This window comes from Podarcis vaucheri, assembly GCF_965113315.1.
Source record: "Podarcis vaucheri genome assembly, chromosome: 2".
Taxonomy (NCBI): domain Eukaryota; kingdom Metazoa; phylum Chordata; class Lepidosauria; order Squamata; family Lacertidae; genus Podarcis; species Podarcis vaucheri.
In genome coordinates this window covers 130631741-130692723 of record NC_138760.1, presented here as the reverse complement: position 1 = coordinate 130692723, position 60983 = coordinate 130631741, and the positions used below count along the sequence as shown (strand labels likewise).

General features: G+C 46.6%; 3 protein-coding genes across 3 annotated transcripts; 2 read left to right on the top strand and 1 right to left on the bottom strand.

Annotated features, from left to right (window-relative positions):
* Positions 1-3336: 3336 nt before the first annotated feature.
* LOC309526246 (vomeronasal type-2 receptor 26-like) lies at positions 3337-8112 on the top strand (the record flags this gene model as incomplete). Its single annotated transcript, XM_082212158.1, has 4 exons — positions 3337-3450; positions 5068-5274; positions 5601-5727; positions 7105-8112. 4 exons carry the CDS (start codon positions 3337-3339, stop codon positions 8013-8015), a joined length of 1359 nt encoding a protein of 452 aa, XP_082068284.1. The 3' UTR covers positions 8016-8112.
* A 28458-nt stretch (positions 8113-36570) lies between these two features.
* LOC309527300 (vomeronasal type-2 receptor 26-like) lies at positions 36571-49433 on the bottom strand. Its single transcript, XM_082214030.1, has 6 exons — positions 49394-49433; positions 42737-42976; positions 41828-42625; positions 39557-39784; positions 38431-38557; positions 36571-37959 (listed from the first exon to the last, which is right to left on the bottom strand). Exons 2-6 carry the CDS (start codon positions 42896-42898, stop codon positions 37061-37063), a joined length of 2214 nt encoding a protein of 737 aa, XP_082070156.1. The 5' UTR covers positions 42899-42976; positions 49394-49433; the 3' UTR covers positions 36571-37060.
* A 258-nt stretch (positions 49434-49691) lies between these two features.
* LOC309527419 (major histocompatibility complex class I-related gene protein-like) lies at positions 49692-58177 on the top strand. The gene is made up of 7 exons (XM_082214271.1): positions 49692-49798; positions 51883-52158; positions 52569-52844; positions 54434-54718; positions 55065-55151; positions 56150-56185; positions 56932-58177. The coding sequence occupies exons 1-7, from the start codon at positions 49741-49743 to the stop codon at positions 56961-56963; spliced, it is 1050 nt and encodes a 349-aa protein (XP_082070397.1). The 5' UTR covers positions 49692-49740; the 3' UTR covers positions 56964-58177.
* The last annotated feature ends 2806 nt before the right edge of the window (positions 58178-60983 follow it).

The following is a 60983-nucleotide window of genomic DNA, read 5'->3' as shown; positions in this document are numbered from 1 at the left end:
ATCATCTTTTAAAATTTTAAACAGTTCAGCTGGAATACCATCACTTCCACTGGCCTTGTTATTTGCAGTGCTTTCTAAGGCCCATTTGACTTCACTCTCCAGGATGTCTGGCTCAAGGTCAGCAACCACACTACCTGGGGTGTACGAGACATCCATATCTTTCTGGTATAATTCCTCTGTGTATTCTTGCCACCTCTTCTTGATGTCTTCTGCTTCAGTTAGATCTTTACCACTTTTGTCCTTTATTATGGTAATCTTTGTACGAAATGTTCCTTTCATATTTCCGATTTTCTTGAACAGATCTCTGGTTCTTCCCATTCTGTTGCTTTCCTCTATTTCTTTGCATTGCTCGTTTAAGAAGGCCTTCTTGTCTCTCCTTGCTGTTCTTTGGAAATCTGCATTCAATTTCCTGTATCTTTCACTATCTCCCTCGCATTTTGCTTGCCTTCTCTCCTCCGCTATTTGTAAGGCCTCGTTGGACAGCCACTTTGCTTTCTTGCATTTCTTTTTCATTGGGATGGTTTTAGTTGCTGCCTCCTGTATAATGTTGCGAGCCTCCATCCATAGTTCTTCAGGCACTCTGTCCAGCAAATCTAAATCCTTAAACCTGTTCCTCACTTCCACTGTGTATTCATAAGGGATTTGGTTTAGATTGTATCTTACCTGTCCAGTGGTTTTTCCTACTTTCTTCAGTTTAAGCTTGAATTTTGCTATAAGGAGCTGATGATCTGAGCCACAGTCAGCTCCAGGTCTTGTTTTTGCTGACTGTATAGAGCTTCTCCATCTTTGGCTGCAGAGAATATAATCAATCTGATTTCGATGTTGCCCATCTGGGGATGTCCATGTGTAGAGTCGTCTCTTGTGTTGTTGGAAAAGCGTGTTTGTGATGACCAGCTTGTTCTCTTGACAGAACTCTATTAGCCTTTGCCCTGCTTCGTTTTGATCTCCAAGGCCAAACTTGCCAGTTGTTCCTTTTATCTCTTGATTCCCTACTTTAGCATTCCAATCCCCTATAATGAGCAGAACATCCTTCTTTGGTGTCACTTCGATAAGGTTTTGTAAGTCTTCATAGAACTGGTCAATTTCAGTTTCTTCAGCACCAGTAGTTGGTGCATAAACTTGGATTACTGTGATGTTAAAAGGTCTGCCTTGGATTCGTATCGAGATCATTCTATCATTTTTGAGACTGCATCCCAGTACAGCTTTCGCCACTCTTTTGTTGACTATGAGGGCCACTCCATTTCTCTTACGGGTTTCTTGCCCACAGTAGTAGATATGGTAGTCATCCGAACTGAATTCGCCCATTCCCGTCCATTTTAGCTCACTGATGCCCAGGATGTCAATATTTATTCTTGCCATCTCATTTTTGACCACATCCAACTTACCCAGGTTCATGGTTCTTACATTCCAGGTTCCTATGCAATATTTTTCTTTACAGCATTGGACTTTCCTTTCGCTTCCATGCATATCCACAACTGAGCGTCCTTTCGGCTTTGGCCCAGCCGCTTCATCAGCTCTGGATCTACTTGTACTTGTCCTCCGCTCTTCCCCAGTAGCATGTTGGACACCTTCCGACCTGAGGGGCTCATCTTCCAGTGTCATAACTTTTATATGCCTGTTGTCTTTGTCCATGGAGTTTTCTTGGCAGGGATACTGGAGTGGCTTGCCGATTCCTACTCCAGGTGGATCACGTTTGGTCAAAACTCTCCACTATGACCTGTTCATCTTGGGTGCCCTGCTCGGCGTAGTTCATAGCTTCTCTGAGTTCTTCAAGCCCCTTCGCCACGGCAAGGCAGTGATCCATGAAGGGGATATATAGAATATAGATATATATAAATATCTATATTCATATAGTATACAGTATGCTGTCTATTACTATGCTCTCTATTATGTTCTTAACTTGATGCTCCATAAAATATATTATTAATGTGGTACACTGCCCTGTAATCTTTTGATAAACAGTAGTATATAATCAAATAAATAACAGAAATAACGGAATTCAAAAGAAGTGGGTTACCAATGAAGGAGCAAATGGTTTATGAAACTGGCGAAATTAGCTGCCAAACTAAGAGGGCACAATGGCGAAATGTTTAAGGAAGAACGGAGACCACTGATTGACTCTCTATCAAATTATCACCCATATATGTAGTCACGGGCAGGATTTGAAATATAAGCAGTGGATTACTGAAAGATTTAACGGTAGTGGGGTTTAGATAATAAAAATGTATGTGTTATAAAACAGCTAATAAAAAGAAGTAAAAAAAAAGCAAACATCAGGAAGGGATGAGAAGTCAAGAAGAGACTTTGGATGTTAAAAAAGATAGTATATGATGATAAATTCTTTGAAACATTTCTGGAGACTTAATAAAAATGATATTTGGGGGGGACCCCAATAATAACATTACCCCGTTTTTGAGAGAACTGTGCTGGTTGCCTGTTCACATCTGAGCCCAATTCAGTTTGGAGCCTGAACTGGGAAACAAATGCATGAAGATACCTCAAGTAATTTTATATCTCTCCTGCACAGCCCTGGAATCATCGGGAGGAAAAGTGTATTAGAAATATTTCAAAAATTCTAAATAAATAAATACATTTTGAATAAAGGCTTTCTCTTTCCTTCAGCTTGGTTATGGTTCATTCAGCACTGTTGAGAGAGAGATGCTTCATTCCTTCTTCCGAATCGATCCCAACGAAGTGCCGCAGTACGTCGGGTTGGTGCGACTGCTCCTACATTTCCGATGGAACTGGATTGGCCTCATCACTTCCGATGACAACACTGGTGAAAATTTCATCCGGACTCTGATGCCAATGCTCACGAAGAATGATATTTGTGTGTCCTCGGTAGAAATGATAAATGAACGGCTAATGAAGCGATTAGCAACTTTTTTTTTTAAGAAATCTCTTATTAAGTGGCAGAGTAAAGCCATGATTATCTCTGTAGACTACAAGGAAGCAGCCGTGCTAATACTTAAACTCGATTTTCTCAGAAGGGATTCCAGGCCCTCACATGTGAGGGTTTGGATCGCGACAGCCCGCTGGGATTTTGCTGCTCTGGGGGAACAAATGCATTGGAAGGAACTTAAATTCTTCCACGGTGCTCTGTCCTTCAGAGTCCACACAAGTGATGTCCAGGGGTTTAATAAATTCCTCCTGGCTTTAAATCCAGCCCGGCCCGAGGGAGATGTCTTTCTCCGAAACTGGTGGCAAATGGCATTTAACTGCTGGTTTCCGATAGCAGGTCAAACTTCTAGCAAGAGAAAGTGTACAGGGAAGGAGAAACTAGAAGACCTGCCACCCTCTGTGTTTGAAATGAGAATGACTGGCCACAGCTATACCATGTACAATGCCATCTACTCCGTGGCACACGCTTTACATGCCATGTACTCACTGAGACCCACTCGTGCCATGATGAGGGAGGGCAAGAAACCTCTGGCTATCCAGCCATGGCAGGTAACATTGTTCTTTAGATGTATCTCTCTCTTTCCCAAAGTAATGGATCCATTCATTCTCTAGTGTTTTGTCAGGGGTCGCAATACAGATGGAGACAGGTTGGTATTTTAAAACCATCCAAAGATCTCAATTTCTTCTGTTTGATAGCTTCACTCTCTTCCTTTCAAGAATGTTGCAATATTCTATAGTTGTTTCCTGGGTGAGGAGAGAAGAGTGGAGGTTTATGAATTCCTCATCTATGATTGCAGTCATGGGATTTTTGTCTATCACATGACAGTGTATGTTTTGACTCCACAGAGTGGGAAGTGACAGAGACAGGATTTTTTTGTTACTGTGTTCCATGAAGTGGGACTATCGTCCTTTGTTCTTTTTCTCTTTGCTGTCAGATGCTAGAAAGAAAGGGAGCCATGTTGCAGTGCTCCGTGTGTTTATATGTAAATAAAGTAGATTAGCCAAAATGCTGAGTTGCTGAGGTCTGTCCTGCGCATGATGCGCAAACTCGCTGTGATGTTCAGGCTAAAGAAAGCTTTTGAAGCTCACGAACGAAAGACCAGGAGGGAGAGAACATGCCAGTCCAGGGACTCAAGTGTAGGCTGAACTCCTGACAGATAACGCCTGTTATCTTTTCCTTTTCCGGGCTACAAATCTAACTGTATTCAGCTCCCACCCAAGCATGTGGGTTGTGTTATAGCAAGTAGACACCAGCCGTGAAAAGCAACCATTACTTGCACTTTCCAGCTGTTTGGGGCTGCTGCTGAAAGTTTATTCCATCCCATGGTTAATTATCTCAATGGATGTAATTCCAAAGTCTTTGGTCTGTGTTAAGTTCAAACGTAAGAAGAGCCTGTTGGATTGTGCCAATGGTCCAGTTTACACAACATTATCCTTCAAGTAGGGTCAGGTGGGATAGATTCAGGGGTCCTCATCTCAGACAAAAGCATATGCAAGTTAAAAAAAACCCCAACCCTCTAGATATGTAAATTGTTTATTCTGTTATTGTGTGTGAGCCACCTTGCATACCTCCAGTCAACAGAGGGCAGGGTTGAGACTAACACACAGTCAGGGAAAATGCACTTCATGGTCTCTTCCCAAAGTCCCAGGCTCCACCCCTTCCTCTTCCTGCAAAAGGAACTGAGCCAGGATGAGGGAGGTGAAATGAGGACCTCAATGAATATCTGAACAGGAGGAAGGGACCAGTGATCAGGAGAGTCAGGAGCTGGATCCTGGGAAAGGTTCGAACAGGGGTGTCCCAACCACATTTCTGCTTGGCCAAAATAATGATCTTGCCGCTCCTTCCTCCGCACACTGTTTTGGGGGTTCTCACGACCCTTTAAAACAGATTCGGGGAGGGTGCAATGGTGCCTGAGGTGGGGAGGGCAAGTCCCGTGGTGCTAGTAGGAATCTTTCCTGTGGCTTCTGCTAGACTGACTTAGTTGAATACGGAGGATACGCCTGTCTCAGACTCCCTTCACCAGGCAAAATTGTGTCCCTTGGTCTTAGACTCAACTAAAAACTAGAAAAAATAATACCCCCCTCCCCTCCAAATACCGTTCCAATAGGTCAAGGCTCAGCAAAGTCACTATGTTATCTAAACCTCTCCCCTCCTTGGTTCTTCAGATTCTCTCCTTTTTGAGGAACATCCGATTTAACAACAGTGCCGGAGATGAAGTATCTTTCACGGACAACAGTGTGGTGGGATCTTCTGGCTATGATCTTCTCAACTGGATCTATTTCCGAAACGAGTCAACAGCTTTAGTGAAAGTTGGGAGGATGGATCCAGGAGCCCCACGGGGCAAAGACTTCATCATTAACCCAGATACAATTGTGTGGTCTAGCAAGGTGGAGTGAATGTCCCAGAGCTTGTGAAAGAATTAGAGCATTATGGACTTGAATGCCCGTCAGCTCCAACCCACATGGCCAATGGTTAGGGGTGATGGGAGATGTAATCTGGGAATATTTTGGCGGGTGGGGGAAGGCACAGGTTCCCCAATCTTGCTCCATGCAGTGGTTGAAAATAGCTTTGATCCTCTTACCTACATTTATCACCATTTCCAGCATGCAAAGAGGGGGGCACCTTTGAAGACCTCCAAGTCCTGCTTAAAACAATTCTATCCATGCAGAAAACCTTTCATTATATCTGCCTTTCTTAGACCCCACCATCTGCAAGCTGTGCAAAGATCTGCTCTCCAGGGCAAAGGAGAAAAATTCCAGAAGGGAAGCCGGTTTGCTGTAATGTGTGCATTCGCTGTCCAGAAGGGACTTTTTCTAACCAGACAGGTAGTTCCAACCTTCAACCTTATTCTACCGTGCAGAAGTTGCATGTATCCAGGGAGGGTTAAGGTAGGGTTACCAGACGTCCCCGGTTCCCGGGGACCATCCCCGGATTTGCAAATCTGTCCCCGGACAAATTCCATCCCTGGAAATGTCCCCAGATTTGCAAATCTGTCCTTGGGAAACTTGGCAGTGGCAGTCTCAGCAGCCCCGAGCCAGCCTGTTAACACAGTTGGCTCTGGCTGGCTTCAGGAGCTGCTCGCTGCCGTGGCACCCACCACTTTTCCTCACCGGAAGTCCCCATATGATGTGTCTTATGCGCAACATATCATATGGGGACTTCTGGCGAGGAAATATGGTGGGCACCAAAGCAGCGAGCAGCTCCTGAAGCCAGCCATAGCCACCTGCTCTACCAAGCTGGCTTCGGGCTGCTGACTGCCACTCTGCCACCACTGCCGAAGGGGAACCGGGGGTGTCCGGCAGTACAGATCTCCTGCTCCCTTCCCCCTTTGTTTTGACTGATTGGGGGTGGCTTGGGAGTTGTGGGCAGCCAGCCGTTGCCCAGTTTTTAAAAAGCTCTGCACATTTATGTTTCACAGGGTGTGAAAGAAGGGCTTTGCACCTTGCCTGGCAGAGAAACGGTGCACGTTGCGCCACTCCTGGGCAACGGCCGCCCACCCATGACTTCCAAGCCTCCCCCGGTCTGTCAAAACAAAGGGAGAAGGGGGCATTTATGTTTCACAGGGTGCAAAAGAAGGGCTTCGCACCTTTACACAATATGCATGTGCGCTTGGGCCCAGGGTCTTTTGCCTCACCATCCCCACTACTGACTCCCTGTTGCTATTCAGCTTAAAAATAAAAATAAAAAATGTCCCCGGATTCATTGGAAAAAATCAGGTAACCATAATAGGCGAGTGCAGACTTCTTTCATTATGTCCTTTTACTGCTTAGCCCTGCTGGCCTCCACATCCCCCTGAATTTCGCTGTAACTAGAAGAATTTTCAAAACATATTCCAGAATTGCAACGTGTAGGATTTGCTATAGTTCTAAGTAACTTTGCAGTTCTAAGTTTCTTTGCAGTTTGCTTCTCTGTCTCAAAAAATGTGTTTTGTAACTTTTAAGATTATGATCTTTTGCAATAAAAGGTCAAAATAGAGCAGAATCTCAGAGATTTTGAGCAATAAGAAGGAGAATAGGGCAGGCCAACACACAATAATATTTATAACTAGGTTCTACACCTCTGATTTCTTCTCCTCACATCCCCAGCTACCATGTACACCAGCCTGGTGTGTGTGTGTGTGTGTGTGTGTGTGTGTGCGTGTGTGTGTGTGTGTGTAAATAAAGCTATATTAGAGATACTCAAATAGTGCTTGCTAATTCCAGATGCTGCTAACTGTGCCCAGTGCCCAAAAGATCAATACCCAAGCAAGGACCAAGACCAGTGTATTGCCAAGAAAATCAACTTCCTTTCGTATCATGAGGCTTTGGGATTTGTTTTAGCTTCTCTAGCTCTTTTCCTCTCTCTAATCGCCTCTCTAATCCTGGTAACCTTCATTAAAAACAAGGAGACCCCAATTGTCAGAGCCAATAACCGCAACCTCACTTACACCCTCCTTGTCTCCCTCCTGCTCTGCTTCCTCTGCTCCTTCCTCTTCATTGGTCAACCCAAAAAAGTCAGATGTCTTCTCCGGCAAATGGCTTTTGGAATCACCTTCTCTGTTGCCATTTCTTCCATTTTGGCAAAAACCGTCACGGTAGTTCTGGCCTTCATGGCCACCAAGCCAGGAAACGTGGCCAGAAAACTCTTGAAGACACAATTAGCAAGCACCATTGTCCTGGTCTGTTCCCTCGTTCAAGCAGTTATCTGTGCCATCTGGCTGGCAACCTCTCCCCCGTTCCCAAAACTGGATGTCTACTCCATGGCTGTGGAGATTGTAGTGGAATGCAATGAAGGCTCCGTCACCATGTTTTACTCTGTCCTGAGTTACATGGGTTTCCTGGCCCTCATCAGCTTCATGGTAGCCTTCCTAGCTAGGAAGTTGCCTGACAGCTTTAACGAAGCCAAATTTATCACCTTCAGCATGATGGTCTTTTGCAGCGTTTGGGTGTCCTTTGTGCCCACCTACCTGAGCACCAAAGGGAAATTCATGGTGGCCGTGGAGATCTTCTCCATCTTGGCCTCTGGTGCTGGTCTCTTGGGTTGCATCTTTCTCCCCAAATGCTACATTATTCTCCTGAGACCCAACCTCAACAGCAGAGAGCATCTAATAAGAAAAAAATATCAAGGAGCTTAAAAAACTAAATAACTCATAACTTCCTATACAAAGAAGCTGGTTGAACTATTCTTTAGCTAATGTGATCAGGTTTAACTACCAGACTTTTGCAAGACATCTGAAGGCAGCTCTGTTTAGGGAAGCTTTTAATGTTTAATAGACTATTGTATTTTAATATTCTGTTGAAACGACTTGGATGATGGACTCAAGGGCATCCTGATCAAATTTGCAGATGACACCAAACTGGGAGGGGTGGCTAACACCCCAGAGGACAGGATCACACTTCAAAACGACCTTGACAGATTAGAGAACTGGGCAAAAACAAACAAGATGAATTTTAACAGGGAGAAATGTAAAGTATTGCACTTGGGCAAAAAAAAATGAGAGGCACAAATACAAGATGGGGGACACCTGGCTTGAGAGCAGTACATGTGAAAAGGATCTAGGAGTCTTGGTTGACCACAAACTTGACATGGGCCAACAGTGTGACGCGGCAGCTAAAAAAGCCAATGCAATTCTGGGCTGCATCAATAGGAGTATAGCATCTAGATCAAGGGAAGTAATAGTGCCACTGTATTCTGCTCTGGTCAGACCTCACCTGGAGTACTGTGTCCAGTTCTGGGCACCACAGTTCAAGAAGGACACTGACAAACTGGAACGTGTCCAGAGGAGGGTGACCAAAATGGTCAAAGGCCTGGAAATGATGCCTTATGAGGAACGGCTAAGGGAGCTGGGCATGTTTAGCCTGGAGAAGAGGAGGTTAAGGGGTGATATGATAGCCATGTTCAAATATAAAAGGATGTCACATAGAGGAGGGAGAAAGGTTGTTTTCTGCTGCTCCAGAGAAGTGGACACGGAGCAATGGATCCAAACTACAAGAAAGAAGATTCCACCTAAACATTAGGAAGAACTTCCTGACAGTAAGAGCTGTTTGACAGTGGAATTTGCTGCCAAGGAGTGTGGTGGAGTCTCCTACTTTGGAGGTCTTTAAGCAGAGGCTTGACAACCATATGTCAGGAGTGCTCTGATGGTGTTTCCTGCTTGGCAGGGGGTTGGACTCGATGGCCCCTGTGGTCTCTTCCAACTCTAGGATTCTATGATTCTATGAAAGCCGCTCAGAGTGGCTGGGGAAACCCAGCCAGATGGGTGGGGTATAAATAAATAAATTATTATTATTATTATTATTATTATTATTCCTGAAAAATCTTGCAAATATTGTGTATCGTTTCTGATTCTTTTTGTTTTGTTCATTCAATAAACATAGTGAAAGAAAGAAAATTGGTTTTGTAGTCCTATATATGTTTTGAAACAAAGATGAATCAGCAGAATTCTGAACCAAAAGCTCCATCCTTGGGAACTTGATCCTTGGGCAGATTAAATTTCCAGCAGCTGTCTTGCAGATGTAGCTATAACCTGCCACTGTTTTGTTTCCCTTTAAATATCAGATCAACACTGGGGCCTAAACTAGTTTGAGAACCTGATTGGTGGGTAATGGGACTTTAACCCCTTGTTCTGCAGGGATGGTGTCACATACAGATAATCAATAATCTCACGACTGGGGAAAACCAACACCACTATGCTCTCAGAGGAGCTTCCAGAGATGGCATGCCCTTGGCTGTTTAGGGGTAGCCTGCACCCAGGGATGGTCAGCCTGTAGTCCTGTGATCACATCGGCCCCCAGTTAATTGCATGCAGCCCTTTGTTGTTGTTTTTAAGTCATTTAGTTGTGTCCGACTCTTCGTGACCCCCTGGACCAGAGCACACCAGGCACTCCTGTCTTCCACTGCCTGCCGCAGTTTGGTCAAGCTCATGCTGGTAGCTTCGAGAACACTGTCCAACCATCTCTTTCTCTGTCATCCCCTTCTCCTTGTGCCCTCCATCTTTCCCAACACCAGGGTCTTTTCCAGGGAGTCTTCTCTTTTCATAAGGTGGCCAAAGTATTGGAGCCTCAGCTTCAGGATCTGTCCTTCCAGTGAGCACTCGGGGCTGATTTCCTTAAGAATGGATAGGTTTGATCTTCTTGCAGTCCACGGGACTCTCAAGAGTTTCCTCCAACACCATAATTCAAGTTACAGATAGGTAGCCGTGTTGGTCTGCCATAGTCAAAATAAAAAAAATCCTTCCTGTAGCACCTTAAAGACCAACTAAGTTAGTTCTTGGTATAAGCTTTCGTGTGCATGCACACTTCTTCTTATCTGAATTGTTCCTGAAACTCTGCAAACACCATATTGATACTCAAGATTCCTCCCCCCCCCCAATTAATTGGTAGTGGTTGTAGCACTGAGCTCATATGTGTTTATAGTCACTTGCTTTGAAGCATACTAATTGTCTTGCTTTGATGTCACCTTTATCTGAGGGTTTGGGGTGCTGAGCTCTGAGACCAGAAAGGGAAACTGTAATGTTTGGGTGTTTGCCGACTCCACCCTCCTGGTCAGATGGCTGGTGTATGCTGCTTTGACCTTTAGCTTGGGTGTGCATCTTCTTGTTTGCGGTGTCCATCCCGCACAAGTGAGTGCGAGGAGGAACTGGCAGGCTGCATCGCTGTAAACCTAAACCTATACTTTTCTTAATAAAGGCACTAGAACTGATCACTCTGGAGTTTTTGACATCCTTCTTTGGCATTCCTGCAACTCACGACTCACACAAGCTCTCCTCTGGCTCTGCGGTTTGCAACAAGAGCAAGAAAGTGTGGTTCGTTCACTTCTGGCTCTGCCCCTGGCCACGACTGACTTCAGCATGGCTTAGAGCTGACAGTTGGAGCATCCCTAAAGGGAATGGAGCTCTCTGCTGGAAAATTGGTTCCCCATCGTGGGATATGTGGGAGACAACTCCACTGGGGGTTCATTAATAAGGTTCACACCAAAATCCCAACTGGTCAGACTTTATTCAGTAATGCATCACATGACATACTGTAGTACAAAATACTCTGTGGCTGCGTGTCTATGAACACACACCCTATATAGGATATATGTGCCATCTTCTGCCACATTCTATTATCCCAGCACCTCACCATCTTTTCACCCAGCCACAGTCCTTGAAAACAGTTACTCAACCCGAGATTTTCTTACTGTATGTGCAGAAGCTCACCTTTTACCCTGATGGCTAGTTGTTTTTATTATAATATACACTCGGGTTCCTCCTAAAGTGGTTCCTACCAATTTTGGCATCAGGCCATACTCTTGCATTCCTATCAATATTGGCCTTATTTCTGAATCACAGAATTGTGAAATCAATAAAGAATTCCTCAGTTACCACCCTCGGAATATTCCCTTTTCCAGATCCCTTCACAAGGGCCTCTCCATCTCCCTCTCCTCTTTGCCAGGGGTCAAATGTGTATCTCTCTTGGTCCACTTGCAAGGGTTTGTGAGATAGACAGTGTATCCTTGGCCCCGCCCTCCACCGTGCAGCCTTCTTCCCCAGCTGTTACTGTCAGGAAGTTCTTCCTAATGTTTAGGTGGAATCTTCTTTCTTGTAGTTTGGATCCATTGCTCCGTGTCCGCTTCTCTGGAGCAGCAGAAAACAACCTTTCTCCCTCCTCTATGTGACATCCTTTTATATATTTGAACATGGCTATCATATCACCCCTTAACCTCCTCTTCTCCAGGCTAAACATGCCCAGCTCCCTTAGCCGTTTCCAGGCCTTTGACCATTTTGGTTGTCCTCCTCTGGACACGTTCCAGTTTGTCAGTGTCCTTCTTGAACTGTGGTGCCCAGAACTGGACACAGTACTCCAGGTGAGGTCTGACCAGAGCAGAATACAGTGGCACTATTACTTCCCTTGATCTAGATGCTATACTCCTACTGATGCAGCCCAGAATTGCATTGGCTTTTTTAGCTGCCGCATCACACTGTTGGCTCATGTCAAGTTTGTGGTCAACCAAGACTCCTAGATCCTTTTCACATGTACTGCTCTCAAGCCAGGTGTCACCCATCTTGTATTTGTGCCTCTCATTTTTTTTGCCCAAGTGCAATACTTTACATTTCTCCCTGTTAAAATTCCTTACTGTTGGGCCCAGAACTGTTCTGCCATGTTAAAAAAGAAGAAGTCAGGAGAAAGCTAGGGTCAGCCCAGACAAAGGGTGAGAAAACCCTCCACTCCTCATGGTAGGGCAACAGCCGGGGCAAATTCAGCTGGAGTCAAAAAGGAGCTCAGGCTAGAGACAGAAAGAAAGAGGAACAATAGTGGAAAGGATGGACCCAGATCTATACACACACAAGATGAAAACAAAGAGAATGAGTATAGAAACAAGAAGTAAGGATTTAAGACGGAGAGGCAAGGAGCTGGGAGACCTCATTTGTTTCTGCTTTTGCTGTATCAGGGAATAAGATATTGTTAAGTATACGAGCTGGAATTGAAAACTAGACAGCTGAGGGAGAAGGGGAAAGAGAGAAGAAGAAATTAAATTGTAAAATGTGAAAATTAAGATTGATATAAGTTTTGAAATGTTAATTGGAATATAAATTTGTAATGTAAAGCAATAAACGGGGGAAAGTAGGACACATCTAGGAAGAAAAGTGGGAAGTCAGTTTATTCGGGGGAAATGTATTAAATTTGATGTAATGTGGTATTGATTGGTTAAAATTTGGAAAACTAATTTGGCAAAAAGAGAGAGAGAAGTAGACAACATTTTTTACGGGAGCTGACAATGGCTTTGACACTACAGAGAGAGCACTTCTCATATTGTAGGCTTGGGTCTGTGAGCAGGGTGAAGAGAGAGGCATATGGTTGTGCAGGATGGAACGTTCAGCATAACATGCTCTTGAATTCAACCAACATGTAAATCACCAAGACAAAAGGTCTGTGGCCATTGCAGTGTTGTGACGCCATTTTCATACAGGAACTATCACATACCATCTTTTGATTTAATTTTTACCTGTAGATGCTCCTTTGTGTTCAGATCAGGTCTCAGCACAATAATGTAGCATTTTGGAATAAAGATGCAGCCCACAAGCCCAGCACTGGAGGCCAAGATAGAAAAGACTTGCACGGCTACCATATACTTCCCCTTGGTGCTCAGGTAGGTGGGAACAAAGGACACCCAAACACTGCAGAAGACCAGCATGCTGAAGGTGATCAGCTTGGCCTCATTGAAGGCCCCAGGCAGCTTCCTGGCTAGGAAAGCCACCGTGAAGCAGATGGCAGCCAGGAAGCCCATGTAGCTGAGGGCAGCATAAAACATGGCAACAGACCCTTCATTGCATTGCAGGATGATCTCTCCAGGTAAGGAGCTCATGTCAGAGTCTGGGAATGGAGGAGAGGTCCCCAGCCAGATGGAGCAGATGAGAACTTGGAAACAGGAACACGAAATGACAATGTAATTGGCCAAACTCTTCCCCAGCCATGTCCTCACCTTGTTCCCCGGCTTTGTGGCCTGGAAGGCCAGCACCACAGTGATGGTTTTTGCCAACACAGAAGAGACAGCAACTGAGAAGATTATGCCAAAGGCTGTTTGCCGGAAGAGGCAGATCCCTCCCCTTGGCTGGCCAATGAAGAGGAAGGAGGACAAAAATGAAAGCAGGAGAGAGATGAGGAGGATGAAGGAGAGGTCCCGGTTGTTGGCTTTGACTATGGGACTTTCTGTGTATTTCATTAGGATTCCTAACACAAGGCCTGTGGTTAAGGACATGAAGAGGGCAAATGAAGCCAGGAGGATCCCCAAAGGTTCTTCATAGGCAAGGAAGGTGATAATCTTGGGGACACATTGATCTTGGTCCTTGTTTGGATGTTGATCTTCTGGACATTTGATGCAACGGTCAGCATCTGCAAAGAACAGAATTATTGTTGTTGCTGTTTTTGTTGTTCTACCATTCATACTACATTCCCAGGGCAGCTTACAAGAACCAGAACAAAATATAAAAAACCAGTTTAAAACAAATCAAAATTTATCTATACATCATTATTGTAATATTTTACTGTTGCTATGGCCATTGGCTAATGCAAATAAAGTTTTATCTGCTCTCTATACATCAGTAGTGATGAAAGAACACCCAGATGGTACATATAATTATCTCATCTGGGAGAGCATTCCACATAGTAGGCACCACAGTGTAGAAAAAGCCACCTTCACATGTCAGAATAATCCTTGCAGGTTGTTTAGTGTGCAAAAAATGGAGTGGTCTATCATCAGTCAGTCATCCCTGCTTCTGACTTGGCAGGATTTTATTGATTTATGCATTTATGTACTCTTGTTTCATGCAGTTTTTTACAAGAAGCAACTAATGCTAATTTAAAATATGTAACAATAACAAAATACATGAAACTTAGGCCAAAACTTTGGTCTCCTGAGTCAAAGTTCGACACTTGAGTGACATGTCAGAAAGGATTGGTTGCCAAAAACCAGAGAGCAGTCACCGACATTTCTAATGTGAGTTCTGAGGATTTCCCCCCATGCCGTGTAGGCTTGCTTCCAGATGTCATGGAATTTGACTCTAAGAAAGAAAGTATCTATGCACACATAAGGAAATGCAGATGAGTGCTCTAACAAGGTACAATTTGTGCATGAACTATAATCACATAGCATTGGGCAGTTATAAATTTCACTTTAAAAATGTCTTTGATATCTGTGTCAGCTTCCCAAGGGTGTCCCTTTCCAAGATGGTTACCCACCTTCCTGCATGGAGATGGTCCCTTCTGAACAGGGAATGCAATCATAGCAGCAGAGTGGCTTTCCTTCCTGAACCACCTTGATGAATCCGGGATGGCAACTTTCCACACACTTGGAAGAAGGCAAGGTCTAAGTATAAAGAGAAAGAACATAAGGAAATTGGATGAGGCCTAACTGTTTTCCTGGTGCATTTCAGAAAATGCAACCAGTCAGGACATTACTGGAAACCTCACTATACTAGAAGAAGAAGAAGAAGAAGAAGAAGAAGAAGAAGAAGAAGAAGAAGAAGAAGAAGTAGTAGTAGTAGTTTGGATTTGATATCCCGCTTTATCACTACCCGAAGGAGTCTCAAAGCGGCTAACATTCTCCTTTCCCTTCCACCCCCACAACAAACACTCTGTGAGGTGAGTGGGGCTGAGAGACTTCAGAGAAGTGTGACTGGCCCAAGGTCACCCAGCAGCTGCATGTGGAGGAGCGGAGACGCGAACCCGGTTCCCCAGATTACAAGTCTATCGCTCTTAACCACTACACCACACTGGCTCTCAGAGATATGAGGGTGTTCTTACACTCAAAATTTGGCCTCACACTCTAAATTTGGCCACCTCATTTAGTAACTAAAATTATCTACGCCCTTGAAATTACGCCCTTGAAACTAAAATTATCTACGCCCTACACCCCAGAGGACAGGATCACACTTCAAAACGACCTTGACAGATTAGAGAACTGGGCCAAAACAAACAAGATGAATTTTAACAGGGAGAAATGTAAAATATTGCACTTGGGCAAAAAAAAAAATAAAAAAAAATGAGAGGCACAAATACAAGATGGGTGACACCTGGTTTGAGAGCAGTACATGTGAAAAGGATCTAGGAGTCTTGGTTGACCACAAACTTGAAATGAGCCAACAGTGTGACGCGGCAGCTAAAAAAGCCAATGCAATTCTGGGCTGAATCAATAGGAGTATAGCATCTAGATCAAGGGAAGTAATAGTGCCACTGTATTCTGCTCTGGTCAGACCTCACCTGGAGTACTGTGTCCAGTTCTGGGCACCACAGTTCAAGAAGGACACTGACAAACTGGAACGTGTCCAGAGGAGGGTGACCAAAATGGTCAAAGGCCTGGAAACGATACCTTATGAGGAACGGCTAAGGGAGCTGGGCATGTTTAGCCTGGAGAAGAGGAGGTTAAGGGGTGATATGATAGCCATGTTCAAATATATAAAAGGATGTCACATAGCGGAGGGAGAAAGGTTGTTTTCTGCTGCTCCAGAGAAGCGGACAGGGAACAATGGATCCAAACTACAAGAAAGAAGATTCCACCTAAACATTAGGAAGAACTTCCTGACAGTAAGAGCTGTTCAACAGTGGAATTTGCTGCCAAGGAGTGTGGTGGAGTCTCCTCCTTTGGAGGTCTTTAAGCAGAGGCTTGACAACCATATGTCAGGAGTGCTCTGATGGTGTTTCCTGCTTGGCAGGGGGTTGGACTCGATGGCCCTTGTGGTCTCTTCCAACTCTATGATTCTATGAAATTGGCCTTCCTTCCCAATAGCTGGACCCTCCATTTACACAGCCTCTCAGGGGACCATCATAAGGTCTTCAAGAAATGTTGGCCCTTGGACATGGCATGCATTTGAAGGCAGCTCCACACTGAGCCTGGCGCCCTTATTGGAGCTTATGGGATAGGGAACACAATTAAATGAAAGAGATGATCTCCCCCACCTGATTGAGCCATTTGGGCCACACAATGGCATCCTGGTTGATGGTGAGCTGTAGGGTTGGGGATCCCTGTCTGCCGAGACTCCCAAACTTCACCCTTAGGACGGACTGATTGGGAAACTTCACCCAGCTCACAACGTCCAAGTCAGCTGCCAGTTCCCCGTTCTCATCCAAGTATACTCCGTCCATGGAAGAATTGTAAAACTGTGAGTGTATCAGGAAAGGGTGGAGCTAAAATTAAAACAGCAACATTTAGAATATGGGAAACTTCGTTACTATCCAGTTCAGCCCATTTCGTGCTTAGAGTTCCTCCGACTCAGAGTTGGAGTCTTTCTAAACATTGAAGGTTTGTCCATAGCGGAGTCTACTGTGCTGTTTGAATTCAAACTTAATCTGCATAGTCCACCCACAAACAACACCAAACCTAATGTTTTTCCACTGTAAATTTGGGGATATGGGGATAATCAGATAAGTTGGGGGAAAATCAGGCTTCAAACAGCTGCACACAGGGTCATTTGTTTTGGTGTTCTGTTACTCTCCTTTACACACCCACTATTTCCTCAGTACTTTCAGTTATTTTCCTCCTCCTGTTTCTGGTATGCTTCTGATAAATTCTTTTGATCCCTCAGCTGTACTGAAAACCAGAGAACTGCACCAAGCAAACCACATTCAAATTTCAACACCAGAAGTTGTGCCCCAGGCTGAAAAGTGTGTGCTGAGGAATCACAATTGCTTTCATTTCTATTCCCACCATGCTTTTAACTATTTCCAGTGTTCTTTTGAACAGAGGTATTTAGACTGCAACCCAAAGGGGAATGTCTACTGCATGAATAGGAAAGACCAACGTTGTTCTCCATAGTCCAGGCATGGCCAAACTTGGCCCTCCAGCTGTTTTGGGACTACAGCTTCCATCATCCCCAGCTAACAGGACCAGTGGTCAGGGATGATGGGAACTGTAGTCTCAAAACAGCTGGAGGACCAAGTTTGGCCATGCCTGCCTTGGACAAATTCAAATACATGCAGGTATAGACTATCCCCTGCTCAACATAAAAAAGAAATTCAAGAAACTCTGCTAAATATAAATGATCATTCCAATTAATGGGGCGAGAATATTAAGGCACAATAAATGTATACACATGTATACATAACTCTACAGTAATGAGCTTATGTGTAGCCTGTTGGGATATTTCGTTCCACCTTAAGGACAGATGTGTGGAATTGTTGTATGTCACATGTCTGTTTACACTCCAGCACAGCTTGCTGGGAACTTCCGTTTGTGTATGGCTTTTGCTTTAGCGGTCATGCTTTGGACACGAAGGGGATCAGACATGTTTCCTTTTGTCCTGGTGTATGCTGAATAAACTGCTTGTAAACATGCTCACACAGCTTCTCCTGCCACTTCTGCTGAGTAGCATGCCCTAGCTTCTGCAGCTCGGGTCACAGATTCATGCCAAGGACTGGAGATCTCCCAGCACACCGGTCAGTGGGCTGGAGACAGCTGGGGACCTGCCAATTGCCCCCATTTCCTTGGTTGCATGCATACACACTTAGTAAGGCTCCCGTAAACACACACACACACCCTTGGAGAAAGGCTGGGGCTTAGTTTGCCCAGGCCAGTGCCAATGGAGCACCCAAGTGAGAAGGGAGGGAGGCTTAGGAAGAGCCTACACAAGACCATCTTCCCTGCAGAAGGGAACTCAATGTGGAGGTAGGACGAATTACTCCAAATGGGCCAAGGCAGAAGGCGTTATGCTAAAGATGTTGGGTGTGACCAGAGGGGCTGTGACCTCTAAGGATATTATAAGTAGGCATGAAGAAGAACCATTGTTCTAATAAATACCTGCCATGGATGCAGCCTTTGAACTTCCACACGGTCCGTCACCAGCTGTTTATATCTAGATGAATAAGCAGCATTTAAGGCATGTGCCACAGCTTGGACAGTGTTGTAGATCCTGTAGCTGTCTAGAGAGAGGATTCCTTCCAGATCGTCTTGAGGCAGCACCACCTGTTTCTCTCTCTCTCTGCATCTTGTCCAGCCTTTCACTGAGAATGCATGCTTTGAATAGGAGCAATTAAAAGCTTCCTCACAAAACTTCTTAACGGCAGAGGAAAAGGGTAGAAAATCATCATATTTTGCCCGTTTATTTGTCTCCAAAAGGAAAGAGAAAATGCTGTGGATGTGTTGGAAAGATAAGTCAGAGTACACTACGTCCAAGTAAATGTCCCACATTGCTGTTGTGATCCACACGTTCCCTACAATGGGTTTCACCACCTCGTCAAATAAACCTTGTATAAGTAATATTCCCTCTAAGACATAAGATTTTTCTACATAGTAAACAAATACATGAACTTGTCTCCACTTGAGGAATGGAAGATGATGGATCTTCTCTTTCAATGTATTAAGTTGTGGGAAGATTTGTGAGATGACAACACAGACACCGCTCTTGATGAGCACGGGTGTCAAGCTCTTCAGGAACCTCTCTCCATTGCCGGTGTCTGGTGCAAGGAGGCCAATCAACGTCCATCGGAAGTGCTGGAGCAGCTTGACAATCCCTGGGTACAAGGACTCTTCTTTGGGGACCATCCGGTAAAAAAAGGGGAACTGCCTCTTATCATTCAGAACATGAGAAACAAAAGCATAACTGACCTGGGAAGGGAAGGAAGATGAGTGGATGTTTTTTATTTGTTTTTTGTTGCCAACAAATGTATGGCTGTTGTGGAAAAAGCAATTTCCATGCTGAGGAGATTGAAAATAAAAATGCCAATTTCTATTATCTGCATTCATATTAATGTATCCATTAATTTCCTCAATATTTTTTGATTCCTATACATTATAAACAGTATCTTCTGAAAGATATTCATTTTCATGAATGGTTTCCACCCACAATTGTTTGTGCCCGGTGATTTTATTCTGTGCCCTGGTGTTCCAGATCATCCTCATGTTGGTGAGGATGATATTTGTTGACACTACACAGAACTTACAGTTCCGCAATAAATTTCTGCATGGAAGAATCCTTTGTCTTGGGGTGGATCTACACACATGAAAAAAATATATGCTATAAATAAGTCAGAAATTAGATCATTATAACAAATGGGAGGAAACTCTATGGAAAATCACATAGAAAAATGTTCTGCTCTCTGGCACCATCTGCTGTTGTATGTTTATAACACATTCAAATCGTTGTTTCTTTACTAGTGTAGCTGAGTCCCAATGCTTTAATCCCTGAAAAAAACATTTGAGTAGAAATGGCTGTGTGAGGAAAGAAAGGGTGATTGTCCACCAGAAGCAGTTGAAACTCTCTCAGGTCTGTGCAATACTCTTTTAAAAATGAATGCCTGTCTCCAGTTCCACTTAATATCCACCCCACTCGGTTTTTGGATTCTCTGGAAAGATCACAAAGGGGAATTAGGCTCAGGCTGCAGAAAGTCCCACCCTTCTCCATCCGCACCTGTGGGATTTTATAGATGCCCAACAAGCTTGAAATCTGGATGGAGTTTTGAGAATCAGCCCCTTCAAGGATAGCCAGAATGTCATTTTGTCTTCCACAGTTGTAGTTGGGCACGTTCACCTGCCCTGTAGAAAGCAGGTCTAACATGGCATCATACGTCACCCTGCTGTTATAAAAGTTCTCGTAAAAGCTGTAGCCAAGGGTGATGTTTTGTAAAAGCTTTGGATTCTGGTTGATATCCTGAATAGCAAATGAGAAGGAGAGGATCTGCCAGTATCTTGTCTTTAATTTCCTGCAAATATATGGAAATATGTCCCACATTCAATGAATATTTAAAAAAAATTAATTTCTTGCTTTTTTGACAAGATGAACTGGATTTAATTTCTGGAATTTAACTTATGCTAGCACTGATCCAAAGCACTCAACCATAACAGCCAAAGCATCCTTGATGGTGTGTGTGTGTGTGTGTGTGTGTGTGTGTGTGTGTGTGTAAAGAACTGTGGACATGCTGAAAATGGAATTTGAGATAGGAAGAATGAGAAACTGAGAGAAACCAGAATTGACAGATTGGTCCATCCTTGGGCTGAACCTAAGTGGAAGGTTCAAAGCACTGGCACAGACCTTGGTCCCCATTCGGTTTCAGAGGGAGAGGGGACCCAGGTTCATCAGAGCTTGGCAAAAATTCTACAGCTCTCGGACCCTTTCCTATGGTTTCTTTCAAACCGAAAATATATTTTTCTATGTAACCTTGCCTAATATACATATTACGTATACATATGGAAAGCAGGCTATGAAATCGATTGCACTTCAGCACTGATACGCCCTCAAAGACTCCCTCCAAAGGCTACAGAGGAGAGGGATTTAGTAGGAGCAAGAAAGAGCCTGGTTGTTGGGGGTCATCTGACTTCATAAAATCAATACAAAATGGAGCAGCACCAATCCCACCCCCGCAAAATGACTTACCTGGAAAAGCTGGTGGAAGGAGATTCGTTGAAGGTGTGTGGATTAAGAAACGCTCTTGTGGGAGAAATGACCCCACCAATGAGGTGGTCTCCTGGCTTGTAATAATTAAATGGGTCAATCTGATCCCTCTCCAAAGTTAAGGGGCATTTCACCTTTGGCATCTCACAGTCTGCATAAGGCAGCCACAGCAGTAGAAGAAACACCAGCATCCTATGTCTGCCTGGAATGGCCTCCTACCTTGTGATAACTCAAAAGAATTAGTAGATGAAGTCTAACGCTTTTGCACGTCTTTCCTAATGGTGATGGAACCCAGCCAAGATCAGAAGGGGGTGGGAGTAAGTCAAGCTCACACAAATAGATTTCTACGCAACTGCCCTCAGTCTCAGCCCAAGCTCCTGGAGTGGCAGGAGATGCTTATGCTCCCATCCTTCCTGGCTCTCATTTTTTATGCTTATTTCAGTAAGCTTAAAGAAGATCTTTGGACAAAGCTCCAGAGAAGAAGAGAAAAATCACTATGATTTTCATAATTATAAGGGGAAGAAGCACCCCCTGTGCAAGATCATGAACTCTCTGTGTGGCTCCATGCGCAGGTGCAGGGCTGGAGAAAAGCTCACAGATGTGGCTCCAGACTCCAGATGCATAATGGAGCGGGCAGTTGAACATGTATAAAGTTTGGTGCAAAAACACATTCACAAAATTCAGGATCAAGATTTCTTTTTAGGACAGTGATGAGGAAACTCTGATATGCAGACAGAATTAAGCCTGCCACATATCCTCCAACATTTCTCCGATGAAAATAGACACATCCTATTCTACTGGGACGCGGGTGGCGCTGTGGTCTAAACCACAGAGCCTAGGGGTTGCCAATCAGAAGGTTGGCGGTTCGAATCCCCACAATGGGGTGGGCTCCAGTTGCTCGGTCCCAGCTCCTGCCAACCTAGCAGTTCGAAAGCACGTCAAAGTGCAAGTAGATAAATAGGTACCACTCCAACAGGAAGGTAAATGGTGTTTCCATGCACTGTTCTGGTTTGCCAGAAGTGGCTTAGTCATGCTGGCCACATGACCCGAAAGCTATACACCAGCTCCCTTGGCCAATAAAGCGAGATGAGCGCCGCAACCCCAGAGTCAGGGGTCCCATACCAATAAATCTTTGCTTTCCCATACCAAAGATATGCTTGCCATCCAAACTTTAAATCATGGCCTTCCAAATATAAAATATATGCATTTTCCAAGAAAATTCATTCCTTTAACCAACATACGCAAGCTGCCTCATAATACAGTTGCAAGTCCAGCAAGACAAAGCCTCTTCTTTTTTTATCAATCGGAATTTTATGTTTAATCTGCAGCTTTTTCCCCTGCCAGACAAATTTAGAGATATCTTTTTTCCATTCTTTGAGGCAATTTAGGTTATTGACAATTGGGATTGACCTATAAAGCCTTAAATGGCTCAGGACCGCAATACCTTAAGGACTGCCTCTTCAGATCAGAAGAAATTGTCCATGTATGCTACAACAGCTGCTCGGACGTTGTTAGCCCAGAAGTGGAAGAAAGAGACAAACCCAAGAAAAGAAGAATGGCAAATCAAGCTGATGGAATATGCCGAAATGGCAAAACTAACTGGGAAGCTCAGGAATCAGGAAGACAAGAAATTCAAAAAAAGATTGGGAAATGCTTATTATGTATATACAAAATCATTGTAAACAGGACATTAGCAGGATTTTAAATACACTTGTATTGTAACAGAAAGTACAGATAATCTAGAAATATGAAAAATTGGAGAAGTATTGATATGTAGTATCAGAGTTTGCAGGGCAGCAGTTGAAGAAGGAGCAAAAAGGGTTTTCTTGTGTGTTTCTTTGTGGCTGATTAGCTGTTTTCCCTGTGTAAAGGTCAGAGGGGGCAGGGTTTCTGTTGAGGCAGGGGATTAGCTGTGGGAGGAGCTTATCAGAGTTTGCAGGGCAGCAGTTGAAGAAGGAGCAAAAAGGGTTTTCTTGTGTGTTTCTTTGTGGCTGATTAGCTGTTTTCCCTGTGTAAAGGTCAGAGGGGGCAGGGTTTCTGTTGAGGCAGGGGATTAGCTGTGGGAGGAGCTTATCAGAGTTTGCAGGGCAGCGGCGCGCGCCTAGCGGCGCGCGCAGTTATATCCATCTTTTAGCTTTAGGGGAGCTAGTCTCAAACGTTTGTTGGGGGAGACCTAGGTTTTTTTTGTGGGGGAAGTTATTTGTCCTGTCTTCAAGCTTTTTATGATGGAGGACCTCTGTAGCCACCCCCAACGACACGATCTCAAGATGGAAGGGGAGGGAACAGCTGCAGTCGCCTGCGATTCCTGCGCAATGTTTGCCATCTTGCCAAAGGTTGCAGGCAGCTTTACCTGCAGCAATTGCATGTTGATTGCCCTTTTAAAAGACAAAGTCCAGCAACTGGAGGAACGTGTAGCTACGCTCCAAAGAATTAGAGAGCTGGAGCTCTTCTTGGAAGCAACAGAGCACACCGTCCCCACCAAGGAGGAGACAGGGGACTCCACTGAGAAGGAGGTTGGTTCACCAACACAGGAGCCAGATATATGGAGAAATGTGACTCAAAGAAGTAGGAGGCCCAGGGTTCACTCTGATTGTTTGGAAATACACAATCGCTTTGAGGTCCTCTCCCCTAGCATGGAAGACGAAGAGCAGACTCCATTTGAGGATCTCTCCCTCATTACAGTCGATCAGGTATATGAAGACGAGCAGCAAAGTCAGTCCTCAGGGAATGTGCAGGCGACCTTGGAACGGACAGCTCACGGAAGAACCCCGACCAAACCCAAGAGGAGGCGTGTAGTGGTGATAGGGGATTCTCTACTGAGGGGAACAGAAGCAGTGATCTGTGGGCCTGACAAGATGTCTCGGGAAGTGTGCTGTCTCCCCGGGGCTAAGATCCAAGATGTAACTGAACGACTGCAAGGAATCATAAAACCCACTGACAGATACCCCTTCCTCTTGGTTCATGTGGGAACCAATGACACTGCAAGCAATAGCCTCCAGAAGATCAAAAGAGACTACGAGGCTCTCGGCAGGAAATTGAAGCAACTAAATGCACAAATTGTCATCTCGTCTGTCCTCCCAGTTGAACGAGGTGGCCCAGGGAGAGAGGGGGAAATAGTGGAAGTGAACAGCTGGCTTCGCAAATGGTGTAAACAGGAACGGTTTGGATTCTTAGATCACGGACTGCAGTTTCTTGAAGATGGACTTCTGGCAAGTGATGGGCTGCACCTCACAACGGTTGGAAGAAATGTTTTTGCCAAAAATCTCAGAAACCTCATCAGGAGGGCTTTAAACTGACTAATGTGGGGGAGGGAGACAGTGCTCCTGAAGGTAGGAGTCTATCAATTAATGAAGATGATCATCCAAATGTCATAGACCAAATGGAGCAAACAGCACACAGACCTAGTGGTGGGAGGAAAAAATCCTTAAATAAGAGACACGGGGGAATGATTAATGGACTTCAATGTCTGTACACTAATGCGCAAAGCATGGGAAATAAACAAGATGAGCTTGAGCTCTTGGTACAGCAAACTAAATATGACATAATAGGCATCACTGAAACCTGGTGGGATAAGTCCCACGATTGGAATGTAATAATAGGGGGATACAATCTATTTCAGAGAAACAGACCAGACAAGAAAGGAGGAGGAGTGGCGTTATATGTTAGGGATGTGTATACCTGTGAAGAGATCCAAGATTTAGAACCTCAAAGCCAAAGTGAGAGCATTTGGGTCAAAATTAAGGGAGAGAAGAATAACAGAGACCTCATTGTGGGAGTTTACTATAGATCCCCAAGCCAAACGGAGGACATAGATGATGCCTTCCTGGAACAGATGACCAAGCATGCAAAAAGAAGGGAGATAGTAGTAATGGGGGACTTCAATTACCCGGATATTTGTTGGACGTCAAACTCAGCCAAGAGCATAAGGTCAAACAGATTCCTCACTGGCCTTGCAGACAACTTCATTGTCCAGAAAGTGGGAGAAGCAACAAGAGGAACAGCCATTTTAGATCTGGTCCTAACCAATGTTGATGACCTGGTTAGTGGGGTAGATGTGGAAGGATCATTAGGCGCGAGTGATCATGCTCTTCTGAAGTTTACTATACAGTGGAAAGGAGCAGCCAAGCATACTAGGACTCAATTTCTTGACTTTAAGAAAGCCGACTTCATAAAACTTAGGGAAGTGCTGGGTGAGATCCCATGGACAGCAATACTAAAAGGAAAGGGAGTTCATGATGGCTGGGAGTTTGTTAAGAGGGAGATAGTAAAAGCACAACGTCAGGCAATACCAATGAGACGGAAACATGGAAGGTGCCTAAAGAAGCCAGGGTGGCTATCTAAAGAACTTTTAACTGAGTTAAGATTAAAAAAGGATGTGTACAAAAAATGGAAAAGGGGGGAAACCACCAAAGAGGAATTCAAACAAATAGCCAGCACGTGTAGACACAAAGTCAGAAAAGCTAAAGCACAGAATGAACTCAGGCTTGCTAGAGAGGTTAAAAGCAACAAAAAAGGCTTTTATGGGTATGTTCGTAGCAAAAGGAAGAACAAAGAAACAGTGGGGTCACTCAGAGGAGAAGATGGTGAAATGCAAACAGGGGACACAGAAAGGGCTGAACTCCTCAATGCCTTCTTTGCCTCAGTCTTCTCCGATAAAGAAAACAATGCCCGACCTGAAGAATTTGGAGCAAATGATTCAGCAAAGGAAACACAGCCCAGAATAACTAAGGAGATAGTACAAGAATATTTGGCCAGTTTAGATGTAGTCAAGTCTCCAGGGCCAGATGAACTGCATCCAAGAGTATTAAAAGAACTGGCAGATGTGATCTCAGAACCACTGGCAGTCATCTTTGAGAATTCCTGGAGAACAGGCGAAGTCCCGGTAGACTGGAGGAGGGCAAATGTTGTCCCTATTTTCAAAAAGGGGAAAAGAGAGGACCCAAATAATTACCGCCCAGTCAGTCTGACATCAATACCAGGGAAGATTCTGGAGCAGATCATGAAGCAAACAGTCTGTGAGCACCTAGAAAGGAATGCTGTGATCACCAATAGTCAGCATGGATTTCTGAAAAATAAGTCATGTCAGACTAACCTGATCTCGTTTTTTGACAGAATTACAAGCCTGGTAGATGAAGGGAACGCAGTGGATGTAGCCTACCTTGATTTCAGCAAGGCATTTGACAAGGTGCCCCATGATATTCTTGTAAAGAAGCTGGTAAAATGCGGTCTTGACTATGCTACCACTCAGTGGATTTGTAACTGGCTGACCGACCGAACCCAAAGGGTGCTCATCAATGGTTCCTCTTCATCCTGGAGAAGAGTGACTAGTGGGGTGCCACAGGGTTCTGTCTTGGGCCCGGTCTTATTCAACATCTTTATCAACGACTTGGATGATGGACTCAAGGGCATCCTGATCAAATTTGCAGATGAGGGGTGGCTAACACCCCAGAGGACAGGATCACACTTCAAAACGACCTTGACAGATTAGAGAACTGGGCAAAAACAAACAAGATGAATTTTAACAGGGAGAAATGTAAAGTATTGCACTTGGGCAAAAAAAATGAGAGGCACAAATACAAAATGGGTGACACCTGGCTTGAGAGCAGTACATGTAAAAAGGATCTAGGAGTCTTGGTTGACCACAAACTTGACATGAGCCAACAGTGTGACGCGGCAGCTAAAAAAGCCAATGCAATTCTGGGCTGCATCAATAGGAGTATAGCATCTAGATCAAGGGAAGTAATAGTGCCACTGTATTCTGCTCTGGTCAGACCACACCTGGAGTACTGTGTCCAGTTCTGGGCACCACAATTCAAGAAGGACACTGACAAACTGGAACATGTCCAGAGGAGGGCAACCAAAATGGTCAAAGGCCTGGAAACGATGCCTTATGAGGAACGGCTAAGGGAGCTGGGCATGTTTAGCCTGGAGAAGAGGAGGTTAAGGGGTGATATGATAGCCATGTTCAAATATATAAAAGGATGTCACATAGAGGAGGGAGAAAGGTTGTTTTCTGCTGCTCCAGAGAAGCGGACACGGAGCAATGGATCCAAACTACAAGAAAGAAGATTCCACCTAAACATTAGGAAGAACTTCCTGACAGTGAGAGCTGTTCGACAGTGGAATTTGCTGCCAAGGAGTGTGGTGGAGTCTCCTACTTTGGAGGTCTTTAAGCAGAGGCTTGACAACCATATGTCAGGAGTGCTCTGATGGTGTTTCCTGCTTGGCAGGGGGTTGGACTCGATGGCCCTTGTGGTCTCTTCCAACTCTATGATTCTATGATTCTATGATTCTATTCTAGTAGAAAATAGAAATAATAGGACCCATGGAAGTGATGGGGGGGAAGAGTCAAGTGATGCAGGGTAATCTTGATATGTGGGGAATATTTTTTTTTGATATTATGATGTAACTATTCTTTTTTCCCTTTTTTTTCTTTCAAAATCTTTGAAAATTAAAATCTTTGAAAATCAGTAAAATAAATAAAAACTATATATATATATTTTTAAAAACTTTTTGTTGGGGGGTGTTATTCGGTTGCCTCTGTTTTGATTTTGATTCTGTGTTCTGTGTTTTTATATTGCAATTTTATCTCGTGAACCACCCTGAGACCTGCGAGTATAGGGCAGTATACAAATTTAATAAATATAAACATAAATATCAGGAACAGTTCACAGAAAAGGCAATTAGGGTGGCCTGGGAAAAGGGGAGAGGTGTGGGGGAAATAAGTGTAGAAGGAATGACCACTATTTCAATGGCTTTATGATATAGAAGCAATGCGGCTGCGAGCTGGTAGCTTGAAAGCAAAACATAATGGGAATGTTGGGACTGTTCTGTGGGAAACAGAGGGACAGTCTATTCACAGTGCGAAGCACCGGAATTAGCTCAGAGTGTAATATGAGCTGTACAGGAAGTACAGGAGGAGTTTGTCTCTCGACTGCTGGAGTTTGAAGAGAGCAGTCGTGTTTTCTGTAACACTGCAAAGACAGAAATAAAGGCATGTAAATACGTTTCTGTCTATCTCTTCCCCCTGCCTGGGGGGGGGCAGGAAAGAGTGGTGTGTTCTTCTCACACTGAGAAGGATCGCCTATTGCGACCTCTGCCTGGATCTTGCCGGGGAATGCAGACAGGGAGGTCAACAGGAGATCAAGCCAGGTGCCTGGAGAGTGGCCAGTTTCTCCTGATAAAGGCTTGATTCCCAACAGACTAGGCAAGTTCATGGAGAGATTAGGCTATCGGTGGCTTCGAGTAAAGATAGCTGTGATCTGCCTCCACTGACAGAGGCAATATGCTTATTGTCAGGGGTTCAGGAGCAGAGACGCAGAGAAGGAAGGAAACAGAGAGCGAGGGGGAGGAATCCGAAGGGAGAATGAGTGATGATGACGACCCGAGATCTCCAAGCCTAAGCAGTGAGTCAGAGGACTCCCAAAAGGGAGCCCCAGTGAGCAGAGCAAGGGGGGGATCCGGGGGGACACCCCAGGAGGAAGGGAACAGAGGAGATTCAGAGAGCAGCAGCTGGAAGTCGGGACCCACGCTCATAACTGAGAGCGGCAGCAGCTGGAAGTCGGGACCCACGCTCAAGACTGAGAGCAGCAGGGAGGAAGGTAGCCAGGCATCGGGTTCCGGAGGCTGTCAGCAGGAGGGAGGGCACGAGTCAGGGGTGGTCACGCCCTCCTCAGAGAGCGAGGCAACGGTTAAGAGGAAGGCAGGGAGTTGGGCGCGCGCGCCAAGTTCAAATGCAGAGGAAGCTGGCGCAGCAAGCAGCCCGGAGAGGGAGCCGGGTCCCAAAGCCCGCCGAAAGGAGGAGGAAGGAAGTGGGGGGTCTTCAGCGTCGGAGGAGTCTAGGAGGGAGGAGACTAGGAGGAGCAGTGGGACCCAGAGACGCAGGGAGAGGCGTAGGAGGTGGAGCAAGGCTAGGGTATTAAGCTGGTGCACAGGGGGCGGAGAGTCAGACGAGACTTCGTCGACCTAGAATGGAAGGTGTAGAGCTGCACGCTGCAGTTCGGAAATGAAACTTGTAACTCAATAAAGACTCTTATAAAGTGAACGTTGGCTAGCGTGGTCCTGTGTGAGCTGGGACCTGGTGGCAGCTCTGACAGTAAGTCTCGTCTCAACTACAAAGAAGTTCCAGGCGCCTGAAACACCGCAGCGGGAGAAGGCGCAGCGAGGGGTGAAGAGGGGTGCCTGGACTCAAGCTCACAAAATCGGCAGGCATGACGGCTGAACAGCGAATCGCAAATCTGCAAGAGGCAGTGACACAATTAAACACAGAGATATTAGCATCCCGAAAGAGGGAGGAGGAAGCAGCGCTCGCCTACAGAGATCTCCAAGCCAGGTTTGAAGCGTTTGCCAAGCAGGTACAAATGGGACCCAAGCCGGAGGGAGTTGGGTTGGCAAGGAGATCAGGCGGTCTTGTGCAGCATTTTGATGGGAACCTGCAACAGTACCCCAATTTTCGAGCAGATGTACTGTGTGCACTGCAACTGCTGGCAAAGGACTTTAGAGATGAGGAAGAGAAGGTGGGGTTTATCCTATCCCATTTGCATGGAGATGCTAAAGCTTGGCTGCGCAATTTGTGGAGGGATAAGGATCCAGCGCTTCAAAGTGCGGATGCCTTCATCAAAGCGATGGATGCATGCTTTTTATCTAGCATAGATGTGGATCTTGCGCGACGGGAGATACATGGACTTAAACAAGGCAGGGCCACGGTACGACAGTACCACGCACGCTTTTTCGCACTCGTCAGCGCTTTAGAATGGGACCGAGATTCGCCTCCAGTAAGAGATCTCTTCTGGGAGGGTCTCAGCAACCCAGTTAAGGACGAAATTGCGAGAGGGGAGAGACCCAAGAGCACGCAGGAGGTGGTCCAGAGGGCGCTATCTGCGGGAGTGCGGCTAGAAGAACGCCCATGGGCCAGGGAGGAGGGGCGTAGTGGGCGCGAAGCAGCGAGAAGTTTTTCCTTCGTTCCCAGAGAAGCAGAGCGTGCGCAATCCACGCCTCCGCCAGGAGGGGGAGCAGAACCTATGGAGGTGGGAGGTGCCAGGGCTCAGTCAGCAACCAGAGCCCTAGCACCAGGAGCAGGCAAATCTAAGACTCCTAGAGGGACCCGGAAGTGCTACATCTGCGAAAGTCCGCAACACTTGGCGAAAGAGTGTCCCCAGAGGAGCCTGAAGCACACTGCAGCCGCTGCTAAAGTGGAGACAGCTACACAGCACAAAGAACCTCTGCAGGGAAACGACGATGTCTGGCTGGAGACGGAAGTACTGGGGCCCAGCCAGACGTATCAGTGAAGCAGTCCCCAGAGATCTTGCAACCCACAGACCCCCTCCCGCCCAAACCGGTCGTGCAACTGACCGCATCGCTCCAGCTGCCCAATGGACTCACAATAGACGTCCCGATCACTGTGGACTCTGGGAGTAATGCAGATTTTATGGCGCAGGATTTTGTGAAGCGACACGCTATACAGCTACTGCCTGCCACTCTGCCCCTGCAAGTCGTCACGGTGGATGGGAGAGAGTTACTAGGGGGGCAAGTGGTGCAGCAAACGCCGCCAATGGTGATGCGATTAGGTAACCACAGAGAAGTCATCAGCTTTAATGTCACTCAGTTGTCGGACACTCCCATCGTCTTGGGCATGAGCTGGCTGGACAGGCACAGTCCGACACTGGCGTGGTACCAGAGACAGCTGATCTTCGGTTCTTCTTATTGCGCTGAACACTGCATTATACCCAGAAGGGAGGGGGAAGAGGAAGAATCGCAACTACAGTTGGGGACGCTGCACACAGTTCCCCACAAATACGCGGACTTTTTGGAGGTCTTCTGCGAGAAGGAGGCGGACAAGCTACCCCCTCACCGGCCATATGACTGCAAGATTGACCTCCTGCCAGGGGCGACGCTGCCTAAGGGGAGGCTATACTCCATGTCTGAGGACGAAATGCAGGAACTCAAACAGTTCATTGATCATAATCTGGAGCGTGGCTTCATCAGAGAGTCCAAGGCAGTGGGGGGCAGTCCCGTTTTCTTCGTGAAAAAGAAAGACACGCCCCAAAAAAGACTCGTTGTGGACTACCGCCTCTTGAACCAGATGACCAAGCCGTCTGATTACCCCATGCCCAGGATTGACGACCTCCTCGCGACGGTGCGCAAGGGACGCGTGTTCACCAAGTTGGACCTACGAGGGGCGTACAATCTCATCCGCATACGGGAGGGCGATGAGTGGAAAACGGCCATGTTCACGCCCCTGGGCACCTACGAGTACAGAGTTATGCCCTTTGGATTACAAAATGGCTCTCACTGTTTTCAAGCTTTCATGCATCACGTATTGGCGGGGCTCCTCTACAAGAAGTGCGTCTGCTTCCTGGATGACATCCTGATATTCTCTGAATCGCAGCAAGCTCACGACCAAGACGTGAGGGAGGTGCTGAGGAGGTTGCAACAACATAGACTGTACGCCAAGCTAGAGAAGTGCCAGTTCGACACGACGGAGGTGGATTTCCTGGGATACAAGTTGTCGGACAAGGGACTAGCCATGGACAGCACCAAGGTTCGCGCGGTGTTGGATTGGAAGAGCCCGCGAAACCGGAAGGAGGTACAGCGGTTTGTCGGCTTTGCCAACTTCTATCGCAAATTTATCAAGGGGTTCGCGATGCAGACGGCGGCCATTACGGACACGCTCAGCTCCAAGAAAAAGAAATTCATCTGGACGGAGCAGGCGGAGCAGTCCTTTCAAGCGCTCAAGCGTCTCTTCGCGTCGGAAAAGCAACTGCTGCATATCGACCCCAGTAAACCGTTGAGGGTAGAGACAGATGCGTCAGACAGAGCCGTGGGAGCCGTCCTGCTGCAGCGAGACCCGCAGGGGGTCTGGAGGCCGGGAGCGTTCTACTCCAGGAAGCTCAGCAAGTCGGAGCAGAACTACACCATCTGGGACAGGGAGTTGCTGGCCATTCATGCAGCGTTCAAGGCGTGGAGGCATTTCCTGATCGGCGCCAAGCATACAGTGCAGGTTTGCACGGACCACAAAAATCTGGAGCACTGGCGCACGGCGCAGTTCCTGAACCAGAGGCAGATACGTTGGGCAGAGTTCTTTGCGGACTTCGATTTCCGAATAGAGTACGTCCCAGGAGACACCAACATCATGGCGGATGCACTGTCCCGGAAACCGCAATACCTAGAAGAGGTGACGCCAGCGGCGGCCATGCACATCTTCGCACCGACGGCGTGGGCGTGTGCCTCAGCTACGGTAGACCTGGATGCGGTGCGGCGTGCGTTGCGGGACGACTCATTCGCGCAAGAGAAGATGGCAGAAGTGCACAGAGGCACGGCTAACACAGACGAGTTCCAGGTGCGGGACGGCTTGCTCCTACATAAAGGGGCCGTCTATGTGCCTGGAGACGAACTTCGAGCCAAGGTACTGCAACAGTTGCACGACGCACCCACGGCCGGTCACTTTGGCACAGAAAAAACGGTGGAATTAGTCGCGAGAGACTTCTGGTGGCCCAGGCTGAGAGGGGAGGTCGCGGACTACGTCGCGAGGTGCGACACCTGCCAGAGGGCCAAGCCGGTACACAGACCGCCGGCGGGACTGTTAGAACCGCTGCAAACGCCGTTTGAACCGTGGGAGAGGGTGGCCCTAGACTTTGTCACGGATTTACCCAGCTCGAGGGGCAAGACAGCTGTACTAGTGGTGGTGGACTTGTTCACCAAGATGGCACATTTCATTCCGTGTGCGAAGGTGGCCACGGCGGAACAAACCGCCAAACTGTTCATAGATCACGTGTTCAAAGTGCATGGTCTGCCGCGGTCTATACTGTCCGACCGCGGACGCCAGTTCATCTCGAATTTCTGGCAGAAGCTGATGGGTTTTCTACATGTCAAGGTCAATCTGGCATCGGCAAGACACCCGCAGACCAACGGGCAAGCAGAGAGGGTCAATGCCATCATGCAGCAGTACCTGAGATGCTATGCCAATCAACAGCCTGCGACGTGGGTGGATTACCTGCCGCTCGCCGAGTTCGCTTACAACAACACGAAGCACGTGTCCACAGGGGTGACGCCGTTCTTCGCCAACAATGGGAGGAATCCCAGAACCTTCCCGGGACTGGAGAGAGTGGGGGAAGGAGAACCACAGACGGCGGACGCGTTCGCGTCAGAGTTGCAGGCGGTCCACGATCAACTCAGACGGCAGCTGGAGCTAGCTAAGCACGCCTACAAGGTGCAAGCTGACAAGCACAGGCGGGTTGGCGAAGAGATCCACGTAGGAGACTGGGTCTGGTTGGCAGCCAACGCAGTGCCGACCAGGTCACTAGCCAAGAAGAAGTTGGGGCACAAGCAAATTGGTCCGTACCAAGTCGAAGCACAGATCAACCCGGTAGCTTTCCGGCTGGCGCTGCCGGAGGGTTCCAGAATGCATCCGGTGTTCCACAGGTCGGTGCTCACTCCCTACAAGGCACCTCACAGATTCCAGGAGCCCGGGACGGCACCGAGTCCGTTCCGGGAGCGGACGGAGACGCGGGGGGTGGCGCAGCAGGACCCCATCAACGAGGTCACGGAGATTTTGGACTCCAGATGGGGGGAAGAGGGAGTCGAATACCTCCTAGCCAGAGAGGGCACCCGGGCCAGCGCCAATAGCTGGGTGCCAGACTACGCTTTGGAGGAACCCCTGCTCAAGGACGAGTTTCATGCCCTTTTCCCACACAGACCCATGCCAGCGAGCTTCTTCGACGACTGGCTGTTCACGCCCACACTTTCTTCCAGCACGTTCCATGGATTCGACTCGGACGGGGAACCCGCACTGAGCACCCGTTCCCCAGAAGGATCACCGGCGGGTTCGGCGTCAGACACCTCGTATTGGTGGGACGATCGACCAGAGGAGCAATGGCGCCGGAAGTGGCTGGAGATGCCAGGTCGAGCGACCGACGCAGAGACTGACACGGACGTGTTCGGGGAGGACCTTGGGTTCGAGCACGGCGGTACAGAGATGGAAGCGGAACAGGTCAACGTCGACGACCGCGAGGAGGAAGAATCGGAGGTCTTCAGTTGGCGGCCAACCACGGGGAGCGAACTGTATCCGGCATTCCCTCCCATGATGATGGAGCACCCAGCACCCACACCTGAAAGCGGGGAGGGGGGAAGGGGGGGCTTCGAGGGGGGGATGGATGTCAGGGGTTCAGGAGCAGAGACGCAGAGAAGGAAGGAAACAGAGAGCGAGGGGGAGGAATCCGAAGGGAGAATGAGTGATGATGACGACCCGAGATCTCCAAGCCTAAGCAGTGAGTCAGAGGACTCCCAAAAGGGAGCCCCAGTGAGCAGAGCAAGGGGGGGATCCGGGGGGACACCCCAGGAGGAAGGGAACAGAGGAGATTCAGAGAGCAGCAGCTGGAAGTCGGGACCCACGCTCATAACTGAGAGCGGCAGCAGCTGGAAGTCGGGACCCACGCTCAAGACTGAGAGCAGCAGGGAGGAAGGTAGCCAGGCATCGGGTTCCGGAGGCTGTCAGCAGGAGGGAGGGCACGAGTCAGGGGTGGTCACGCCCTCCTCAGAGAGCGAGGCAACGGTTAAGAGGAAGGCAGGGAGTTGGGCGCGCGCGCCAAGTTCAAATGCAGAGGAAGCTGGCGCAGCAAGCAGCCCGGAGAGGGAGCCGGGTCCCAAAGCCCGCCGAAAGGAGGAGGAAGGAAGTGGGGGGTCTTCAGCGTCGGAGGAGTCTAGGAGGGAGGAGACTAGGAGGAGCAGTGGGACCCAGAGACGCAGGGAGAGGCGTAGGAGGTGGAGCAAGGCTAGGGTATTAAGCTGGTGCACAGGGGGCGGAGAGTCAGACGAGACTTCGTCGACCTAGAATGGAAGGTGTAGAGCTGCACGCTGCAGTTCGGAAATGAAACTTGTAACTCAATAAAGACTCTTATAAAGTGAACGTTGGCTAGCGTGGTCCTGTGTGAGCTGGGACCTGGTGGCAGCTCTGACACTTATGAATCCTGGTTGCTTGGAAGAGAAGTGGGAGAATGCTATTGCCTTCATGCCCTGTAACAACAGAATACTGCACTGGCTAGGCCTTGCGTCTGATCCATTGGGGGTCCTCGTGTGTTGTCTTTCCCATTGGTGTTTGTGAAGAGCCTACAGGTAATGCTACTAGGTGGAGAATGGATTTTTTTCCCCCTGGCATCCTACTTCACCAACAATAGCAGCTGATCAAGAGGTGCAATCGACAAGGTCCGGAATGGGAGTGAGGCTGCAGAAAATCCTCCTGCCCTTGAGATCTCAGGCCTAGAAGCTGAATACGGTCTCCAAGTGTCTCTTATCTGGCCCCTCAGTACTCTCCCTAGCCCACACCCATTCTAGACATGCCTCCTATTAGCCCTGTTTTGTTCCCTCCCAAAGTGTTTTAGCCTTGAACTCTGAGAATGCCTCTTCCTTGTGTGGATGACTACAGGGTAGAGAACCGTGTGTGTGGAAACTAGACTACTGAAGAAAGGTGAAATTTTCATGTGTTGTTCTGCCCACTTCTTTCCCTGCCCACTGCTGCCATGTGGTCACCTGAAGGTTGTCCAGAAGGAAATGTGGCTTTCAGTCTGAAAATTTCGCTAACCCCTGCAACAAAATGTAATTTCAGAAGTTCGCAATATTCAGAAATAACCATGCGAGGTGTCTGTATGTGCATACATCCTAAAATGATATTTAGGTCCTGGTCAGTTAAAGGCCACATAGACTTTTCTCCCCGCTCTGACCAAAGCTAAGAGCAGGGAGCCACTTCTGTAAGATCTTGTAAACATGTTTTCCTCCAACTCTGCACATGTCCCTCAAGCCACACAGAGACTCCAGGGCGCTGCCAAGGTGACACGTCTCTCCCTTACAATTATTCTTATTCCTGCCAAAGCTCCAGAGATTTGACCAAAGATTGCCTGTGAAACCAATCAACTAAACATCAGAATCAAGAGCAAGGCAAGGTAATTTCTTGCACTGTGGTTGGGAAAATATGCACTACGCTGCTGAGAGCCTACACACACACACACACACACACACACACAATTCCTCAGTGTCCTGACTGATCATGAGATAGTTTGAGCATCTAATGTCCAGCCCCTGGAGACACCACTATTTGATAAAACTTTCCAGCTGTTGTTCTGCAAGTGAAATAAGTCTGAGCAATTTCCCATTTCTTAACACAAGCTTCTGCTGTTGCTGCAAAATGCCTGCACTGTAATATTTATGCATTGCAGTGCGTAGGACTATATGGCCCCTGGGTTCCCTTCCAACTCTACAATTCCATGACCTTTCATACCTTTGTTTAATGCACCCCTTCCTTAAGAGCCAGCAACACAGTCCACTCTTTTTTTTAATCCTCAATACAGTTTATTAACATAGGTTTCTTAAGACAGTAAAAGAGCAGCAACAGAGAGATCCTGTTACCCAATAAATATATCAAAGTTTATTTGAGAATTTAGGGACGTTTAGTCATGCACACACAGAGAAATCTATAAAGGTTAATTTAGGATGGATACTTTACCACCAAGCACTGGCAGAGGAAGGCAAGTACAGGGGGTGCGGTGCACACCGGGCGTCAGCGCTGAGGGTGGGTGACATCGCCACGCCACCACCAACCCCACCCCATGCTCGCTGCACTAGCAGCAGGCTGCTAGGGACAGTGCTGCCACGGGCGGCTAACTGTGTCCCTCCCAACGTTTTCCATGTGGGTGGCTAGCGGCACACCCCCATGCTCTCCGCACGGGCGGCGGGCAGCTAGGAATGCTTGCTGTGCGGGCAGCTAGCCCTGCTCCGCGCCGCTCCAGGTGCCGAGGTAGGTAGCTCCACCCCTGCGACCAAGTCACGGACACACACACATAAACTGAAAGAGAAATGGCTGGATGAGATCAAGAACCACGCAGAAGACAAAGAGCAACAACCACAAAGGACTGACCAACTGCAGTACCTGAAAGTGAAAGCAGTGTCTACACTAGGCCCATCTCAAGGCAGGGTTGCTTTAACTTTCCAGAACTCAGTCAGAAGATGGAACGCCATGACAGGGACAGCTGAAAGATGTTTCTTCTTATTCATGTGGGTGCAAATAATACTGCCACACACAGCCTTCAACATATAACAAGGGATTACGGGCCAGATAAGGGGCTGTGACTCTCAGGCAGCTAACAATCACTAAGAGAAAGAACTGCATTTTCAGAGGCTCAGGGTTAATCCAGAAATCCCAGCTCCAAATGAAGCAAACTTGCTCAAAAGTCCCCAGTCTTACCCCCAAAAGTCCAATGATGAAACACAACACCCCAGGATCATAATTAGCATAACACAGGATTGTTACAATCCTAACAGAAGCTATCCTACGTTTTTGTTACCAGGTGCTCCTTTGTATTCAGATCAGGCCTCAGCATGATAATATAGCATTTGGGGATGAAGATACATCCCAGAAGCCCAGCACTGGAGGACAAGATGGAAAAGACCTGCACGGCTACCATGTATTTTCCCTTTGTGCTCAGGTAGGTGGGCACAAAGGACACCCAAACACTGCAGAAGACCAGCATGCTGAAGGTGATCAGCTTGGCCTCATTGAAGGCCCCAGGCAGCTTCCTGGCTAGGAAAGCCACCGTGAAGCAGGTGGCAGCCAGGAAGCCCATGTAGCCAAGGGCACCATAGAACATGGCGGTAGACCCTTCATTGCATTGTAGGATGATCTCCCCAGGCTGGGAGTGCATGTCAGAGTCTGGAAATGGGGGAGACCATCCCAGCCACAGGGTGCAGATGACAACTTGGACACTCGAACAGGAAATGACTATGTGGTTGGCCAGACCCTTCCCCAGCCATCTCCTCATTCTGTACCCTGGCTTGGTGGCCAGGAAGGCCAGAACCACAGTGATGGTTTTTGCCAAGACAGAAGAAATAGCAATAGAGAAGATGATGCTGAAGGCCATTTGTTGGAGAAGACAGGTTGCTTTCCTTGGCTGGCCAATGAAGAGGAAGGAGGACAAAAAGGAGAGCAAGAGGGATACAAGGAGGGTGTAGGAGAGGTCCCTGTTGTTGGCTTTGACTAGGGGAGTTTCCTTGTATTTAAAGAAAATTCCAAACACAATGCCTGTTGTTAAAGATAAGAACAGGGCAGTGGAAACTAAGATGATCCCCAACTGTTCTTCATAAGCCAGGAAAGAGATAATCTTAGGGATACATTGATCATGGCCTTTGTTCGGATACTGATCTTCTTGGCATTTGGTGCAAAGTTCTGCATCTGCAGAGGAGAAAAACCATCCATAACCATCTGTGTTCTACAGTGGTGCCTCGGGTTACAGACGCTTCAGGTTACAGACTCCGCTAACCCAGAAATACGGTAGTACCTCGGGTTAAGAACTTTCCTTCAGGATGAGAACAGAAATCATGCGGCGTGACAGTGGCAGGAGGCCCCATTAGCTAAAGTGGTACCTCAGGTTAAGAACAGTTTCAGGTTAAGAACAGACCTCCAGAACGAATTAAGTTCTTAATCTGAGGTACCACTGTACTACCTTTTTTTTTGGGGGGGGGAGATGCTGATGTGGGAAAGGTCAGGAAATGAGTTTGTGTAATAGGGAAAGAGTTTTTTAAAACAATTATTCCATAACTGCTTGTCCTCCAGAGTTATATGTGGAGCATAAGCTTCCTCCGAGTGATTCTCCACCCTGTTTCTATCATCTCAAGGAACACCCTCTCACTTGAAGTCACCCACCTTCCTGAGAGGAGATTGTCCCTTCCGCACACGGAGCACAAGCATAGCAGCAAACCGGCTCTCCTTCCTGAACCACCTTGGCGTATCCAGGCTGACAGCTTTTGGTACACCTGGAGCGAGGCACAGTCTAAGCATAACGAGAAGAAGGTACATCAAGGGGAAAGTGCTTGAAGCATTTGTGTATGGAATTCATTCATAGTCTGGAAAGGACCCACTGACCACACCCACTTCTTTTTTTAACAAGGAAGCACTTTTAATGCAAAACAGCATCAGAGGTATACCACTATGTGTCGGGAATCAAGCCTTTATCAGGAGAAACTGGCAACTCTCCCAGGCACCCGGTTTGATCTCCTGTTGACCTCCCTGTCTGCTTTCCCGGCAAGATCCAGGCAAAGGTCGCGATAGGCGATCCTTCTCAGCATGAGAAGAACACCCCCCCCCTCTTTCCTGCCCCCCCTGGCAGGGGAAAGAGATAGACAGAAACGTATTTACATGCCTTTATTTCTGTCTTTGTGTTACAAAAAACATGACTGCTCTCTTCAAATTCCAGCAGTCGAGAGAGAACAAACACTTCCTGTACAGCTCATATTACACTCTGAGCTAATTCCGGTGCTTCGCACTGTGAATAGACTGTCCCTCTGTTTCCCACGGACAGTCCCAACATTCCCATTATGTTTTGCTTTCAAGCTACCAGCAACTCGCAGCTGCATTGCTTCAATATCGTAACACTTTGGTGTACCTGCTTGCTTGTTTCAGCATTTTTATTCCACCTTTTAATACAAATGTAGGCTCAAGGCAGAAGACAGAACATAACAAAAAGAAGATGGAGAAAAGCCAGCTACTCTGATCTCTGGGAGAGAGAGCTGGCTGATGCTGGCTTTACACCCCAAGTGAACTGAGAAACACAGGGTGTGTTTTCTCAGGTTCCCCAGACTCTAGGATTTCTTTGAATATCCTGGATTCCACTCCCGCCTGGGCTGTTGCCTGTGGCAAGAGGGATTGGTGGAGGCAACTATTGCTGGGTAGTTAAGATACAACTGGTCCACCTTACAAGGCTGTTTTGTAACAGTTGTGCAAAAGAAGAGCTTGAACTTTCCTAGCTTTCCACTCTTATAACGTTCACTACCTTGTTGAACTGTTTGGGCCACTCAATGGCTCCGGGGTTAATGGTGAATTTTATGCCAGTGGACACCTCTCTCTCAACACTCCCAATTTTCACTCGAGTGCTAGACGTATTGGGAAACATCACCCAGTTCTCAATGTCATAGTTGCCTGCTTGCTCCCCATTCTCATCCAAACACAGTCTGCCCATGGAAGTGTTTGAGCTTTGGACTTCTCTTAGGAAAGGGTGAAGCTGCAATGACAGTGAAAACACCAGTAATAAGAAACTATGAAAGTGTGTTGCTGTCAGGGCTGCTTCCAGATCCCAGCTCACAGAGGATCACGCTAGCCAGCGTTCATTCTATAAAAGTCTTTATTAAGTTACAGTTTCCAATTCCAAGCTGCAGCGTGCAGCCCTACGTCTTATAAGCTAGACCGGCGAAGCTCCGTCTGAGTCCCCGCCTCCTGTACACCAACTTAATACCCTAGCCTTACTCCACCTTTTCCGCCTGACCGTTCTTCTCTGGGTCCCTCTGCCCCCCGTGGTCTCTTCCTTCCGGGACTCTTCTGACGCTGACCCCCCGGACCCTTCTGTCTCCTTGCAGCGGGCTTTAGGACCTGGCTCCCTTTCCGGGCTGCTTACTGTGCCGCCTTCCTGTGCATTTGAACTTGGCGCGCGCGCCCAACCTTCCACTTTCCGCTTGACCGTTTCTTCGCTCTCCGATGGAGGCGTGGCCACTCCTGACTCATGCCCTCCCCCCTGCGGCGAGCCGCCGGATCCCAATGCCTGGCGCCCTTCCTCCCCACTGCGCTCTGTTGGGGACGTTGGCCCCGATTTCCAACTGCTGCTCTCTGAACCCCCTCTTGTCCCTTCTTCCTGGGGTGTCCCCCTAAGCTCCCCCCTTGCTCTGGTCACTGGCGCTCCTTTCTGTGAATCTTCCGATTCACTGGACAGACTCGGAGATCTCGGGTCGTCGTCATCGCTCATCTTTCCTTCGGACTCCTCCCCCTCGCTCTCTGTTTCCTCCCTTGCCCTCGCCTCTGCTCCTGAACCCCTGACAGTTGCGTATCTCAGTCCTGCTTGCTTTCAGCTCTGTCAGATAAATCAGTAAGTTTGGTTCAGGATTTAAAGCAGGGGTCAGCAAACTTTTTCAGCAGGGGGCCGGGCCACTGTCTCTCAGACCTTGTGGGGGGCCAGACTATATTCTATATTTTTTTGGGGGGGGGATGAATGAATTCCTATGCCCCACAAATAACCCAGAGATGCATTTTAAATAAAAGCACACATTCTACTCATGTAAAAACACACTGATTCCCGGACCGTCCGCGGGCCGGATTTAGAAGGTGATTGGGCCGGATCCTGCCCCCGGGCCTTAGTTTGCCTACCCATGATTTAAAGTATGAACTCTGCCACAGTTAAAATTAAAAGCAAGTTGTCCTGAACTAAGGGTGAATCTGTCTGCAAGCTTTGGAACAAAAGTTTCCTATTGTTATGCCTTCACGTGTAACTGCAAGTTGATTGCTTGCAAACTAACACTAAAGTGCAAATAATTTTATTTAGAAGTGCTGCTGCATGCCAAAACTAACTTGTAGTTTTCCATTGCAAAATTGGGAAGGTTAACATGTGCCCTGCATGTTGAAATTTTACATGCTTGTTCTTGTACTGTATGAGCTCAGAGACCGCCCTGACTCTCACGCAAGTAAATGAACTCCTGAGCTCTCAAAATAGAAGAGCTTTTGGTGAATGAGGTGTTGCTGTTTTTTAATTCTACAACAGCTGTTATTAATTAGGGCCAGTGCACATCTCATGTCAGCCACAAATCATATCCATTCTATTCTACTGATAAAACTGTTAATTCAAGCAAAGACCATTAACAACAAAACCAACAATTTATTACTTGTGCCCCAGCCACTCTGAGTGCTTTCCAACGAAGTGTAAAAAACACAACAGATATCCAGAAAGCCCAACAGAGGCAGTTCTAAAAACAAGTCATTGGGATTGTCGTATATTTTAACCAGCTGACATAATGCCATTGCCACAGTTGTCCAATTTATCTCAAGTGAATATTCTTCCACAGTACGGGGGCCACTGCAGAGAAGACTTTCACAGGTGTAAGCCACTTTCAATATCAGCACATGAGTCGGACATTTGACTGTGCTGAGTAGCTCCTCTTCCTTGCACAAACATCTGAAGGGAGCCCTCATAATGGTTGCCACATAATCTAGAATCCTGATAGGAAACATTTGCTAAATTTGGGACAAGGGGTTACCATTTGCAAAAAGGTGAAGGAAATACCTGCCATGGCTCTAGCCTTTTGTCTCGTCCACCCACCAGCGCCATCAGCTTTGATCTAGATGAATGTGCAACATTTAGGGCATGTGCCACAGTTTGAACACTAAAGAAAGTGGTGGAGCTGTCCTGAGACGTGGCTCTCTCCAGCTCCTCTTGAGGCAGTTTTTCCAGTTTCTGCTTCTCTGTGCATCTTGCCCGACCTTTCGTGGCCAACACATGCTTTGAATATAAACAACGAAATGCTTCCTTCCAAAACTGCCTAAGGAGGTAGGAATCTGGTTTGTAGTTTTGATGCGTCTTTCTTGTCTGCAACTTCATTACAAAAGACAAAGATCCATGGATATGCTGAAAGGCATCAGGATGAAGAGACAAGTTCAAGTTCATGTCTTGAAAAGGGGTCGTGATCCAGACTTTGGGCCCAATTTGTTTCCCATGTCGCACCTGTAGTGCAACGATTAGTCCCAATCCCATGTAAGCAGGTACATAGTAAACAAATACGCTGACTTGTCTCCAGATGAAAAATGGTTCGCTTGGGGAAAGCATGTCATATAGATCTATCTGAGTTACTTTTTTTGACAAAGCAACACAAATCCCTTTGCTGATCATCAGAGGCACCAAGGTGCGCACAAAACATTCTCCACTGTCGTCATCCGGAGCGAAGAGGCCAACCCACGTCCATCCAAAATGCAAGAGCAACTTGACAATCCCTGGGTACTGAGCTTCTTCTTTGGGGACCATCCGATAAACAAAAGGGGACTGGGTTTCAACTTCAAGAACTTGCCTAGTGAAACCATAGCTGATCTGGTCAGAGAAAGAAGAGATTAGTATTTTGCTGTACCTTCGTGATAAAGAACATCTTTATTAAGCTGAAAGGACAAATATCTTCCATCTCCCCTTGTCCTCCCTTCATACCTGTGGGATTTTGTAGATGGCTGACATGGCTGAAATCTCTTTTGAGATGACAGAATTGGCCCCTTCAAGAACAGCCAGCAGGTTATTCTGTCTTCCACAGATATAGTTTGGGACATTGCTATTCCCGCCTCCAAGCAAGTCTAGCATGGCAGCAGAAGTCATCCTCTCATCCAAATAGTTATCATAGAGGTTGAAGCCCAGAGTGATGTTGGGTAAGAGCCTGGGATCCTGGTTGATCTCCTGAATGGTGAACAAGAAGGACAAGACGTACCAGTAGGACTTAAATATCCACCTGCAAACAATTAATCAATTTAAAAGTTCATGAAATACTAGGAAACTGATGCAAGGGCTGCTGTTCTTTCAGTGGCCTTGGCTACTTCAAAGTGAGTGTGTGAAAAATTACTCAAGTGTTCTTTAAAAAGGACTGGCACTTTGGTGCAATTTGAGTGCAGATGAAGAATCACCAAGCTCATCAATCCATATTTATTTAGGAATGAAACCTGTGTGATAAATTTGAACAGTTCACAGTTTGGAGACTCCTCTACTGAAGAAGATCCCCAGGACTAGATTGTTTCATTTAAAGCATGCTTTCCCTGCTCTTTGGCAAGAAGAGAATTCTGTCCTAAACCTTATACAGTGGTACCTCGGGTTACATACACTTCAGGTTACATATGCTTCAGGTTACAGACTCCGCTAACCCAGAAATATTACCTCAGGTTAAGAACTTTGCTTCAGGATGAGAACGGAAATTGTGCTCCGGTGGCACAGCAGCAGCAGGACGCCCCATTAGCTAAAGTGGTGCTTCAGGTTAAGAACAGTTTAAGGTTAAGAACAGACCTCCGGAACGAATTAAGTACTTAACCCGAGGTACCACTGTAATTGAAAAATACACGACACAAAGGGGAAATGGGGCTGGAATGGAGAAGAATATATTTAGCTAAGAGGGATTTTTACAGAATCTATCATTGGTCTACTATTGCATTCCTCAAAATTATTGTAATTTATTTGTCCTAATAAGATTAATAAATTGCTGGCACCTTGGAAATAGTCCAGCAGCCTCTGAAGAGCCACTGGCCATTTTCCTGGTAAACAAGAACCATTCCCTTGGTGGTAGAAAAATTACTCACGGCTTAATCCTTGTGAAGGGGGTCTCGGAAAAGACATATGGATGTTGTTGATCAATAGATGTTGGAGATACGATCCCACTGATCATAAAATCTCCAGGCCGGTAATAACTGGGTGCTTCAGATTGATCCCTGATCAGTTTCAAGGTGCATTTTGCCTTCAGGTTGCCACTGACTCCATGGGGCATTAGCAGGAGAAGCAACAAGAGAATCGGCAGGGATCTCATTCTGCCTCTGCGTCCTGCACTGTCCCAATCTGGCTGATGTTTAGCAATGCCTTTGGAGCCATTAAATGCCATGCAAATATATATCCACTCCCCCAACCTTTCACCTTCTCTAAACCTTGACTCAGCCTGCCTCTGACACGAGAAATATTATTTGCACCAACTTTTCTTTCCAGAAACTGTGCAATGAATAACACCGTGCTTTTATTGGTTCTGATGTTTAGGCAATCTCCAGGAACATCTCTTGAGCTTTCAGAAGAAGCAATCACTATGATTTTCATAATTGCAAATGGTGGAAGTTTTGCCGCTGCAACTTCCCAGAGTCTTCGTTTGATTCAAGGGGCAGGTGCAAAGCTGGAGAAAAATATGTTTGTGGTGAGCATCTCCACAGTTTGGCATGATTCAAAGTGAGGGGGGGCATTTGACCTGGACTGTGCTCACAAGAACCTAAGAAAAGCCCTCCAACTGAATCAGAACAATTCTGTTCCTTCTCTGTACGTGGGAATCCTATCCCTGCAAGAATAGGAGAGGTGGACTCTCCCGTAGGGGTAATGTCGGCAACTACGTGGGGCAATTAGCTCTATAGGGGATTAGCTCTATTTAAGCTCACTCTACACCACACTCTCATTGACACAGTCTGGGGAAAATGTATTAGTGTCCGGCCCAATATAGGCCTTTCTATCTCCCTCTTTCCTCAAATCCTGTGGGACTTTGGTGGCCTTCCATGTAGGGCAAGTAGGTCCTGATGGGACTGGTCACTCTTTCCCAATGGATTTTTTGGTGGGGACATTCCTCCACATTTGGTGTCAAATCCCGCAGGGCCCTAGTCTCTTGTGACAGAGAGTCCCACCAAGTCGGGGCCAGTACTGAAAAGGTCCTGGCCCTAGTTGAGATCAATCTAACCACCTTGCGACTTGGGACCTCCAAAATGTTGTCATTTGTGGACCTTAAGGTCCTCCGCGGGGCATACCAAGAGAGGTGGTCCTGTAGGTATGTGGGTCCTAGGCCGCATAGGGCTTTAAAGGTCAAAACCAGCACCATAAAACCTGACCCTGTACTCCACTGGGAGCCAGTGCAGACAAAGAGCTCTTCCCTATTACATTACTGTTCCAACCAAGATTTCACTGTAGGTCTCTGACAAAGTGAGCAGCAGCCCAGTGTTATGAGAGCATATGCTAAACTGGGTAGCCCAACACATAGAGAGGACACCAGGCTGGCAATGACTGGCTTATGCCACAGGAAATTTGCCAGAATACAGTTTTTCTTGTTGGCCAACTCTTCCCTTTTCAGCCAATTCAGGGCTAGGGGAGGCATCTGGGGAGGATTCCCCCCCTCCCCGGGCCTATAGACACAGTATATATTGCATCAAATAGCTATGGCAAGTGAATCCAGGTGCGAAGGGGTTTTGCAGCCATGGTACCTCATTTGGGTTGCTGTTGTTGGGTAGAGTACAATGGGCGAGTAACCAGGTTAAGCGCGGAACAGGAATTAATTCTTTGTCTTTGTAGTGTAGGCATGTAAAAAGGGAACAGGAGGACAGAGCAGACACACAAACCCCCTCCTTTTTCTTTTTTTCTTTTTAGCAGCACAGAGCTCCTCCCTGCTTTGAAGCTGGCTTGGTAAAAGGAAATGGGGTGTGTGATGCTGGGCAACTCAACACACAAGGAAAGGCATAAAGGGTTAACCAGGAAGGAACAGAGGGAGCTGCCTTAGTCTGACCACTGGTAGTGGCTCTCCAGGATTCCAGGTAGTGATCTCGCACAGGCCTGCAGGGAGATGCCATTGGAGATTGAAAATGGGGCCTCCTGCATGCTATTGATTGATTGATTGATTGATTGATTGATTTAATATACCGTCTTATACCTGGGGGTTTCAGAGCAAGGCAGGTCCTCTGTCACCAAGCATGTTGCGAGGAACTCCTGGTCTCCAGCTCACTTCCAAAGTTTCCAGTCAGGAGCTTCATTTGTAAAAGCCTCGTGTTTTTTCCAGGTTATTTTAACCTTACAGATTTCTCCCCAGACAAGTAGATCTAAACAAAATAGTGCATGTGGGGTTATTTGGGGCGGGTGGAAGATGGCAGGTTCCCCAAGGATATGCTCTATGAGAAGCTGGCTTCAGGCACCAATCCCATTAGCAGACCAACTTTGCATTACGAAGATGTGTGCAAACAGACATGAAGGCCAGCAACATCAACCCAGTTGTGTGGGTTGCAGACAACCGCAGGGCCTGGGGACAGGCAGGTTGTGCAATGATTCTTCAACATCAGCTTCGTTGGACTGGTCATGTTGTACGGTTGCCTGATGATCGTCTTCCAAAGCAACTACTCTATTCCGAACTTAAAAATGGAAAGCGTAATTCTGGTGGTCAACAAAAGAGGTTTAAAGACTCCCTCAAGGCAACTCCTTAAAAATGTAGTATAAACACCAGCAATTGGGAAACCCTGGCCTGAGAGTCTTCCAGTTGGAGAACAGCCTTTACCAAAGGTGTCATGGGCTTTGAAGACACTGCAACTCAGGATTCAAGGGAGAAATGTGCTAAGAGGAAGGCACGCTCGGCAAATCCACACCGTGATCAACTCCCGCCTGAAAACCTATATCCCCACTGTGGAAGGACGTCTGGATCCAGAATTGGCCTCCACAGTCACTTACGGACTCATTGTTAAAACCGAATTTATGGAAGAGAGTTTGTGTACTGGTCCAGTAAACGCTTCCGCTGCGCCATCAGCAACGGCTCTCTTTGCAGAGCATTAATTAAGTCCAGTGCAGAGATTCTTGTTGCAGTACAAGCTTCAAAGTCTCAGCAGCAAAGAAATAATGACACAGGGAAGCCTGTCTTTCCAAAGACAGGTTTATTGCAGAAAGATAACAGAAACACCTCCGGAGCTTTCGGACATTTTTGCTTCACGCCCCACACCACGCAGAGAAAACAAACACTCTTTATATACTGAGCAACTTAACAACTTAACGAGCTTGACTACTTAAAGTTACATGACATTGCTAACTTGCCAGCGTCTTAGGTTTCACACCCTAACAAGACAATCTTACTCGGCTACGAGGGATCGCCAAAGAAGAAGTATCCCTAGCAGTGACCAGAGGAGGAATGACTGCTGGGAGGAACACAGAGAGTAGAAACACCACGGTGCATCTGCCCCAGCTGCAACAAAACATGTCTCTCCTGTGTCGGTCTCTATAGCCACAGCAAGCACTGCAACCATCCAACAGCCTGACCTCACATGAAAGCACACCATTGTCTCCTGAGACAGGTGGATGCCAACACGACAACCCTGAGTTTATGGAGCAGGTGCACCTAACACCGAAGAAGGAGAGGCCCATTGTTTCAGCACCTGAGGCAAAATGCCCCATATTACCTCTGGGGTGGAGTGGGGCATGAGGCTCTGCAAGGGCTTCCTGCAAGCAAAAGCCTTCACCAAGTCTGGGAGGGAAAGGAGCTTCAGAAAGCGCTTCTTTCTTTTGAGGGCTTAGTTTCCTAGCAAGGCGGAGACTAGCTTCGACATCACTGCAAGAGTGCACTCAGGGCATGTTTATGCATTGGAGCTCAGCCCTGCAGGTTTTTTCTTCCTTATCTGCTTTTGGCTGTGTGGAAAAAGAACTTGTGGATTTGGCTATTGTTTGGGGGAGGGGGGAGACAAATAAACTGTGTGTTTCTAGGGTGATGGAGGATCCAGAACGTTGCTATGTCAACTGGTGGGATTTAATTTCTTACGCTTCAAACCTAGATATTTTGATTTATACTTGTGGCTCCTCTTTTCCTTTTCTTGTTATTTATTACCTATTTGCTTGGTACAGAGGTACCTCGGGTTAAGTACTTAATTCGTTGTGGTGGTCCGTTCTTAGCCTGAAACTGTTCTTAACCTGAAGCACCACTTTAGCAAATGGGGCCTCCCGCTGCTGCCGAGCCACTGGAGCACAATTTCTGTTCACATCCTGAAGCAAAGTTCTTAACCCGAGGTACTATTTCTGGGTTAGCGGAGTCTGTAACCTGAAGCGTATGTAACATGAAGAATATGTAACCCGAGTTACCACTGTATTTGGTATGGTGCAATACCCTGTCACTGCACTTCGGAGTGGTTAAAAATGTCAGTTTCAAAATCATAATAAAAAGCTGAGGAACTGAGATAAACAGAAGGGACTGTAAACTTTTCCAGTATGCTTTAACAGCGGCAAGAATATTAATGGCCCAAAAATGGAAACAGGAGGAACTACCGACCCTTGAAGAATGGAGAATGAAACTTACGGATTATGCAGAATTGGACAAGCTAACTGGGAAGATTAGATATAAACGAGATCACAAGTTCATCGAGGACTGGGGAAAATTTACAGAATATCTGAAAAATATATGGGATGCTCAAATAACGCTAGCGGGGTTTAAAGAAGCTCTGTGGACGTTTGAGGAGTATTGTAAAAAAGAGAACAAGATAGGAAGGTTATATTAAAAGGCAATATTAAATTTAGGGAATGCGTAATAAAAAATTTTAATATGGAAGATTGGCAGAGAAGCTGACGGAAGTCCAAAAGTTGAAATTTGTGAAAATGTTTGATTTGGTTATATGTGTTTAATGGAAAATCAATAATAATAAAAAGCTATCTTTCCTATGAGCAGCAATCAAATAGAGCCCAGAAAAGCAGCTGGACCGTCACTCCCTCTCCCCCTTTTTCTAATTCTTTCTGCTTTGGCCAACAAGCACCTTGATCTATGGGCTACTATTAAAATGAGGCTGCATTTTACATTGTATTTTTAACCTGTAGTTTAAACTGCCCCCCCCATTATGTTTTTATTGTAATTTTATTTGTGTTAGCCGCTCTGAGCCCAGCTCTGGCCAGGGAGGGTGGGGTATAAATAAAAATTTATTATTATTGTTGTTGTTATTTCCTAGAAGTTGCACAGGTGGGACACTGGAGGGCCCTGCTGAGTCATCCCAGCAGCCTCCTCTTTACCTGGCAGGGGTGGTAATGTTTGCTGTTGTAATTAATAATAATAATAATAATAATAATAATAATACTCCGCCCAGCCACTCTGGGTGGCTCCCAACAGATTAAAAACAGAATAAAACATTTCCCCCTAAATTGATTTTTGAATTCTGAACTTATTGTTATTCACTTTTTATATTGTATTTTGTGCTGTTTTTTGTTGCATCAGTTATGTGTTTTAAATTTGTTGTTAGCCCGGTTTTCTGAAACGGGAAGGGAGGGGTATAAATAGAAAGTTGTTGTTGTTGTTGTTGTTGTTGTTGTTGTTGTTGTTGTTGTTATTATTATTAAACATTAAAAACTTCCCTAAATGTTTCCCACCTTTTCTTGCCAGGTTGACTCCGGACTTGCCTCCCCAGCAATTGCAAGGGGGCCTCCCACATACTCGCCAAGAATGATGCGCGTACACACACCGAAAATTGCAAGCGCCCCCCCCCTTACTCCGCGTTTCCCGGAATTTGCATCATCGCCAAAAAGTTCACTTTCGCTTCGCAGCCCCGCGCGCAGCCTCCCGCGGCGACGTCCGCCCAGCAACCGCTGCCGAAACCTGAGCTCATTTTTCTAATTGGTCGGATGTGTTGCTCTGGGCCAATCCCGGCGCTTGATCTAGATCAGCCGCTGCTCTAGATTGCACGGACGGGGCTGTTTGCGACAGCAATCCATCCAAGATGCGGCAGCTCCTGATCCTGCAAGTGGCTGTTGCCGTCCTGCTGGGAAGCCGCTCAGGTGAGTACCGTTCCCCACACCCATGCAAAGGATTTCCGCGCCTTGGCTTGCAAAAAAAAGAAGGGAGGAAGATTGCCGGGGTGGCGGCCCTGATTGCCCCATCCCTAAGCAGCAGCCTTGACTCATTTTGAGCCCTGAATATATTTTCCCGACCGATCAGTAGTCTCCCACTCAGCAGCGGCTCCGCGCACAGCCAGCAAGAGCTTTTGAAGGCGTTCACAGCAACGAAATGTCTCTTTCCTCTTTTTGCTGCATTAAATAGTCTTCTGCCCGCCCTGCTTAAAATCATCCGCGTGTACCCAGGGTTGCCTTAGTACAGAAAATGTACACAGAAAAGTTGTTGAGCGTTTTCGGCCAAAGTTGTTGAGGTTTTCCTTTTTGCAAAATCGCTTTAAAATTAGTCTTCTTGAGCTCCCCACCCCACCCCGAAATGGTCAAAATCGCCACTTACCATACTTTGGGATTTCCTGGACATTTAGGAGATTTCTGTCCCAGCCTCCAAATATATAGTACAGTGGTGCCTTGGGTTAAGAAATTAATTGGTTCTGGAGGTCCGTTCTTAACCTGAAACTGTTCTTAACCTGAAGCACCACTTTAGCTAATGGGGCCTCCCGCTGCTGCCACACGATTTCTGTTCTCATCCTGAAGCAAAGTTGTTAACCTGAGGTGCAATTTCTGGGTTAGTGGAGTCTGTAACCTGAAGCGTCCAGTGGCGTAGCGTGGGTTGTCAGCACCCGAGGCAAGGCAAGTAATTTGCGCCCCCTAACCAGTGGATTTGCGCCCCCTAACCAGTGGATTTGCGCCCCCTAACCCTAACCCCCAGATGTTGCGCCCAGTGTGGCTGGCCCCCCCTGCACCCCCCACGCTACGCCACTGGAAGCGTCTGTAACCTGAAGCATCTGTAACCCGAGGTACCACTGTATGTCTGGGAAATTTCAGACATACGGTTCCTCTGTTAGAAATGCAAGGGAAGTTTTTAATTTGGGGGTGGGGTGCTGCTGAGCCTCAGTCCTCCCACCTCCCCGGTTGATCCCCTAAACGCTGATCTTTCTGAAAAGTATGCTGCACACCTGACCCCCGAATGGATCGTAATAAGGATGTGGTAATAGAACAAGGGGGAAACTAGGCTTTGTTTTTCCCGGGTCAAAGAGCAAATTTGGCACACACACACATCATGCACTTTTGCATACACACACAGGCAGGAAGGCTTAATGGCGCTCCTCTGGAGGCGCCACCCAGGGCAATAACCCCCCCCCCCATATGGCACTGATGGTTGATACCGTTTTTTATGCTCTTACCTTTTATTCAAGGGACGCGGATGGCGCTGTGGTGTAAACCACAGAGACTAGGGCTTGCCGATTGGAAGGCCTGCAGTTTGAATCCCCGCAATGGTGTGAGCTCCTGTTGTTCGGTCCCAGCTCCTGCCCACCTAGCAGTTCAAAAGCACGTCAAAGGAAGTAGATAAATAGGTACCACTCTGGCGGGAAAGTAAACAACGTTTCCGTGCGCTGCTTTGGACATTTGCCCACCTCCAGTCTGTAGGGACCTCACCTGGTCTCCAAGAATTCTCAAAGGTAATAGACAAAGGCTCTGAAATTACATCCGCAAGCTCCTTTAGTACCCTTTAGTATCCTTGGATGCAGTTCATCAGGCCCTGGAGATTTGAATTCATTTAAAGTCGCTAGGTGTTCCCTTACTACCTCTTTTCCTGTCTTGGGCTACAGCTCCCTCCTTACATAATTTACTCTGTTATCAGCAGATTGCGCATCACGTTCCTTTTGGGTCAAGACAGAGGCAAAGTAGGTGTTGAGTAGTTCCACCTTTTCTCTGTCACCCAATAACATTTCTCTGTGTTCCCCACGCAGAGGACCTACCACTTGCTTGTTCTTCCTCTTACTTCAGACACAGCCGAAGAAACCTTTTTTTTACTATTTTTAACCTCTCTGGCAAGCCTGAGTTCATTCTGAGCTTTAGCCAGCCTGACTTTCCCCCTGCAACTGTTGGCTACCATGAAGGTCCCTGCCAGCTCAACAATTCTGTGATTCTGTGACCTGCTAACTTTGCCTGCCTTTCTTCCTTTCCAGGCTTCTCCTTTCACACCATGCATGGCCAGTTCACTGCATTTTGGGAGCCCAGCAGAGGACTTTTCGAGTTCACTGGGGTGGTATACGTGGATGACCAGAGAGCTACTTACTATGACAGCCAGAGCAGGCAGGCAGTGCCTGGCGTCCCATGGATGAAAGATGCTGTGAATCATGATCCTCATATATGGAATATAAACACTTGGAGATTACAGAATGCTGAACTGAGGTTCCGCAAAGATGTGGAGAACCTGCAAAAGCACTACAACCAAAGTGGAGGTGAGCAGCATTCAAGAGAGTCCCCTCTGAAAGTTTTGGGATAAAGGTGCAGTCTTTTACCGAAATTAACAGTCAAAATAAAAAAATTCCTTCCAGTAGCACCTTAAAGACCAACTAAGTTAGTTCTTGGTATGAGCGTTCGCATGCACACGAAAGCTCATACCAAGAACTAACTTAGTTGGTCTTTAAGGTGCCACTGGAAGGAATTTTTTTTTATTTTGACTATGGCAGACCAACACGGCTACCTATCTGTAACCGAAATTAACAGTGTTTTCTTTTTGCTTGCCGAAACTTTTAGCAGAAACAAAGAACTCTTCCTTTCCCACATTTTCCAGCATAAATCAGAAGGATTTTTAATCCCAAAAATTGGAACAGCATATCCTACTGTGACTCTGATGTTTCTCTTTCAGGCTTCCACACTTGGCAGATGGCGTATGGCTGTGAGGTGAGTGAGGATGGCCACAGAGCAGGCTATACCCAATATGGCTATGATGGGGAAGACTTCCTCAGCTTTGACAAGGAGACCCTCACCTGGACAGCGACGGATGTTCCAGCACAGTTTACCAAGAGGAAGTGGGAGATTGACTTGGCCTGGTCTCAACACATCAAGTTCTACCTGGAAAAGGAGTGCCCTGAGTGGCTGCCGAAATTCTTGGAGTGTGGAAAGGAGGTTTTGCTGAGGAAAGGTGCGGATGGGAAAGCAGATCCCGCAGACTTAACAATCAGCTCCCTTTGTGGAATTCCTGTGGATGTTGTTGGACCCACAACTTGCATCAACCTTGGTCGACATGACCAGTGGTCAAGGGTGAGGGCAGTTGTAGTGCGGCAACATCTGCAGGGCCACAAGTTCCCTGAACTAGGTCCACCACCATCCTGTTTTCCACCAGTGATGGTCCATCTAACTCCCTATTGTCTAAGCCATGGGTAGGCAAACTAAGGCCCGGGTGCCGGATCCAGCCCAATTGCCTTCTAAATCCAGCCCGTGGACATTCCAGGAATCAGTGTGTCTTTACATGAGTAGAACGTGGCCTTTTATTTAAAAAGCACCTCTGGGTTATTTGCGGGGCATAGGAATTCATTATTTTTTTCTTTTCTTCAAAATATAGTCTGACCCCCAACAACGTCTGAGGGACAGTGGACCGGCTCCCTGCTAAAAAAATTTGCTGACCCCTGGTCTAAGCCATGGGTAGGCAGACTAAAGCCCGGTGGCAGGATCTGGCCCAATGGCCTTCTAAATCCGGCCCACAGATGGTCTGGGAATTACATGAGTAGAACATGCCCTTTTAATTAAAATGCATCTCTGGGTTATTTGTGGGGCCTGCCTGGTGTTTTTACATGAGTAGAATGTGTCCTTTTATTTAAAATGCATATCTGGGTTATTTGTGGGGCATAGGAATTCGTTCATCCCCCCCCCCTCCCAAAAAAATATAGTCTGGCTCCCCACAAGGTCTGAGGGACACTGGACCGGCCCTCTGCTGAAAAAGTTTGCTGACCCCTGGTCTAAGCCGAGGTTTCCCAGCCTTTGGGGACCAATGGGCACATTAGGGATTTAGAAGTAGTAGTTTGGTGTCAGTCACAAAATAGCTACCATGGGGTGTGTGGCGTAACCCAGAATGGAGCCCTTTCATGGGCACTATCTGAGGTATTGGTAGGCACACTAAGTTTCCGCAAACACTGCACTGGCAACTCCTGATCAACACTGACTGGCAGTGACTTTGCAGAGTTTCTGGCAGGGGACATGGAACCAGGGATCTTCTGCATGCGGTAAGTGGAAGTATCAGGAACTCTGGGGTGGTTTAAGATTAATATTGCTCCTCACAGATAAGTTAGCTGATTCAGAGAGATCTGACTCCGGTTCTGCTACGGAGACCCAGTGATGCTGTTCCCTGAAGCCCTAAGAAGGCTCACTATGCAAGGTGCAGAAATGCCAATTGCTGCATTTTGTATCAATGGAATCCCATTCTCGGGAGCTCCTAATCTCTTGGGGATCCTTCAGGTGGTGGGGTATTTTGCTAACTTATTACAACACAGCTAGAAAACCTCAGGTCCAGGACACCTGAATGTCTCCTTCCAAGACTTTACACCCACTGAGTATTTTTGCTTGGCTACAATGTGTCCTGATAATTCCTCTTCCTGAACACCCACTTTCTATAGACCTGTGAATGTCAAATTTACATTAAGTGCTCCACCCACTTTAAAGGAGCGCATCCATGCTCTCAGTGGCTGGAAGGGTGCTGATAGATGTGCTTTAGCAACAACTTTGTCATTTTCACAGAGCCTCCGACGGTGAAAGTTACACGCATGGCAGGTTATGATGGGCTGGAAACCCTTATCTGCCAGGCCTACGGATTCTATCCCAGAGAGATCAACGCCAAGTGGATGAAGGATGGGGAGGTCTGGGAGCAGGACACCTTCCGCAGGGATGTGGTCCCCAACTCAGATGGGACCTATTACGCTTGGCTCAGCATCAAGGTTGACCCCAAGGATAGGGACCACTTCCGGTGCCATGTGGAACATGATGGACTTCCGGAGCCTCTGGACTTGGCCTGGGAGGAGCCTGGTGAGTGATGAGGAGGGGAGGAAGGCTGGCTGTGGTGACTAGTTGCCCCAGTGGGAAGTCCAAGCAGGACCTGAACAAAGCAGCATTCTCCTCGCCTCCAATTTCCAGCTGCTGGTATCGTTCATGGGCATACCGCCTCCAAGTGTGGTGGCAGGACGTAGCCATTGTGGCTCGTAGGCATTGATAGCCCTCTCCTCCATGAATTTGTCTTTTAAAGCCATCCACATTGGTGGCCCTCACGGCCTTTTGATGGGGGGCAAATTCTATAGTTCTACTATATATTGCATGAAGAAGTATTTTTTGTTGGGGTTCCCATTCATCATTCTCTCTTTTTACTCCATTTCAGCCTCAAAAGTATTCTATCTGTGGATCATCTTGGTGCCTGGGGCTGTTCTTATGGTGTTGATGGTAGCAGGGATCACACTATACATCAGTGAGTATAAACTGTGAATTCATATGCAGGAAGGAGATCATACTGTTTTAGACTTTGAGGATGAGCTGTGGACTTGATAGCTGGTGGCCCATCAAAATCTGGTGGTACCCATAAACATCTCCCCTGATGTGCCCAGAAACTATGTGAATGGTGTTTTAGTACCAAGACTGAAGAAATGACCATGGCTGCATCCGCACAAGGACTGATTTCCTGCAAGATAAGCAAGAGAGCCAGTGTGGTGTAGTGGTTAAGAGTGATAGAGTCGTAATCTGGTGAACCGGGTTCACGTCTCCGCTCCTCCACATGCAGCTGCTGGGTGACCTTGGGCCAGTCACACTTCTCTGAAGTCTCTCAGCCTCACTCACCTCACAGAGTGTTTGTTGTGGGGGAGGAAGGGAAAGGAGATTGTTAGCCGCTTTGAGACTCCTTTAAAGGTAAAGGTACCCCTGCCTGAACGGGCCAGTCTTGACAGACTCTGGGGTTTGTGCGCCCATCTCACTCAAGAGGCCGGGGGCCAGCGCTGTCCGGAGACACTTCCGGGTCACGTGGCCAGCGTGACAAAGCTGCATCTGGCGAGCCAGCGCAGCACACGGAACGCCGTTTACCTTCCCGCTGGTAAGCGGTACCTATTTATCTACTTGCACCCGGGGGTGCTTTCGAACTGCTAGGTTGGCAGGCGCTGGGACCGAGCAGCGGGAGCGCACCCCGCCGCGGGGATTCGAACCGCCGACCTTTCGATCGGCAAGCCCTAGGCACTGAGGCTTTTACCCACAGCGCCACCCGCGTCCCTTGAGACTCCTTTGGGTAGTGATAAATCGGGATATCAAATCCAAACTCTTCTTCTTCTTGTAAGGCACTTGAGGCTGCTAAAAACTGATGGAGCCTGTGCTGGGGAGGGTTTAGTGTTGCCAAGCCTCAGGGAGGCCAAATGGAATGGGATTGGGTTGGGTTGGGTGGGGGTCTCTTCCACTTCCAATGATCTGCTTCTGCTTCTGCAGGAAACCAGCGAGAGGGTGGCTCCAGAGCAACTTCAGGTGAGTGATGCCCTCTTTGAAATGCTTCTCCAACACAGAGCCAATCTCTGGGGTGGGACAGGGAGAGAATTGTGGTGCTCAGGTCTTAGACTGGTCCTCAAGCTGCAGAAGACTCATGACATCTCTCTCCACCCCATCCTTGACATGTTCTGGGGGAAATGAGTCTCCAGCCTGGTCTTTGTCTCTGTGCAGAGACTCTTCTGGTGCAAAATATGTATGTGGAATGGACTCTGAGAAGCAGCGCTGGCAAAGAGACGAAGAGTATCTTGGTGCAGAACGATGATATCTGATTAATGTTTTACCTCTTATTTTGCATTAAGTGGTGTATAAATTAATAATTAATAATAGTGGCTGGCTACTTTCACCCTATGCCTCCCTATTTGATTTGTCTATCTTCGGTCTCCATGGAGAATTTGCTTCCTCTGTTACCCCCTGGTAGAGTTTCAGGGTCTGCCTGAAGGCCATTTACAGGGATCAGGAAGGAAAATATGTGACTCCATTTCCTTGTATGAGTCCTCATTTGGAGCCCTGCAATTCTCTCTCCATTACACACTTTCCCCTTCATTGTAGCGCCCCTTGCATGTGACTTGAGCTGTGGTGGCTTGATGCAGATGTTCAGTTGCCCCTACCTCAGAAGAATAGGCTAGACTTGATGGTTCCTTAGATCCTTCCAGTTCCTTAAGGCCTTCATGCTGACAATTCCACCATGCCAGCTTAACGACAGTCTTTCATTTACATTTCTGCAGCAATATATTCTGCCGGTGTGCCAGAGAGCTGAGGAAGGTGCCCAAAAGCCTGCTGAGAATCTTCAGTGCTCCTCCAGAGCTTTTGCCTGCAAATTATACAAGCTTCATAAGGACACAGGAAGCTGAATCAGAGCTTTGGTCCATCAAACTTTTAAGTACTGTCTGCAGTGACTGGTTGCCATGCCTAGAGATGCTGAGGATTGATGCTGGAACCTTCTACATGCCAAGCAGATGCTCTACCTCTGAAGTTTACATTTGCAGTGAAAATCAAAAAGAGATGGAATGGTGAAGGTCCATTGTGGGTTGAATACTGTTTTGCCACATGCAAGGGTTCAGTGGCAATCACAACACAAGTGGAGGGAAGTCAGTGTTTGCATTTAATAGACAGCATACACAAAAAGCCTTTTAGCAAAATTACAGAGCATGAACCGAACTTCCCCCTTCAGTTATTGGGAACTCCAGGGATCGATAATGGAGAGACTCAGGGCTTCTTTTAGCCGGAACTCAATTCCGGCATGTCTCAGGTAAGCACCAAATTAAGCCAAAATCCCTTGCTAATCGCCGAAGTGCCAGTAAGGGAGGAAAAATAATACAAACCACTGTCTATTTCTTTGAGATACAAAAGTCTTCCATGTAGGTTCCCCCTATAAATAGTTTCAAAAGAGAAATTTTGGGGAGCCACTTTAAGGATCACATTCCTTAAAGGAATGTCCATTGATGTTTTAGCATGGAACGTTCCATGGCATGGAATTGATGTTTTAGCATGACAGCACCTAACTTCTGAACAATTTATAGACAAAGCTATCTGGAAAGGTCATTTTATTATACATATTTGTTCTTAAACTCTGCACATTTTTTCTTTGATAACCTTATTAGCACTACTGTTTTTGAAAATCAGTTTTATTGGTATTTTCATATAACTATAATATTTTATATAACTATTTTATAATATTTTATCTGAACAGTTTACATTTTTGTTACATTCATTTTCTTAAAAAACCAAATAAAACAACCTAACTGACGTACTTCGAATCAGCCAAATTGAGGGGAATTACAAAAATCTGAAAAGTTGGTAATTACAGATAGGAATTTATTTATCATCTTCTTAAGATATATAGAAGCAAAATATGAGCGCAAAATGGAACCAATCAAATAATTAATGATAAAACGGCACTTTTCTCCAAGCAAGAATATGGAGAGAATTGTTTTAAAGTGATCGTCATCCAGTGTATGAGTCCTGTGATCATAAGTACAGTGGTGCCCCGCAAGATGAATGCCTCGCAAGACGGAAAACTCGCTAGACGAAAGAGTTTTCCATTTTGGAGGTGCTTCGCAAAACGAATCTCCTATGGGCTTGCTTCACAAGACGAAAATGTCTTGCGAGTTCCTGCTGGTTTTTTCCCCTCCCCCCTTTTTCTAAGCCGCTAATCCGCTTATCAGCTGATCTGATCAGCAGATAAGCTGCTAATAGCGCTAATCCGCTAATCCATCAATGGGCTTGCTTCGCAAGACAAAAAAACCGCTAGACGAAGAGAATCACAGAACGGATTCTTTTCATCTTGTGAGGCACCACTGTAGGTCATGAACAAGTACAGTCTCCTTATGGCACAAGGAAATTACCACTTTTCTTTGGGTAGTAGCACAATTGCTCACAGCAAAAGAGAAAAAAGGCATACCTTTATAAAGTATTCAAATGAACACGCTTATTACTGGCATGCACAAACTGTGTTTATCAGGAAGCTGATAACTTTGGGGACACATCGGTCTCTGTTCTTGTTTGGATGCTGATCTTCTGTATCGGGAAGTTTTTAATGTGTGGTGTTTTATTATGTTGTTGATGATGATAATGTATGGAAGAAATTGTTGTATTAGTCTTCTGCTCTGCGGGAGGTACAGAACCAATTGTTGTGATAATGTTATGCTTATATCCTGTTTCTTGATAAAAACATTTAAATAATTTTAAATAATTTTAAAAATTACATTCCTGAAGGGTTTTAAGATGGTTTGATGGGGTTTAAGGGGGTTGTTTGTTTGTTTGTTTGTTTGTTTTTGTTTTGGGGAGTTATGTTGTACTCTGGCCTTTCCCAGTGTAACAAACAAAAATCTGCCCTTATTCCCTTATGGGGGGCACAAGAGCCCTTATAGAGTCCTTTGTAGGTTCTCCATCGGTCGGAGAAAATAACAGAGGCCAACCAGAGAATATTGAGAAGCAAAGCAGCTTGTAAGCCTGATCTTTATTGAACTGTTGCAACAGGGTGCTCCCCTCACACGCAGGAGAAAGGAGGAGGAACCCAGAACCAAGGTGTGTCTGCTTTTATATAGACATTTTATATTACCCGCCCTGGAGTCCAAGACCACCCCCAGAAAGATCATACCTACATCACAGAAGAGGTGTTCTACAGCAGAAATCTGAGTGCATTGTTTATCTCGTCTGACAGGTTACCTGTTAATGGTTACTTGATTGGATACCCTGGGGAGCCTGGCCAGTCTTTTGTAAAGACAAATACTTAGTTCCTGAGCCAGGTCACGGGTTCACCCTATTCATACACAGACATACCCTTAAGACAGGATTTGCGAACAAAAAGACAATGGGGTGGCTCCCCCACCTCCTCCCTCCTTGCAGAGAAAACATTTGGTCACTTCCGGAGTCAAAATGATTTCAGGGCTGTCCTCCTGTGCTGCGCCAGACATGTCCACACATCTATGTATGCGCTTGGTTAGGACATTTATGAACATTATATATATATATATATATATATATATATATATATATAACCTTAAATTTTCTATTTCACCAGTAATGTTTTAAAATTTTCATACTTATTATTATGAAGAAAGGTTTAGTTCACACAAACATTTCAAGGTTTGAGTTTTAATTATGGGTTTACAAAAATCATAACACTCAGGATGATCACAACAGTATTAAAAAACCCCATTGCAATCACTATAATATGAAACGCAATGGCATATAAATGAAGCAAACAATGGGAACAAATGTATCAAAACACCTGATACAATTTAATAAAGCCATAGTAACTCACTATTCTCAGGGCACAGGGGTGCCGACTTGAATAAAATATTGGGCCCAGGTAAGCCCCAGCCCACATAATTGGTCACATGATGTGGGACATACCATTTGAATGGCAATGCCCTGCAAATATTTTTATGTGTTCTTATGGAAGTGTGCTTTGGAGCCTCTCTAGATGTTGGGGTATAGACGCAAACTTTGGCAAACCATTGGCAGTGTCCTTGGATTGCTCTGAAAGTTAATTCCAAACTTCCTTTCCTTGTAAAGGGCTCGTTTAAAGCAGATGGGCATGGCTTGACCAAAACAGTCTGGCAGGCCAAGTGGGGAGGACCTGGCAGGTGTAAACTGGCCCATGAACCAGATGTTCCCACCTCTGTCCTCGAAGGAACCCTTGATCCGAACTCTTGTGAACAACAGTGTGACGCGTCAGCTAAAAAAGCCAATGCAATTCTGGGCTGCATCAATAGGAGTATAGCATCTAGATCAAGGGAAGCAATAGTGCCACTGTATTCTGCTCTGGTCAGACCTCACCTGGAGTACTGTGTCCAGTTCTGGGCACCACAGTTCAAGAAGGACACTGACAAACTGGAACGTGTCCAGAGGAGGGCAACCAAAATGGTCAAAGGCCTGGAAACGATGCCTTATGAGGAACGGCTAAGGGAGCTGGGCATGTTTAGCCTGGAGAAGAGGAGGTTAAGGGGTGATATGATAGCCATGTTCAAATATATAAAAGGATGTCACATAGAGGAGGGAGAAAGGTTGTTTTCTGCTGCTCCAGAGAAGTGGACACGGAGCAATGGATCCAAACTACAAGAAAGAAGATTCCACCTAAACATTAGGAAGAACTTCCTGACAGTAAGAGCTGTTCGACAGTGGAATTTGCTGCCAAGGAGTGTGGTGGAGTCTCCTACTTTGGAGGTCTTTAAGCAGAGGCTTGACAACCATATGTCAGGAGTGCTCTGATGGTGTTTCCTGCTTGGCAGGGGGTTGGACTCGATGGCCCTTGTGGTCTCTTCCAACTCTA

What these genes read in the sequence shown, in the direction of transcription:
- LOC309527300 (XM_082214030.1), bottom strand. Translation starts at nt 42,898, where the DNA reads ATGACTTCTGCTGCCATGCTAGACTTGCTTGGAGGCGGGAATAGCAAT. An exon ending in AAAGGCTAGAGCCATGGCAG is followed by an intron (nt 39,785 to 41,827) that starts GTATTTCCTTCA and finishes CTGTCATTGCAG; the next exon opens with CTTCACCCTTTCCTAAGAGA. An exon ending in GACAATCTCCTCTCAGGAAG is followed by an intron (nt 37,960 to 38,430) that starts GTGGGTGACTTC and finishes TCTCCTCTGCAG; the next exon opens with ATGCAGAACTTTGCACCAAA.
- LOC309527419 (XM_082214271.1), top strand. Translation starts at nt 49,741, where the DNA reads ATGCGGCAGCTCCTGATCCTGCAAGTGGCTGTTGCCGTCCTGCTGGGA. An exon ending in GGAGGTTTTGCTGAGGAAAG is followed by an intron (nt 52,845 to 54,433) that starts GTGCGGATGGGA and finishes TCATTTTCACAG; the next exon opens with AGCCTCCGACGGTGAAAGTT. An exon ending in CTTGGCCTGGGAGGAGCCTG is followed by an intron (nt 54,719 to 55,064) that starts GTGAGTGATGAG and finishes ACTCCATTTCAG; the next exon opens with CCTCAAAAGTATTCTATCTG.